The 72089-nt window shown below is 42.9% G+C and overlaps 1 protein-coding gene across 1 annotated transcript; it reads right to left on the bottom strand.

The window, feature by feature from the left end:
* Positions 1-21505: 21505 nt before the first annotated feature.
* Positions 21506-65064, bottom strand: RYBP (RING1 and YY1 binding protein). Its single transcript, XM_080914810.1, has 5 exons — positions 64994-65064; positions 64234-64359; positions 22397-22573; positions 22194-22292; positions 21506-21918 (listed from the first exon to the last, which is right to left on the bottom strand). Exons 1-5 carry the CDS (start codon positions 65023-65025, stop codon positions 21666-21668), a joined length of 687 nt encoding a protein of 228 aa, XP_080770936.1. The 5' UTR covers positions 65026-65064; the 3' UTR covers positions 21506-21665.
* Between the last annotated feature and the right edge of the window lie 7025 nt (positions 65065-72089).

Raw genomic sequence — 72089 nt, 5'->3', positions numbered from 1 at the left:
TGTGTCAAGCTGATATACAACTAACTATCCAGCACACCCAGGATCTCCTGTGTCTTTGAGTCCCCAGGATAAGAACTGTAGAAGGATCAGCAATGGGAGCCAGAGAAGCATTTCAGGATGGAATGCTATACTGACTACAAGGTTCATGTGGTCCCTGCTGCAGGGTCCTGGAGCAGCACCAAATGGTTCTTACGATGCAGAGGAGAAGATGCTAACTGTAGGCCTAGCGACTGGGGCAGTGGTTTCCTGGCCTGCTGCATCCTCCACCCCTGAGACCTCCAGATGCTCTAAGTGTAGCAGAAGGCACAGGAGGTCAGCCCCCTCTGCCCCTCCCATGAGGTCTTGCCCTCAGAAGACTTCAGCTTCTCCTGCTAGAACCTGGGGCATATCATCAACTAGGAGGTGTTCAACCTGCTGTAGCCACAGCCTGGCTTCAAGACTCTTATGTCCTGGACCTCTCACCCAATGCTGTGTCACCAGGGATGCCATAAAACTTTCCCTGAGCTCTACAAGGCTTCCAGAGACTCTTCCAGTGACATCTGGATACCAAGCTGAAGGTTGTATTGCAGATTAGGAGGAAACAGGCCCAGGGGTGTTTCTAAGTGTCTAGACATTCCCAGGTCCCAGGGGAGCCCCTCCAGCCTAATTTCCTCAAGTATACACAACTCCCCAATGAGCTATAGGTGGACATTTGCAGAGACTGCACACCCATGAATGTTCCCACATCACGTCTCAGGGCAACATTTCCATGGGTTTTCATCCAATAGGAAATAGCTGCTACAGTCCCTTCCACAGATGTGGGCTCTGTAGGGGAATTTGCTTTTTCTCCACAACTGGTATTATTACATTCATTCCTGACTTTCTTCCCTTCTTTCTCTTTTTTCCCCTTTCTGTCTGTCTGTCTGTCTGTCTGTCTTTCATTGGTGTGTGTGTGTGTGTGTGTGTGTGTGTGTGTGTGTGTGTGTGTGTTTGGGGTTGTTTGCTTGTTTGTTTGTTTTTTGAGATGCTATCATAGCCCAGGCTGGCCTGTGACCAAAAAGTGCCCTGTATCTTGGGAGATTCTAGTATTCAGGTTTGTGTTGTGTGCTCTAGTGTTACTGGTGACCAACAGGTGTGGACACCTGTTTTGTGACTTGAACATTAAAAATCATCCTTTCCTCTTTGTAAAAAAATCTGTTTTCTTCATTTGGTTAAATTTATTCTTCCTCCTGACAAAGTAATTCAAACATTAAAAAACAAAACAAAACAAAACAAAACAAAAGCTAAATACCTAGCCAGCTTCCTCATCTTGAGTGAGTGGTACCTGCTCCCCCTCCTCCACTTACTTCCTCACACCCTTTCCAGATTTCCTTAGCTCTTCCCAAATAAACTGTAGTCACATCTTTACCTCAGGTACTTCCACCTCCAAGAACTCCCAGTCTAACACATCAAGGCCAGCTCTTTGTTATCCGCTCCTTCCTTAAAGTGGTCAGGTTCTCCTTGAAAGTTCGCCACTGTATGAGCAAAAGTAGTTCCCATGGGCCTCACCTTACACCTCTAGAAGACACAAGTCTTTCAGTCAGCAGTCACCAGCTTTGTCTCGGGGGTCAAAAGGCTATAGATATGAAAACCCTGGATACCTCTATGCAAAGTTTATGATGGCCCAGTCCCATACAAATGCCTTTGTAGGTACAGCTGACATCCTCAGGGGCCTTCTCCAGACAGAGATTGGCACCCTCAAGGAGGCGAAGTTCTTTTGCATGAAGACATAACAGTCTTTGTACAGCCAAGATTCCGAGCCAGGACTGCAGGGGTTAAGTCTGCTGACCCATTACCCACTCTCTAGCCACACAGCAGCCTTTGCCAGTCTGGTCTCTCAGAGGCGATCTCTCAGAGTCTAGGTCCTCTCAGCACTCCAGATACCTGCAACACCGCTGCAACAAGATAACCCTCTGGATGACATCCTTGATACCAGAAATTTACAGTTACGTTTCTAGAAGTTTCCAGATGTGTCTAGAAAACAGTGATGGGGTCTGGATACTTTTGTCATGGAATCCGTTTTTCCTGGCTTGTCAGAGTCCAGAGTTCTAACTCTCATATCACCTTCTTTTAGAGATGAATGAGGAGTCAGTCTAGTTCTAACTGATCCCAAGAAGTTAAGTGATTGCCCTGGGTCACAAAGCTGGGAGGCAGCCAAGCCAGATCAAACTCTTGGCAACCCCTGTCCCTTTCACAAGCCTCATATGACAGACAAGGTACAAAAGGTTCTGTAATTTTAAGTACCACAAGGTCAAGAATGTAAGTACTATGAACTGGATTGCGTTTCTCCATAAAAGCCATGCCCAGGTCTTAACTCCCAGTGTTAGGATTCTTCCAAACCCCACCCCACTGTTACCTGGCAACAGCCAGGCATGCTCTGCCCCCAGTTACCTGGCTGCCCCTCTCCCTTCTCTTGCTTTCTTGCTCTTGCTCCTCTTTCTCTTACCCCTTTGTCCCTTCTCTCCCCATTCCCTTCCCCCTCTCGTTCCACGTGCTCATGGCCTGCCTCTACTCTACTCCCCCCCCCTCTCTCTCTGCCCCTACTATCCTCTTAACTCCCCTCCCCATGCCCTGAACAAACTATTCTATACTATACCATCCTGTGGCTGGTCCCTCAGGGGGGAGGGATACCCAATGTGGGTCCGCCAGAGAGATCCCCCTTCCCCCCATACCTCACCACACCTCCATAGAACATATCCCCGCCCCTACTCTCTTTATCTTTTTCCTAACACCCAGTACCCCAGAACCTTATTAGGGCAAGCATCTTCAAAGAGGGAACCAACTCAACATAAGGTCTGTAGGGTGAGCCCCCATTCAGTATGACTAGATGTCCTTATAAAAAGGGCTCAGAGCATGAAAAAGATGTGCACACAGAAGAAATCCCCACTCCTTTGTCCCAGCCAGGGACCCACTGAGATCATCAGACCCTCTCAACCTCAAGAGACCAGTTGCTCAGCTGAAACCTTACTTTAGAGGTGCCCAGCCTCTAAATCAAGAGGCAATAAATGGTCGAGGCAGCAATAGGATATAGTAGATCCTTCTAGAATCCTGATGAGAGAAACACAAGGTAGCCAGATGTGGTGGCGCGCCTTTAATATAATCCCAGCACTCTGGAAGCAGAGGCAGGTGCAGCTCTGAGTTTGAAGCCAGCCTGGTCAACATAGTTCAGGACAGCCAGAACTACACAAAGGAGAACCTCATTCGAAACAAAAAATCACAGGTGGCCAGTGAGATTCTAATCCTTCTTGGTTATCCTACCCCCACCCCACCCCACCCCACCCCCACATCCTGGTGCATTCTGGGAAGGCTTCTTGGAAAAAGGCCATCCTGGGGGTATAAAGTACCAGCAGAAAGATGATGAGGGGGATGTGTTCCACAGAAAGGTATAGTAGGGGCTAGACCTACCCAGAGGACCCAGCAACTTTAGGTGACTGGAACAGCTCACAGGGGCCAAGGCCTAGCCTGAAGCTGGGGCTGGAAAGAAACAGAGAAGACTCAAGGTCTTTGGATGTCGCCCTGGGGGCAGTGGGAGCTCCGAGTCCACTCTTGGTCACCTCAGCAGGAGATCTTTAAGAACTTTTCACACACAGTGGCCCCGGCCTCCTCTGCAGGAGCAGGAAGTGAGGAAATGGTGGGTTTGTGCTCAGCAGGAGAGCAACTGTCTTTACCCTGCCCCATGGGGCCTGTGAAAGAGAAGGGCTTCTGCTGTGGCTCCCACCCTGCAGCCCTTAGAAAGTGCCTTTGCTGCCAAGTGCCAAAAGTGTTTTCAAATAAAGACAGGCCTACAAGGCTGCAAGCTGGGACCGGGAAGCTGCCCACTGGTTCCTACCACGAGCCTGTGTCCCCTGGGCCCTCTGGAAGGCTCAGGTGTGGCCTCCTGGTTTATCTATCAAGGTGTTTTCCCTCATGGCTCCTGAGGCCAGAGACTAGGAGTTACTGTTGGCAGAGGAGATGGGGGACAGGAATACACAGCCGGAGGTCTGTCCACTGCTACCTCTGCCCTCTCCTCAAAAGAAAGCCAGTCTTCCAAAATCTGGTTTTGTAGCCTCACTCCATGTAGCCCAAGCTTTGAACTCATCTTGCCTTTGCCCTGAGTGCTGGAACTACAGACATCTTTGCTACTTTCCTACTGGATTCAGAGTCTGTGGAAGAGTCACTGTCCACCCTTATGCACACTAAGCCACCCCTGATAGTCACTCATCTATACAAACTAGCCCCACACCAACAAAGGCCAATAACTCTCACATCAGGAGACGTGTGGGGGAGGGGCTGAGGGGGAAGCATCCTCTCTGTTCCATTTTTTCTCCCTTCTCCCTCCAGCCCCCCTGCCCCATGGCTTTTCTGGCTCTTCTTCCAGGCTTAAACCCCAAGACTCTGCAAGGGGAGGCTGTGGTGAGAAGAGCCCAAGCAGGGAACCTGGAAGCCTGGGTGAACATCAGGACAGGAAGAAGCTTGGCTTGTTAGAGGAACCCCCCCCCCCAGTCTACAGTGCCCCACGTGGGGGCTGACAGAACAGACCAGAAGCAGGTGTGACTGACAGACCACTGCTCAGAAGACAAGAGGAACACAATACACAGTGGAGGTTTGGGAGACCAGAAAAGGAAAGTGGAGGGAGTGAGTGTGAGTGTGTGTGTGTGTGTGTGTGTGTGTGTGAGTGCAGACAGCTAATTCAGGAAAGAATGGTCCAGGAAGCAGTTGGTTGCTGGGTGAGGTATGCCCTTGGGGCTAGCACCGTCCTTAGGGTTCCTTCAGGAGTCTGAAACAGCCTATCTCAGATACTGCAAAATCTAGATGAGGCTGGGCCTCTAGAGGAAAAAGACAGATTCCAGAAGTGAGCCAGGTCTGAAGGTAAGCAGGGATCCCCTAGGAGATGACTTCTCCATAGTGTCTCTGAGGAGAGTAGGCCCCAGGCCCTGCTATCACACACCTGGTTTAGAACAGAGCCCCAGGGTGACTTGAAAGATAGGTGTTGTCCTCTGAGGCAGCTCTCATGAGGAAGTGCTCTCTTGAAGAGGCTGGAGTGAGGGCAGATGGACCGGTGGGGAGAGAAAGGGAGGAAGAGGTGCTACCTGTGGTGAAGAGCAAGAGAAGGCTGCTGGGAGGGGAGGGGGAGGAAAGGACTGAACAAAGTAGGTGAGAGGACAGGGAGGGGAGGAAGACGTAGGGGCTGATAAGGGAAGGAATCTGCTAAGGACATTCTCCTGTTCAGAGTAGGGTCTGCAGTCTGAGGCAGAGGCTCCCAGTGGGTTGCAGCTGACAGCCCGTGGGTGGCCCTGCAGCCTGAACCCCCGTCACTCACTCGCTTCTGACAGGGCTGCACCCTTCTTTCTGGAATGACATTTCCAAGGAATACAGACCTGCCACTGAACTGTACTGGGCCAGATGTGGACCTCAGAGAAGCAACTGCTGTGTGGAGAGCTCTGGCAAACCGAAGGGAGGCTCCGCTTTCACATCCCACCACAGAGGGGAAGGAAGAAGGAGAGGAGTCCTGTCTACCAGCTGAGGGGGGCAGTAGTGGGGGTGAGTGGGTGGGGGTGGTATCCCGCACCTCCAAATATTTAGAATTTCATCTCTAGGAAAAAAAGCAATATTGAGTGTGAAGTCGAAGTAGAGCCCCAGACAGCTATGAAGCGAGAGAGGGGACTAGACAGAAAGAAAGCCACCATGAGGCAGCCTATGCACAGTCTGGGTACAGGGCAAGAGGCACTTGGGCCTGTTGTGCTACACACCACTCTAAGACCAGGAGCCAGTCAGTCCTGGCTCGGCCATCACTGCTTCAACTCCCAGAACTGTGAGAGAGGAGGTGCTGACTCCGGGAAGATGAAGGGTGACAGTGTCTGAGGCTACATGGAGCTCTGGGAAATCAAGCAGGAAAGGTAAAGGAAAGGAAGGCCTTTTGGCCTGAGCCACCAGTGAACCCAGGTCAGCTGTCATGGATTCTAGGAGCCCCTGCCATGGGCTCTGCACCTCAATTCCTCCACCCCCCCCCCACTCCCCCACCTCCGCTGGGCATGGAGCAGGTGGCTGTCAGCTTATTCAGGTTGAAGAGGAAGCTTGGAGCCACAGGATGACTTAAAGTGCCCTGGGTTCCTCATACACAGGATGGAGACATGGTGAGGTTCTCTGCCCTGGTCCAGTAGAAGAAAGGCAGCCTCCCAACTCCCATCCCCCACCTCCATCTCAGCGAGATGGACAGCTGTTCCCTGGGGTTTAACAGTTCTGTCTCGCACTTGCCCCTCTGACTGGATGTCAGCCAGGGTTTGGGGAATTGGAACTGGAGAGAACTAGCCTTAGGCACAGGAAGGGAGCGAGCAGGGATCCACCCAGCCTTCCCAGTCATCGTCTGGAGGAATTGCAGAGAGCCTCCAGGAAAACTCAGATGCACAGTGACTAGCAAGGCCAGCCTCCACAGGTGAAGTCCTGACTAAAGACTGGAGGAGGCTGGGTGGCTTCTAGGAACAGGTCTTTCTGCCAGGAGGAAACCAGCCAAGAAGTAAGAACTGTGTGTGAGTCGGTGTGTGTCGCATACACACATAGCATGGGGCTCTGAGGTGAGCATATATGTAGTGTGTGATGGTTGGGAGGGGCAGAGGTGGGAGTTTGTCCAGGAGGGTGGGTAGGAAGGCAGGCAAGATCTAAGAAAGAAGGGAGTGGAGGCATAGGAAGTGGGGAAGGATAGGCTCCTGGTTACAAGACCATCCGGGATCCTCAAAGAACTTCCGTGTGGTGTGATAGAAAATGTCCCAAGTTTCCCCTGCTCCTTTCTATGGGCATCTGCTTGTGTGGCCTTCTGCCTAACAGCAGTCTCCACAGGACTCCAGCATGCACATCCTGGCTTCCCTGGCCCTGACTATCCCGATGACCCAGACACTGGGCGCTGCACTGGGACCACTTGTTCTTGATATGTTAAGTTTCCAGTAAGCCATGGTTTTTTCCGTTTTATGTTTCTGCCAGAGGGTTTGCTCCTGCCTCGTGTGAATACTGTAAGGAGGTGTCCCAGGGTGATGAGGTGAGATGACAGATGGGTGGCTATATTATGGTAGCTGACCCCGTTGCTGTGAGTAGGACTAACCCCGCCACTAGTAAGGGGAAGTTTGTTGAAAATGAACAAAGCATCAATGAACCCCTAGCTCCGCCTAACATCTATGCTTTTTGCACAGATGTTGGAGGTGAACAATATGTTCCCGTCAGCATGACACCCTCCGACACAGATCACAGGGTTGCTCTGGGGGGGGGGGTTTCATAAGTTGCTTTTCAAGAACTAGGAGGCAACCTAAGCTGGCTGCAGCTTGGGGCCTTCCTTTGGGCCTGTACCAGTGGCCCAACCATGTGAATGCCCCTGTTTCTGAACACACAGCCTGTGAAGAGCCATTGAGGCTCCTGAGCCCAGGTGTCCATAACTTCACTTTCCCGTCAAGACCTTTTCCGAACCTCAGACCTCCTCCTTTGTGTGTTCTGCAAATCCAGGGAGACAGTTTGAACCCCATGTTCCTGTTTCCACATACCAGACAGCCTGAAGAGTAGATTGCTTTGGACTGGCAAGGTGGCTCAGAGGGTAAAGGTGTCTATACACAGGCAATCAACGATTTCAAAATGAAACTCGAAAAAGTTCCATTTTACACCAGACTCCAAAATGAATAAAATGGGCGTCAAGAGGGCTCAGCAGGTTAGGGCGCCTGCTGCCAAGGCTGACCACCCAGGTTATTCTGTGACCTCCACGTGCATGATGTGGCATTCATGTGCACACACACACACACACACACACATACACTAAAAACATAAAAAAAATTAAACGTGAATTATTTCTTATCCTGGTAATTAGCATACTTCATAGCAAGCAAAATCAGGCCTGTTCCAGTGGCTGGACCAGGGAAGCGAGCCTGTCCAGCCACAGGGAGAGCCAGTCAGGAGGCTGGCTCGGTGTCCACATGACTGCCCCGATAGCTAGAGTCGATGACACTGTGTCACTTGGTTTGGTTGCCTGAAAACTCACACTGACTAAATAGCCAGGCAATGGACTGACTGAGTGACGGATGAGTGGCAGGCTGAATTCGTTCTCCTGAGAGAGCTCGGTGAAGAACTTGATTGATGGCTAGCTGGCTGGAGGGTGGCTGTCGTTTTTTCACACTCGTGCCCGCCTGTGACCTCCAGAGTCTTGTCTGCCTGCCTCGATGCCATGCCTGGTCCTCGGAGAGTTACTGATGGGCCAGTATCCTGCCGGGCCACAGACAGTGACTGCCTGTGATGATGTGACTATTTCGAAGACAGAAAATGACCGTGCCCATCGGACAGGCCTGACTACTTGCCTCGATTACTGGACAACGCCTGTGTGGCTGTCCCGCTGAGTCTAGCTGGCTGGTACCTTATGGTGTGAGCGGTTGTGCCTGACTGGATGGCTGTAACAGGGAAACTGAGTCCAGCTGCGAAACAGGATCCTAGGGACCAACTGGCCTGAATATATAAGGCTGGCTGATTTGTAACTCAGATTGAGCTGTCTGGGTGGCTGGCAGCTAGATGGCAGCTGACTGATTGAGACTGACTAGGAGACCTGCTGACTGTGGTATTGACTCAGCGTTAGTGGCTGTGACAGGATCCGACCCTGAGACAGTGTCTGGCCTATTGATATTGGCTGGGCATCCGACTGACCCTGGACAAGAGCAGCCCTGACTGAGAGTCCCTGACAATTTGGCCAAGTCTGGCTGTCACGCGGCAGCCAAGGGATCGCCTGGCTGGATATGCTAATGAGCAGACTGGTTGATGTTGGCCAGGCAACTGGCTAGCTGGTTGTGACTCACAGTGCAAGCGGCCATGCCTTGCTGTGTGGGCCTGGCTACGTGTCAGACTCCAACTGTGAGACAATGGCCGGCTGACTGACTTCCCTGGCTGGCTGCTTCTATGTTGGCTTAGAAACACAGCCCCTACCCTTCCCAGAACCATTAGAGAACTGAGTGGGAGCTGGCCCGGTCTGAGGGGACAGAGTGGCTTCTGTGGAAGGAAGAGGGAGGCAGGAGCTGCCAAAGAGAGAACAGGAACAGGCCCAGCCCTGGAAAGTTCTCTACATCAGCCTTGTGGGGGCTAGGTCACTGACACACATTCTCTTAGCTATGTTTTTGGCTTGGGTCTTACAAGGCCTCTGTTTGGAGGTAACGTGGGGAGGGTATGCGGGAGAGCCTATAAAAACATCTAGCCAATAACTCACCGACAAGACTCCAATTATAGGGGTTTGGGGTGTTGGGGTGGGAGTAGACACAGGCCCGCCGACTGCCATTTATGGGGCTTGGATTAGGGCCAAACACTGCCCTAGAAAATCCAGGCCTTGTACAGCAGGGCTGGGGAAACTTTAGGGAGATGCAATGTGTCTGACAGCCACACCTCTGTTACCTACGCCATTTTACAGCTGAGGAAACAGGCTTCTCGGAGCCCTTGAGGGCCCAGGGCACTGTCTCAAACACAGTCATCTGGGGCTGGGCTGACCCTCTAGATCCCTGACAAGGGCTCCAGCCCTCTCCTCAGCCCTACAAATGTAGACAGTGGGCCTCCAGGAGAGTCACACACCTCAAGGAAGTTGTTCCACCTCTCAACCCTCAGTCTCATCTTTGAAAGGCTTGATTTTAAGAGGCTCCTGGCAGAATTCGGAGTGCACTGGGGCCTCTTCCTTACTTGAATGTGCGCCTCAGTTTCCTCTCCCACAAAAGAAACCTCAGCCACGGCAGTCTTTGTCCTGGCAGAAGTACCTAATAACAGCTTAGGAGAAAATGTTTCTCTTGGCTCCTGGTTCAGAAGATAGCGCCCCGTCATGGTAGGGAGCACATGGCCATAGGATGGTGAAGTGGCTCCTTACTCTGCCTCCAGTCAGGAAGAGGAGAAAGATACATGTTAGCATGTCCTCCTTTTTCTTTTTTAACTCAGTCTATAGTAGGGGCCACCCACATTCGGGGTAGGTCTTCCTCAGAAATGCCCAATGGTGTATCATCCAGGTGATTCCAAACCCCGTCTAGTGGATAGAAATTAACTGAACACTAGAGAAAGCTTCAGCTCCAAGCCTGGCCGGGGAAGATTTCTCCCTCAGGGGGTCTGTCAGGGTTAATTAGGATCTCCTATGTAAATATCTCTAAGGAGCCACGACTTCTGTCCTCAAAGAGGGGACATTTACAAACCAGAGTGGAGCACATACCAGTAATTCCAGCACTCAGAAGGCAGGAAGAGGAGGATCAGCCCAAGGTCATTCCTGACAACATAGTGAGTTCACAAGTTCAAAGCCAGCCTGGGATCCAAGAGCCTGTAAAACAAGATACCAAACCAATCAAACAGGCACCGGGGTGAGTGGGCATTTAGACGGGGAGAAGACAGTGTGAGGTCACAGGGACACGATATCCATCTGTGCCACAGAAGACTGGCCTGGGACATCTTGGGATTCAATCCCTCTGTCAGCCTCTGGCATGAGGGGCAGTTGATGACAGCTGTGTTTTTTTAACAGCCGTCCTGGTTCCCAAATACAGTTGGAGGCGGAGACTCTTCAATCTCAGACAGGTCGAATGAGACTGGCCTGAGGCCACCTGAGCCCCAGAGGGCAGGTGGCTGTTCTTACTGTCCACCAGGGACTCCGCTCTAGGGTGGCTGAGGTCAAGCAGATCAAATGTGAATTCAATTATGGTTTAGAGAGCATGTGAGGTCTCAGGCGAAGCGATGGCAGGGGCAGTGCCAGGACTTCGCTGTGATGCCTGTTCTGAGAAACTGGTACATCTGCCTCCACGTCGGCAGAGCAGGATGAGGCTAGCCTGTGTCAAAAGGAGAAAAGTAGAGATGGGGCCAGATATGATGTCTCATGCTTGTAACAACAGCAGTAGGAAGGCTGAGGCAGGAGCAGCATCACACTGGTTTGAGGCTAGCAGAGGCTACAACAGAGTGAGTCTGAGCAGAATGTGGGTTACACTGTGAGCTGGAAGCCTGAGCTACACAGGACTGTGTGGGCTGCCTACTGTTAGGCTAGCTAAGAATACAGCATGATTTCCAAGTCATCTTGGGCTATATGGAATGAGACCCAGTAGGGTCTGTACTACGTGGCTGTCCTCTCATACCAGACCACATGTGGCAAACACAGCTCTGTACAGCACGTGGGAACTGAGGCAACCATGGATCTGTTCACTATTAAAACTGGTCTAGTTTTCCCCTCCATTTAGCAGAGAAAGCTCACGTTACACCGGAAGGTTAATTACCCCCAACTTCCAAAGGTCCTCTGTTGCAAGCGGATTCATTTTCTGCAGGAGGCTCCTGTGAATTCCACATTTAAGGGTGTAGGTTTAGTGAAATTGTTCCCTGGGTCTGACAGATGCCAGATGTGGCCACCTCCCAAAGAGGCCATGCAACTGAGACTACCCAGACACCACCTCAAACCAACTCAAGCGTCTAGAGTGTGAGCCGGGTGCTCCTCACCGGGTATGCGTGTGCATGCGTGTCTGTGTGTCTGTGCATGCATACCGAAGAGGGGACAGGACAGAGGACAGCCTCTACTGTTTTTCCTAAGAGTTGTCACCGTCTTTTTTTTTTTTTTTTTTTTTTTTTTTTTTTTTTTTTTTGCAGTAAGGTCTCACTATCCTGTTGCAGCAGCTGGCCAGCAACACTCCTCCCGTAGGGAAGCTCCTGTCTCGGCCTCCCCAGCACTGGGATTACAAATGTGTGCCACCACACGCAGCATTTTTCATTAATCTTTCTGCATTTCATTTCCAGCGTGTTCACTGCAAATGTATGGATGTTAACATTGATTCGTGTGTATCGTTTTTCTTATGTGCACTCTCTCTGAACTTGTTCCCACGTTCATTTTTGTAACAGGGCTGGGGATTTTTTTTTTTTTAAGAATGCTTTGGACTTTGGATGTAAAAGATGATGTCATGCTTAAGGACAATTTTACTTCTTTCTAATCTGGATGCCATTTATTGCAGCTTCTTACCTAATTCCTGGCAAGAATCCCAGTAGAGATGAAGTTGTAAAAACAGACATCCTTGTACCGATCCTGAGTCTTTCATTCACCCTGTGGTGATATTGCCTGTACATTTTTACAGATACTCAGTCAGGTTGTAAGAGTTCCTTACCAGGTCTAGCTTGTTGGCATTATCATCAAGAAAGTAAATACTTGCTTGTTTTTAAAAAAAAAACAAAAAACAAACAAACAAACAAACAAACAAACAAAAACCAGACATTAATGGTTTCAGGTAAAGATAGATTTTCTGTTTGTTTGTTTCATGCCTAGTGCCCATGGAGGTCTGAAAAGGGCATCAGATCCCCTGGAACTGTAGTTACTTTTTAAAGTTTATTTTTAAAGTAAAGCAGCAGCAAAATAAAACCACAGGCCAGGAGAGAAGAGAAAAACAAGAGAAAATATCTGAAGCTGGAAAATGGACAGCCTTGAGAATGCCAAATACCAAGCCAGATTGCAAAAATCAAAGGACCAACCAAAATCTCCATAAGGCCAGTGACTTGTGGACCTGTGACTCTCTAATTCTGGAAGGGGAGGAGAAAGCCAGAAAGAATTAATTAAAACCATTGAACAGAAAATGTTCAGATCTGATTCTTGAGCTTCTGACTCCCCCACAGACCCCCTGGCAATAGGATGGGACTTGGAAACTCACTGTTTGGACCTAGAAACCCATATGCCAACATAAGGTGCACCTACCTGTGTGCTGGGTTTGCTGGATGAGAGCCAGGGTCTCTAGCACGTTCTGATGCTTAGTAAGAATACTCAGTAGACCTTGCTGGTCCAAGGAAATATATCCTAGCTAAGCCTTTTTCTAAGCCTGCCTTGTTCTCCTATTGTTAAGTTCTAAGATAAAATACTAACAAAAGCAACTTGAGAAAGGAAAGAGTCATTTTGGTTCATGGTTTAGGAAGTCCATCCTGGTGGGGAAGTGGGGATGGCAGGAGCTTGAGGCAGCTGGTCACATGCATCAGCAGCTAGGGAGCAGAAGCAGAGGGATGCCTTTGTGTTTAACCAAGACTGCAGACACAAGATGACAGCACCACCCACGTACAGGGCAGATCTTCCCACCTCAGTTAAACTAATCCAGAAGCTCCCTTACAGACATGCCCAGTGATTTCCATAGTGATTCTGAATCCTTTTTCTTCATTTCCCGTGCATTGGTGTTTTGATGGCATGCATGTCTGTGTGAGGGTATTCGGATCCTCAGGAACTGGAGTTACAAACAGTTGTGAGCTGCCATGTACGAGCTGGGGATTGAACAGCTGCGGTTAAGAGCATCAGTGCTCTTAAAACATCTCTCCAGCCTCGGTGATTCTAAATCTTAGCAAGCTGACAATCACGATTCATTAACCATCATACCTATGGGAAATCTATAAGACAGGCCCAGTCATCAGAGGACCTAACTGTGTCACCAGGGAAAGTCTCAAGGTCCATACCAGACTTGCCTGCCACTCCTCCACGGACTTGCTTTGCTTTGTAGACAGGGTTTCACATAGCCCAGACTGGCCTAGAAGTTAGTCTACAGTTGAGGCTGGTTTTGAACTCATGATTCTACCTCCTAAGTGCTGGGATTACAGGCACACACCAGCACTCCCGGTTCTAAGGGACAACCTTCTATGTGACTGGAATGACTCTACCCACATAATGAGGACCCTGCTCATTGCTTCTCCCTCATTGTCCCACAGTGGTCTTTAGTAACTTCCAGAAGCCCCAGGCCTGTTCCTCATGGCTACACAGTCAGTCACAAGGCCCTTGTTTGTATGTGAGTTTGCTATGACATTCCCATTTATAAGTATGAAGTTAATATAGATTTTCCTTTGTTAAACTGGCTACCGAGTTTGTTTTATGAACTCACTCAATGATCAAGGGAAGAAAGTAAGATTTTTCTCTTCCCAACATATGGGTTAGCAAAAATTTTTTTTGTATTTCCAGATAGGGTTCCTCTGTGTAGTCTTGGCTATCTTGGAACTTGCTCTGTAGACCAGGCTGGCCATAAGCTCACAGAAATCTGCTTTGCCTCCCAAGTGCTGGGACTAAAGGCCTGTGACACCATCTCCTAGCCAGGGTTAGCAAATATTTCTCCCTCCACTGAGGACTATGGCAGGTACAAAAGCAGCAACCATTCTCAAAGCTTCTGGGGAGATAGACTGAAAGCAGGGTCCCTCTGAGACCTTGGGTTTTGATCCTGGAATACGTGTTGAATTTATGTCATCCCTTCTCCATTTTCCTGCTTTCACTGGGGATAAGGCAAGTCCCACCTGGCTTGGGCAGCATTAGTGATGATGGGGCTCCCCAAGCCTAAGGTCTGTTTCCTGCAGCAGTCTTTAGAAGTTAGGTCAGGAGACAGGGGCAGAGGATTTTCAGGCACTGAGGTGGATGGTCATGGCCTGCTGCCTGCTTCTCATGTGCTGTCAAAAGAAAGGCTCATAGAGTGGGGCTAGGACTCCCTTAACCTGCAGTGTGACCAAAATGAGAGCATCTATAGGGCCTTGTTGACAGCTAAGGCAAGCAGTCAACTAGCACATTCTGAACATCTGCCAGGAGGCAGGAATTCTTCAGGTCATAAAGCCTTGAAAATATCTGACCACCCCACAAAGCAAGGATCAGTGAGGCACAATGCTTTTCTCCAAACAACAGAAGCGGGTTGTTTCTAGTACTCGGCTTCGACAAGTTTGCCCTTGCTCTATTCACTAAAACCTTCCCCAGCATATCAGTTGGTAGTTCCTACTTTTTCCCCCTTTCTCTCTCTCTTCTTTCTTTTGTCCCTCCTCCCTCCCTCTCCCCCTCTGGTTCTCTTCCTCAGTAGGACTTCCAGTTTTTGCTATTCAAGCAGCTACTGTTCTAATAAAATCTTCCTGGTGGGCTGGGAGATGGCTGGGTTGGTATAGTGCTTGCCTAGCATGTATGAAGCCCTAGGCTCAGTCCTCAGCAACTCCTGTGGGTTAAACTCCAGGATTCCATGTTGGCAGAATTTCTTAGCTTGCTAATTACCCCCCTCAAAATTAAATGTGTGTGTTGGGGGGTGGGAGGTAACAAGAGTAGAGCTCTGTTCACTCCCAAGAATGAAATATTGTCTGCAAGTGGAACTGAAAATCATGTTAAGCAATATAAATAAACTGGACCCACAAAGACAATTATTGTGTTTTCTCTCATGTGAAGTGAAATATGTTAAATTTGTAGAATGCAGGTTGTGTGTATATAAACAACTCTTTGTCTCTCTCTCTGTGTGTGTGTGTGTGTGTATAAAATATGAGAGTATAAGAGGGACTGTGGATCTTAATGCAGGAGTTCTCAAAACAGAAATACAACCTGCTCATATCAGAGGCCAGGGGACATGGAGGTTGAGGCAGACAGAAAATGAGGGCCAAAGTATAGAAGGGAGTACTATAAAATGCTGTCCTCTATACTGGACATAGCTGTGAGCTGTGGCAACCACAAAAACACAGCTGCAGTGACCACCTGCACAGGACAAGGGATAAGAGTGGCTAACAGGGCAGATGGGGTAAGCAGAAATGGGAGGGGATAAAAGTGGAGGGGTACCACAACAGACTTTATACAAGAAAAAAAAGTATCCCCCCCCCAAAAAACAAGTCATTACAAAACCCATTGTTTTGTTCAATATGTATACTAATTAAAAAAAATACCTTAAAATGAAATAAAATCAGCAACATTGACAAACAAACAAAATATTAACAGGACAATGAACATCATTGAAAACTTGAAACTTTTAATGGAAAGTCACACTGGGTACAACACTGTAGCCATAGACATACAGAGCAGCTGTCAAAGCCATCTCTGGATTTCATTTATTTATACATGGCCTTTAACCAAAGGCTCCTGCCTCTGGGCCAGGAAAAATAGTACCAACTAAAAAGACACAACAAGCCAATCATAAAACAAACTCTTCTATCAGTGGGGTTATCAGTGAACACGAGAATGCAAATTCAGGAAAAAGAAATCTCCTTGTTACTAGAAATGGTTTAACAGCCACTTCTCAAGGCATCTGCTACTGGCCTGGCAAAGGACCAAGGCCAGAGTGCACATCCCATCTGTCTTAGCAAGGACATGCTTGTGAGACAGTGACCTGGCTTGTGATTTATGTCTGAGGCTGACAGAACCAGGGTGACATAGCCCGTGTAGGTCCTGGTCAGGACTACTTAACACTCGGGACTACAAGATCCTTGGGTCAGGAGTCTGCAGCTGCTCCATTCAATCCTGGCAGTACTAGGAATCTTCCAATCTGGCTTCGTTCAACAGGGAGCTGGGTTCTTCGTAAGAGTTAGGTCCTGGGTAGTTTCTTCCTTCTTGAACCTGCCAAGTCTCTTGGCTGGCCTCCTTGGATCCCTAGCTTCAATGACTCAAAGGTTGGTTCAAAAGTTTTGAGTGAGTTCTGTCCAGGTCGGGAATTACAAATGGGTTCCACGATATGAGCATGGGTTATCAATGTCTGTGTTGAATGAGTCTGGTTATGAATTCAGCTTTAAAACAAAAAACCAACCAACCAAGCAAAACCCCAAACATTGACTATCAGTGACGTCTGGTATGAGCACAAAGTGAGAAGCTGAAACAGCCTGTGTGCTTTGCCCTGCAGGTCCGGGTCAAAGACACCGGCTTAGCTGGGTTTGATAGTACATGCCTGAAGCTACTCTAGAGGCCAAAAGTTCAGAATTTCCCTGGGAAATCTCAAAAGTTAGTAGAGCTTGCCAGTATGTGCAAGGCTCTGTTTATGTCCAACCCCAAAGACAGGACTATGAAAGCAGCTACACAGTAGGCCTTCAAGTCTATTGTCCTCTGCCAACCTGGTCCATCTCTAGCAACCTGTGTATGTAGGATCAAAACTAACATCAGAGGGCCCCCATGCCTTGGAGCGCCACCCGAAACCCCCCAACCCCACACAATTCAATGGTAGTCAGCCTGCATACCTTTCACTTTACCTAGGTCCCACAGTGGCTTGGATTCCCAGGTATGGCCTATTGTCTTTTCCCCACTTCCACTGGGGAGTCAGATTAGGCAATGACTTCCCTCAGTGACTAGCAAACAGGACTTGGCTTAAGTTACCAGCTTGCCTCCAGAAAGGCTCTGCATCAGTCCCGCTTTTATTTATAAGGGGCAAGAGGCTTCTAGGCAAGAGTTGACTGTGGCACTGCCTGACTCTTAACACTATTCTGGCCTTGTACATTTCCCTCAGCAAGTGACTTTTACCACACTGTGCTCAACTGGCAAGCAGGTCTCAGGTTAGTATAGTTGGTGTCTCTGAAGTTAGCTGAGCAGGAGCTAACTTTAGCCTCTCAGGCCATGAGCTCAATAATATCCTCTTCCTGATACCCAATGTTCAAACCTGTTACATGAGAGATTCCATTCACTCAAATGTTCCTTCCCCACCAACGGCCTACAAGTACCACAAAAAAGCATGGGAGGAGAGAACAGGAAATTTTTCTACACCTAAATTTTGGGACAAACATCAGCAACACCACCATTTACTCCAAGCCCTGAAACCTTCCCAATTATTTCAGTAAAACCTAACAGTGATGAAAATGCAGACCGGAACCACTGGGTAAGCATTTTCTTCAAGGCAAGACTCCAAAAGTACTCTTCCTTTCAGTGCCAGCTCAAGCAAGAACCAGACAAGGAGTCCCTCAGGATGAATGCTCAAGGTGGGCCACAGCAGCAGCAGGTTAAAGCCAGCCTGGACGCTGGGACTTGTGGGCTAGACATGCTGTTTCACTGTCTGGGCACAGCAGGCTTAGTGAGCTGTGGAGAGCAAGGGTTGTCTGCAGGCTTTTAAATGCTTGAAGACATCTTCAGTTCCTTCTTCAGATCATCATAGCCTATCTTAAGGGAGCACAGACACAATTGCTTTTATCCACATTTTGGTAATTCTTTAGCTCAATTGTACCATGTGACCTGCATACTAAGACGCTCAAAATAACTTTAGCTGTGGTAACTGGAATACTAAAGGAAATATATTTTCTATCCCCTCCCCCGCAAACATGCCACAAGTGAGTGAGAGTGGGGAAACTAGGCTTTTCAAAGGGAGAAAACCTATGGAACAAGAATAATCATTTCCAATGTAAATTTTACTATTTTATTTGTGAAAAAACTACAAGCAGAATTCATAAATAGACATTTCTATTTAAAGCAGGAAAATGATAAAGTGGCTTCTAATAACATAGTCGTGCACATGCCAGTAACAGGAATATATTAACATCTTTTATTTGCTAGACAAAGAGCAGTGTCCAATATAAATCTCCCCCAAACATTTAAGACCTGTGAATTTCTGACCAGTTCACAAAACCACCGACACTTTAGCATGAAGAGAAAACAAACCTAACAGACTGTCAGCTCTAAGACGGACGGAGCAGAAACTTCCAAAGCATTATACAAGCCATCTTTCTGGGCAAATGGAAAATAGAGCTCGTATAAGACATCAACAAAAGTTCACAAGGGAAGATTATGTTCTGACATACTTAACAAGCATTCGCTATCTGTCTCCAACAAACAAAGCTAAGGAAATAATGTAACCATCTTTACACAGTAAATTAAGGTTACAAGTCATACACAAGAACAGAACTGCTTGCGCGTTAGAAACTGTTCAGCTCCATTGTCACACTCTAAATGTTGGCTCTTAAACCATTTTCGGTAACATACAAGCAAAGGTTATTATATATTCAGCAATTAATAAATTCTCAATAATTTAAGATACGGCAGCTTAAAAATGTAGACTGAGAATGGTCTTAGTAAGGCGGCGAGACATCTTAGTGGAGCTAACTAAACTCACAGAAATGTCTGCCCATGTTTTTGAAGTGTCCAGATCCAAACTGAAAGGTTTTGATTAAAATATTCTCATGGGTGTCAAGATGTCTTTTCCCCCTCCCAACTGCATGACTCGGGCAGAGCATGTCAGCTCAGCTCTGTATGTGTGCACACGAGTGTGAAAGATCATGTACTAAACATACGGGAAACTTGCAAGCCTTAACACTGTGCTTTTTTGTTTTAATCTGCTTTCTGTGCCACTGAATACCAAGTATTTCTGGTCCTCTTAATGTCTCTTTGTAAGCTACACTAGTGTTTTTACCTACTGAGTACTATAGTAGGGCAGACTGTAAATGCAGGAAGCTAATGGGAATCCCATTTCCAGAATGCACACCCGAGGATCTCATCGAGTAGCACCTATCAGCTCTGCCCTGACACAGCCCATGGCAGCTGAGACAGGGCGGCCAGGAACATCTGATTGCTTAAGACTCCACCACCGCATTTTCTACCTCAAGGCAAGTTTACTCCACTCGTTCTGAAGTAGTCCTTCCTTCCCTTCACCTCTCCTCACTCTTTAATTTATTATGGAGGCAAAACTGAAAAACCAAGACACCAGCGATGAATGAATTAGTAGCCTATGAGGAGCTGGTAAATCAGCCTTTTCCACTAACCTAGGGGGTCCAATCACTTTACATGAAACTCATTTTTGAAAATGTACAGTGTTTCTGAACAAAGTGCATACCAACACTTATTGGTTCAAAGAGCAGTGCAATCCACATGAATTTGGTGGCATTTAATTTTTTAAAAAGTTAATTAAAAAACTTAGCAATTCCTTACACCTCTGGAAAATAAATATGGCTGACTAATTAACCCTCCCTGAGACCCTTAATAAAAGGAATATTAAAACTTTAGAAGGAATGTCTTTGCAATACCCCACTAATATTAAAATGTGGATTTAAAATTCATAGTCAAATCACTATGTATTATATATTTTGATGCTTAGAGAAAAGCACCTGATTTCCTTTGGTTCATTAATAAATACTTTAAAAAGGTATTTAAAAAGGTAAGTACAACTTGCATCCCAGACACAAGCACTGTTTTTAAAAAGAGGGGAGCATTGTCCATGCGTTGAGAACAGGAGCCCATTGACAAATAGCACTGCCTTTGCGGACAGACTCCAGCGCATCGAATGACTGGTTTTAATGTAAATGTGAATGGAACCGTTCCTGTTGGCTACTCAATTCAAGCTGTAAATATGTTCTTAACTTGTTGCCTCCAGATAGAAATTCTTTTATTAAGCAAACCCGGTTCTTTTAACATCAAGATGTGGTGTTTCCTTACATGCTCTCCTATGAGTCCTTGAGTGTGATAAACTAAAGGGAAGTTAACACCACATTCTCATGCTTAAGGTGACTTAAGCACTACAAACTCAGTGGATACGAAGGTGCGGTCAGATAGGAGAGATACCCTGAATCTTAAGAGCAAAGCAGAGTCAGCCAGACTTGGGATAAGATGGGGTGATAAACTGTTTCAGTGGTCTCTGATTATCTCACCCCCAAAATGGTAAAAAATGAAAAGAAACTTTCAGAGTTCAGTCAACACAGAACATCTACTATTCATTTACTCTCCTGGGAAGTGTTCCCGGCAGCTCGCCCATTCAACCCTGCAATCCTTTCCCACACAAGGAACTGAGAAATGACTCCAGAGACTGGAGAGCTCTGGATGCATGGTTGACAACCTTTGTTTATTAACTGAACCATAATCGGTTTTAAGAAGACTGACAACTTCATCGGTAGAGTGAGGATTTGGAGGATGGGGGTAGAGGGAGGAGCAAACAGGCCATGATCACAAAATCCACCACTGCAACATCAAAGAGGAAGTAGACATGGGACCGCTTCCCTAGGTGGTGTGGATTGAAAATGCACTACTGCAACCCTAGAACTAAGAGACAGCTGCTAGATATACCTCAGGCATGAGCAGAGGTCTGGAAAAAGGCCGGAACTCGAGATACAGAACACCATATTTTCATGAGTGCTTAATAAAAACAGCAATGTTAACATGTAACCATAATTTACACGAATACTTGGCATTCTGGAGCTAGTCTTGTTACTTCTGAATGGTCAAAGCCCTCCAACTGAACCACTTGTCAATTAGCCCATCGCAAATGCAGGCTATCTGGAGCAGTCTTTAAATTTGAGATCACATTGTTTAAAAAATATATTTTTTTAATATTATCCAGTACTCTTAAAGACAGATGAGAGAGTCAAGTTCCCACGCAGGTTGGAACATACTTCATGTAAGACTGATTTTAATTATATTTCAGCACTTTCATAGAAGAGACTGTCCCAGATCTGTGTCAACTGTTCAATGTTGTATTCACTTCACAGTGTATCAAGCACCAGCGTTGCCATGGATTGGTTTCAAATAACCCTTTATATATAATTTTATATTTATATATATAGTTATATCAAAACTGATAGTACAGAGTATAGCTGGAAGAAAGAACTAAATTTAAGAGGATATGCTGACAGGATGGAGTCTGTGAACACAATAAATAAAAGTTCCCTCCCCCCCTCCCAACCCTTTTCAACAAAACAGAAACAAAACCAGTTGTAATGTACATGGGAAATTGTGCACAGCAGATTTTTTTTATATATAAAAAGTAGATTCAGGAGCACATCCAATTATAAATGATTGTTAGGAAAATCATATAAAACAATGGAATACATAAAAGTGTCAAGAGTAACTGTCAGGGTACGAAATTCCTTGGTAGCCAGATGCCCACAGCAAGCAGGACCTCTCCTGGTAGCATCACTACAAGGTCATCCACAGAAGACTCTCCAGGGTGCAAGCAGCATGGGCAGGTGGAGGGTTTGAATCTCATACCCTGATTCATAGTTTCACAATTCCATGTGCAATTTCAGAAAGATTCATCATTTACTGCTGACATGTCGCCCTTTGGCGTAGAGGAGCGGGAGGAGCCTTTGTCTGTACTCTCTGAGCCCGAGCTGCTCTGGTTCTGCTGTTCTGACCCTGCACTGGAGGTCACTGTAGAGGAGGATGTAGAGGAGGAACGAGTCTTTTCCTTAAAGTCTGTGATAATGACCGTGACGTTGCCCACAGTTACTGCCAACTGCTGTGCAGTGCTCCTGTCCACATTCTTCAGCCGGGGCCTGAAATATGTCAAGGGAAGCATTTAAGAAGTGACAACATCAACACAAACCTTCCTAGTCCTGTGCCCACAGATTTAAAGCTGCCCATGTTAGCATAAGAGCGATCATCATAAGCTAGCAGAACTTTTGACCATGGATGACGAATCATTTCAGGATGATCTTAAAAGCCCAGCAGCCTCACCTCTAGCTACTCTTATTTCCCCCTGTCTAAAATCTGTTAAGTATGCAGTAATCCTAGTCTTCTGACTTATTATTTCCTTAAAGTTTCATTGTACCTTGAGGTGTGGTTCGTTTCGCTGGTCTTTGTTGTAGCATTAGCAGACTGTATGCTGTTAGCTTCACTAGGAGGATCTTTCAGAATATCAGACTTTGGTCTAAGGGGCAAAGCAAAGACCCAGAAAAATACAAGTAAATCATCATTTAAAATGCCTGATTCAAGAGCAAAAATAATGCATTGTTTGCAGTATCCAGAACTTACTTTGTTTTCTTGTTGGTGTTTTTCTTGGTGACACTGGGACTAATGTCCTTGTCTTTCTCTGGTTTTTCTTTGTCGGGCTTTTCAACCTTCTCCTTCTTCTCCTTCTTAGGGGGAGGTGGAGTGGCGTACTGCTGTGCCACCTGCTGTGCCACCAGCTGAGAATTGATTCGAGGTTTCCTACAACACAAGATAGAGCATTAACCATTTTAAGTACTTTAATGATTTTATTATGGCAACTGTCCAATATTCCAGTTTCAATGTTGTGTATCTTCAAAAGGAGATAACATATGTACTTATGGTACACATGCACACATCCCTATGTAACCATCTAATATAACAAGTTTATAGGAATGCTAAAAATGCCCCTTTTTTTGAGTTGTCACAATTGCACTACAGCTTTCAAATACGTCTGCTGCAGAGGGCTAATCTCATTTTATTAAATGGTAATACACTGGTAATCCCTTGAAAAGAGAATGAAATTAAAAGTGTGACATTCACTCCTCAATGTAATTATTCCAACTGGGCCTGCTCCCTCCCCTGCAGCTGTGATTGGCATAAACAACGATGAAGTCACTGGAGGTGGGGGAACCACAACCCTCAGACAAGTGATACATTGACTGTGCTGTAACAGTTATGTCTGCGCCAATCCCCAGCTGACACGGGCTCTCTCATAGCTATTTGTGCATAGCTTCTAAGTGGTGCCAAACACTTTCACAATGCAGGACCATTCGGTCTCAAACATGGAGAAAGGAATGCTAGCCAAAGTTTCTATCTAGGAGCAGCAGCTTCTCCTCTGCAGCCATGTAACAGATAAGTAATGTAGACCCAAATATCACAAGGCAAGTAGCCTCATGCTAGAACTTCAGTCAAGTTTTGTAATGTCCTTTAGCACAATACACTTTACACCACAATGCCAAATAAAAAGCAAATAAATTACTGCAGTTGAAGGCAATGGGAGAGTGTGAGAGTGTGTGTGAGTGTGCGTGTGTGCACCCAAGCTCTCCACTTGAGCTTTAAGCCCAGATCAAGGCTGCAAATGGCAATGGTAATAAGCCTGGGTGAGGATAGGGTTGTGCGCAGTTGAAGAATCAGAACAGATGTTAGTATCATGGAGATGAGAAATGGTATCTGTTTTGGTAGAAGCCATGTGCGTTAATGTGGTCTTACAGAAGATAAATAGAGATAGAAAAGGGAGCTCCCGAACCTTCAAACAACCCAAGAAGGCACCTAACAGCACAACTTCCAGCTCCCTACTGTATGTAGCTCCCTGGCTTCTCCAGGATACGACTCCAAACAAGGCCAGATTGCTGAACTACTCACATCCTTTGGCCAACAGGTAAGATGTCTAAATACTTGAGCCAATGCTGGGCAATGAATGAACACATCAGCAAATATGCTCTAATTCTTCAGCATAGTCAGTAAGCTTCATTACAGACAGAACAGAGAATAAATGATGGTCCAGTCACCCTAGCATAGGCACAACAGTGTGGGCAGGTAGTGGTGTGCTGTGTTATAAAAGCACTTATGTGCAGCTAATTTTCCTGTAGATGAAAAGGCAGCAGATGGGAATGGTGGTACATCTAACAGCAGTGTACTGGACAGATCAAATGTGCTTTTAGAAACAACACAATTATTAGAAAAATTTACATAAATATTTTATTTACATTTATAAATAACATAATTTTATTTATATAAAGAAAAAAGTTTTGTAAAAGTACCTGGTTATACTAACTAAATTAAATAACTGATCTCTAGTCTCTGTAAAATAATTTAAATTCTAAGTTGTGAACAGTGAAGACATTAATATATTTCAGGGTGATTCTTGCATTTATTTGAAGCAATGTGATAAGCTAGCTGTCCACCCTTCCAGCAGCACCTACCACACGTGAATGGCCCTGGGTCTTAGCCAGTACAACTTTTCTGTTGATTTAATCCTGATCTTTGACCCTCTTTATCTAAAAAGCTAAGGAAACAAACAAACAAACAAACAAAAAAAAAAACAAAAACCAACCAACCAAACAAACAAACAAACAAAAACCCCCAGCTACCTTCACACAAGGATAATTTAAAACCTTCACCATATTTGACTGTGGCCATACCTTGTAGGGCATCATTAATTTCTCTGCTTTGCACCCTTTTTTCTATAGTTCCCTTTGCAATTAAATAGTACCTTTTCCCGCAAATGCTTTTCTTCATTCAATCCTTCTAATTCTTTGGCTTCCTGAATGGGCAACTGGGTAGCCTCAAGAAGTTGTATTCCCATTCTAGGCTATTATTTCCCACCAGTATATACCAGACTCAAGAAAGCCACTGGGCTCTGTTAAATCTGTCTCCCACTACAAAATTAACTCTTTTGACTGGCAGTGGTGGTGCAGACCTTTAAGTGAGGTCAGTCTGGTCTACAGATTGAGTTCCAGAACAGCCAAGGCTATACATAGAGAAACTGTCTCAAAAAGCCAAGAAACAACCCAATCATAAAGTCCTTTTCTACCAGATATTTCTCCTGTTGTCTGACAGGTAATATGGGCCGTGTAGTGTAGAAGAGTGAAATGGGTGTGGGTGTCCCAGCATTAGGGAAGCAGATGCAGTAAAAGGATCTCAGTGAATAAATATGAGGCCAGAAAGTTCCAAGCACAGCCAGGACTATATTAAGACAACCCTGTCCAAAAACCCAGAGTACAGATTGAGTTGAGACAGTTCGTTCCTCAGGCTGTTATAGAGCCTTAATAAATTAATTACTCAGAGCAGAGTCACGTCTGAGTTAATCTGGCTGGCTACAGCCATAGTAAGATTAAGAGGGGAAAGGCTCATATACATATGCAGCAAAATAAAAAATTGCTACTGAAAACGCATGCAGACAAAGCCCCACCATCTCAGCTACAGATGTGTGCTCAAATACTCAGAAACAGAAAACTATGTGCCCACCCTGCCCTGGGAAATACAGACATACCCAGCTTCATTAGGCCATCTACCAACATCAGTGCCAAAAAGCCTCTTGTGAACTCGAGGATCTGGTGTTTGCAGACATGCAGTGGCTTCAAGCGGCCACATATACATTATTTATTGCAAACTTATCAGGTACAGCTGGTCAGCCACAACAGGCTCCCACACAAATTTCTTGGCTAATTAGAGAGTAGATGAATGGTCAACTCAAAGCTGTCGTTCTGAACAATGCAGAAATGTGTTTTAGGCCCTAAAACACACTATTTGAATACCAGAAAGTAGAACTACAACTTTTCTACAACCAAAGAGTCAAAATTTTAAAAAAGCTACAAGTAGTTCAAACTCTAGGAAACAATAGCCAATTGATTCATTGACCCAGGGATTCTTGGAACCAAGATTTTCTGAGGAGGGTATAGAAGGGAAGAAGCCCTGTAACTCTTTTCACTTTCTATCCTGTCCTTTCTGAGTTTACCATGGAGCATTTCCAAAGGCTGCATGGCTTGTGGCATCATTATTGACAGTCTCTGTGTTATTCTGGTACTATAAAACATTTTTTTCAACTTTAAATGCTAATCCGAAACTGGGCAATAGCGGTGCATGCCTTTAATCTCAGCACTCAGGAAGCAGATGGATCTTTAAGTTCAGGGATAGCCTGATCTATAGAATGAGTACCAAGGAAGGGCTACACAGAGAAACCTTGTCTCAAACAACAAACAAAACCACACCAACAATTAAAATTCTGATATGAAAGTTTCCTATTGCTATATCCAAGACAAGCAAAAGTTCCTTGGGGGCTCTAATTTTGAAGAGTGCAGGGCTGCTTTGGCCAAGTATTTTATACATAAGCATGATGTGCCACAGGCAAGTCCCACTGTCAAAAGGGCAACCTGCTGGAGAAATGGCTCAGTGGTTAAGAGCACTGACTGCTCTTCCAGAGGCCCTGAGTTCAAAACTCAGCAGCCACATGGTGTCTCACAACCACTTGTAATGGGATCTGATGCTCTCTTCTGGTGTGTCTGATAGCTATAGTATACTCATATATATTACTTTTTTAAAAATTGGCAACCTGAAGAATCATTCAGATGAACTCAAATTTCCAAAAAAGAAACATGCAATAAAAACAAGGCTCTAAAACACTAGCACAACTTTCCAATGGTGATTAAAATTTCTGTCATATGTAAGAATAAATAGTCTACTTGTCTCTTCCCTGTGGTACCTGTAGTGCCAGGAAAAACTGTGGTCATTTTTTAGCAAATGTCCCCTATGTAAGCATACTCTCTAGGTCTCCCAGAGCATGTCTTCAAAATCCATGGACGAAATACATTCTTTAAAAGTGTGTTTTTGTGGTTTGTCCCATGGCATGTATGGTGCATGTATGGTAGTTCTTGTCAGGACAAGTTGAGGGAACTGGTTCTATCCTCCCATCATGTGAGTCTTGGGAATTGACATCAAGTTGTTAGGTTTGTTGGTAAAGTGTCCTTACCCACTGAGCTACCCTGCTAGTCACCTAGACCTTTCTCTGAAGATCAATGGCATTTCATTCTAGTCCGAGTGATGTCAGGGTTATGCCACTGAATATGTCAGCCCAAGCACCCTACTAACAGCCTAAACTGCAACTCCAGGACTTACAAAAGGACAGGCTCCCACCTGCCCACCCTAACAGAGAGGAGGAAGGCCTGTAGCAGCATCAAAGCCCTGGCTCAGCATACTCAGTGATCCTGGGTTAACCCATTTGTCATCTGGCCTGACTTATGTGCCCTTGATGATGAAAACACTGACATGGGGTAAGTGGTCACTGAAGTTTCTTTAGCTTAGACGCTGACATTCAATATTTAATGAAGACATCTAAGTAAAGTGCCTGCTCTTTAGGTGCAGGCAGGTTTGCAGCTTTACATGTTCAGCAACCTATTTAGCCTGTTTTTACAGTCAGCTATAACATGCTACAAATATTATACAGTGAGTTGGATGTGACCTGAATCTTTTTCTTCCAGAAGGCATGCAAAACTACCTTATAAACTACAAGGCCAACTCCTCTCTAGGCAAATACAGTTTCAGATGCAAATAAACTTGATAAATCAAGTCTCCCTCCAAGAAACAAGACATTAAAGCAATCCAAATCTGCTGTGCAAATTGCTACATAGCTGTCAAAGACCTTATTTTAAAATCTATGTAACTATTTTGAAATTATAGTTCATTTCACTAAAATAAATACTTATAAAACACAAAGGATCTGTCATTCTCTAAACAAATATAAAAGCTATTAGGCAATTTAAGGTCTAGTACTCATCTAACTATCTTCTACAGGTGATGGTTAAATTAAGAAGTGCTAAATTCAAATGTTTCCTTCAAACCTAACCCTTAAAATTATCCCTAAACTTAAGTACAAGCAAACAACAGGTATAAGAAGGTTATCTATGATTTAATGTTCATGCTATAATGGTTTCTAAATCACTGGTGATTAACACATTCTGCTTAAAACTTCTGCTGCACTCAGATGCTTACAGAAGGGAATATTAAATTCCTGGACTTGACACTCTTATAGCTTTGCTAAAACTCTGTCACATTGCCCATCCATACAAGCCCAAACTACACTAGACTTTGTATTTTTTTAGGCAGTATTCCACCATCTGTTTGCCTACCTCCTTCTATCCCTTTGCTTCTGAGATGTCTTCTGTGAGCTTTACTCCCAATCTCACCCATTTCCTTATCTCTGGATAAGAAAGGTTTGGGGAAGTTTTAATCCACCCTGGTGTGTATCTGCTGCTTAATTTATAATTACCTTTTCTCTACTAGATTGTGAATAACTGTAAGACAGTACCTACCTTTTCAATTTTGCATTATACCCTTAAACCTGCTTTGAAATAATAGTTTCCTGACAGGAGACTAGTACTTAATATAAGAATATGTATTTCTTCTAAAGTGAGCAGTAGATGCTACATTAGCACAGAGCTTATCTCTGCATATTAATGCTATACTTAACTGTTTGGGTCTCAGAACATACCTCTAGAGACCTGTGCACATACAACTTATCTTCCATATTGCTATTCCCTAGCAGAAAGTGGGACACTGTAGGTTCTCAATGAAAAGTGCTTTAGATGAGGATAGTCTTTGCAGTGCTGAGCTTTCAACACACCAGTTTGAGAATGAATAGAAGCAAGTGAAGGGGGAAAAAAAGCAAAGAACTACAAACACCATTTTAAAAGGGAAGCAAAAGGTTTACAGGATCCCACCCTTTTAAATAACTGCCAGCAAACTTTTTTGCAAAGACTGGTAAAATAACTCACCAATTTTCAAAGACTATCAGTTTCTAACTTACAGAAAAGTTGCAATGACGCTGTGGTTCTCATATAATCCCTCATTTAATGTTATCATCTTGTGTAGATACAGGGTAGTAGTCACTGGTGATTAACACTATAATGTCTAAATGATACTGTTCAAATATATTCTCAAACTTCTCCATTCCTCATTCAAACTTTTTTCTGTTTGGAGATCCACATGAAGCCTATGCATCGCATTTTACTGTTTCCACTTCTTACTATCTTGCCTGCTTGTGGCAGCTTCGAATCTTTCATGACCATGAAAATTTTAAGGAGTTGCTTTCTAAAAATACTCCAGGGTAGAGCTAAAGAGAGGTCTCAGCAGTTAAGACCATTTGCTACATCTTCAAGTAGAGAAATTCTGGACTTTTTGTTTCTTCTCAAACTTTCAGTCACTAACTGAGTATCCACATATGAATTCCCCTCAAATTGTTACACAGACCCAGTAAACTTGGTATCTTCCTGCCTTGTCTCTAGATCTGGCTCCTTCCACTTTATGCACTGGAATTTCCCGCACTACTTATTATTCTATTATTTCTATTAGTGTGAATCTGTTTATTTTATCACAGGGGATATACTATCTTTTGTTTTTAAAATCTCATGACATCATTACAAGTTTCTTCCTTGTAACTCTTCTAGCTTTTGAAACTTGTATCTTGAGTTTGTTCCAAAGTCTAAAGTTAATAAATATGGAATGGTAATTAGACCACCTAACATTTTAAGCAGTACACTAAAGAAGTAAGACCATCCTAGTTAATCTGAAGGTACAAAGTGATAAATGAAACTTCCACTCAGGTAGGATGAGCATGACCAGAAAGAGACTGATGCTTGTCTAACAAGGAGCCTGAATATGACACCACAGACGCTGATCTCTAGCACTGACCAAATGCCTCTAATACCCAAGAATACTTGATCATTAAACAGTATGTGGCCAAAGGTAGAAATGTCAAAGAAAAACAAACAAAAACCTAAGGATACATATTTTAGTTATATGAACTCTCTCTAAATATAAAATGCTTTCTAGAATCCTGTGTATAGGGGGAAGTTGGGGGGGCGCTTCTCAGAAACTGAAGCCATATGCCTAGAAAAGCAAACAGCCTGCTGTAGAAGAAAGAGAGCTCATAGTTTTGTTTTAAGAGAAAGGCATCTATGTTGCCCAGGGTGACCATGAACTCTTACACTAGCAAGGTTCCTCCTGCTACTACCCGGGCATACATGTGCCTGATCATGCCAATTAGCTCTTTACATTTCAAAAGTACAAGGTACAGTCTAAGTCATATCACACGTACACAGCAAATTGACTTTCTCTAATCTTCTGTTATTTTGGCCACCCCCCAGAGCCTTGGGCCTTGTGCTTGCTAGGCAAGTGCTCTCTCTACCACTGAGCTAAATAAGTCTCCAACCCCACATCTCCCCAGTTACAGGAGATAGATAACAGATCTGGTGTACAGATCAGATCCATCTGTCCAGTTTGATGTAAATGAATGACACAGCATATACTTTTTTTCAAGTGCATTATCTACTTGCACTGAGCTTGAAGGATGAAGTCTCTAAGCTTCATCCCCGTTGTGCCTGTGGTTTGCCCAGTCTCTTTTGATAAGAGATTGTACTGGATGGTTTTGTGTCAACTTGACACAAGCTGGGGTTATCACAGAGAAAGGAGCCTCAGTTGAGGAAATGCCTCCATGAGATCCAGCTGTAAGGCATTTTCTCAACTAGTGATCAAGGGAGGAGAGCCCAGCCCATTATGGGTTGTGCCATCCCTGGGCTGGTAGACCTGGGTTCTATAAGAGAGCAGGCTGAGCAAGCCAGTAAGTAACATCCCTCCATGGCCTCTCCATCAGCTCCTGCTTCCTGACCTGCTTGAATTCCAGTCCTGACTTCCTTTGGTGATAAACAGCATTTTGGAAGAAACCCTGGCTAAGACAGCCCTTTCTATGTATCAGCTAAAATGAAGAGAGCTGAAATGAGCACCAAGTACAAATCTTTGTGGACATATGGTTTCATTTCTCCTAGCTAGATGTACAGCAAGTCTACATCCAGTTTTTTGAGAAGCTGCCAATCTTTTTCAACACGATTATGCCATTTCACACACACTCCAGCACAGCCTGAACACTGATAGTTCTCCATGCACAACACTGGGTACTACCCATCTTTTTATGTGAGCCATATTCATATGGGTATACAGTAGGGTTTGTTTTCCAAGTAGGGTTTGTTGTAGTTTTGGGTACACAGTCTCATGTAGCCCAGACCAACCTTGAACCCCTAATCTGGTCTTCATAAGCAACTACAAACTGGTTTTAGCATGCAATCCTCTGATAACTACTGTGTTTCTGAGTATTCCACAGGAACAGCATGGAACTTGTAAGGTCAATAGATGGGGACACATTCCTGTGCATATGTGTGTGTGTGGAGACAGGCCATGTGCAATGTTGCTCTCCACCTTACTTTCTGACACAGGCAGGCTCTCTCTCACAGGTTGGCCAGCATGCCCCCATGGAATTTCCTGTCTCTGCTTCCTACAATTGAGATTACAGACATTCATCCCAAATCAGGCATTTTTTTAAGTTAAAAGTAAACCAGAAGCCAGAAGTCTACTGAATTGCAGGCCTAGAGAATTTAAAAATACAGGTATTCGAGGACAGAAAATGACACTGCCCTAAAGTATGTCATGCCAGCAGCTGTCATGATTGTTGTCCCTCTTTCTTGTAAACAGTGTATTAAGCTATCTTTAAAATACTAGGATTTGAATATAATTCTTTCAGCAGATCACAGTTGTGAATTCCATTGTTCAGCCATCTCCTCAGGCCCTTTCCCCCTTTTTAAATTACTTTGTTAGCTCTTCCAGTAATTAAATTTTAATAAACAAGTCAGCCATCTTACTTCAATGTGTATCCATGCTCCAAATTTAAAAACTACCAAAAAAATTAAAGATGATGTATGCCTGCCCAGACTTGTTCCTCTATAAATACGAAGTCTTATCTTGTAGAAACCACAACATAATAAAACCCTCACCTTCAAATAGCTAGGGAATATATTTTGATTGGCAGGAATATGAAAATTTTATCATTAAAATTTTACTTATGAGCAAGCATTGTCCACCCAACAAATTCAAGTCTCTAGCTTTTAAAGCACTGAGGGATTTTACTCAGAAGGATCATGAAAACAGAGTAGTGAGTTACAAGAGATAAGTGAGCTCTGAGGACTCCAAGGTGATATCAAAAATGCAAAGTGAGCTTTCTGATAAAAGATACCGATCCCCCAACCCTCCCCACAAGTGCTTTTCTTTCTATAGTGAGGGTCTCACTATGTAGCCCTAGCTGGTATAGAATTCATGATGTTTGGGTGAGATGGAAAACTTTAAAGCCCATGTGTTTAGAAGAATGTTATAATTTCATCAAACTGAGTAAATTATGTATGGGGAGTATGCATGTGTGAATGCAGATCCCTGCAGAGGCCAGAAGAGACATTAGATCCCCGGGAGTGGTAGTTATAGATAGTTGTGATCCACCAGATGTGGATGCAGGGATCCAAACTCAGTATGCCCTCCTCTGAACAACCTTGTTTGAAACCAAAGACTCCCACTTATTTGACCCCAGAACCTTCTTGCTTTACTTTTTTTTCTCACTCAATATCAAAATTCTATCATATTGCTTTTTATTTCTGCATGTCTGTCAAACTAACAAAGTCTAAAAATGAGACTTTGGGGGAGAAGGCAGTAAGGACAGTGCTGCCCTAAAGAATACTTTGTTTTTCTCTTTTCCTAGTCATTAGTTACCATCAAAAGATGCCAAGATTACTAGTAGAGTCTGGTGGTATGTATCTGCCCTCTGTATTCTGGAACCTGAGGCAAGAGGGCATACTCAAGAATACCTAGTGAGACTCTTGTCTCAAAAACTTCCAAATGGATGTTAGACCAGTGACTTCAAAACTGAAGGCTGGTTCAAATATCTTAAGTGTTCGTTGGCAGTCCCTCGCACAAACCAACCCAACAACAAAGTCCTTGCCTAAAGCGAGGGGGTGAGTATTAGATCCTATGAATCTAACAGATTGTAGGCACACAACTTCCTATAGCAGCTACCCCAGATGGGAGGACGCTGTCCCCAGAGGGTTTTCTACTATAGAAATTCTGATCCCCTTAGCTGATGTTTCCTAATGATTATGAGAAGGTAATGTGGGAGGTAGAAAGACAAGGAAATAGAAAAGAAAGGGGGATTGGGAGGAATAAAGACAGGCCAGTGAGTTTCCAGGCAACCAGATCCAGATTCTGATGAAGTTTATAAGAGGAGAGTATGGAAGGAGCTGGTATCTTCCAGCCTAATCCCTTGTAGAGTGGAGAAAGACAAGGAGTTGCCCCAATTTTTACCCTATGAAGAGGAATCAAAACCTCTGGCACATTCACAGTCTACACCAAGATCTCCATTCAGCCCCAGCAACCACCTTCCTTCCTAACATGGGCAGGAAGGTGGCAGGGAAACAAGGTTTCCATAAAGACCAGGGGCTAGGAAGATAAGAGAAAATACCACATAATCAGTGGAGAAGAGCAACAAGTGGGGGTGGGGTGGCAAGATTGTGTGGGAGACACAAAGGAGAAGGGTTAATCTCAGGATGCAAAGATTCAGATCCATTAACTGCAATACTTTGTGTTTTATACTTAAGTAGTACCGATGAAGACTGGAAACCAAAAAGAATGTAAAAATAAGGAATGGAGAGATGGATCAGCAATTAAGAGCACTGGCTGCTCTGTCAGAGGTCCTGGGTTCAATTCCCAGCAACCACACAGTGGCTCACAACCATCTGTATGTAATGGGACCTGATGCCCTCTTCTGGTTTGTATGAAGACAGAAAACAGTGTGCTCATATACATAATAGGAATAAAATAAATCTTAAAAAAATAAATAAATAAAGCAAAGGTTGGAAAATATGTGATATCTGAGATTCCTGGTACCCTGGTACCTAAGGATTATTTTTAAAATTTGAAAGTTTAATCAGCAATTAAAGCTGTTGTTGGCCAGAATGAAGGATATTTTGGTGGACAGGTGACTTTAAAAAAAGGAAACAAAAACCATATTTTTACAAATTAGATAAATCCAGGGTCTTGGATCTACTAGAAGACATTTTAGGGCTAAAGTCACCTCTATGATCTTTATATGACCTGCACACTGAGCAATGAAATCTGCATCATCCTCAATGGCTGCTTGATGGACTACTAGGATATGCTGTTGTTTATTTGGTCTTTAAACGTAGGGTGATAATAAAGTTCCAAAAGTCTTATTTAATTTGTAGTAACTAATATTTTACACCACGGCATCATTAAGAAACAAAGCCAGAGGTAAGAAATTGTCTGCCTGCTAGATTGGCTGGGCACAGTGATCTGCTTTTCTATCGGTGGTTTAAAGTCACTGTCATTTGGTACTAAGAAGTCTGCCCAACCCCAACACACACAGATGAGATATTTCTTAGGCTAAGAGTCTGTCATGCTTTCTTTGATGCCCCCATGCCCCAAATATCCGACTCTTCTATTTCTATTAATTTTTTCTTATTATTATTTCTTCTAGTTCTCTGACTGAGATGATTATGATTTTAACACAGGGCACAAGTTCACCAGTCAAACACTGGAAAGAAGCTTACCTCAAAAGGACAGACTCAGTACAATTTACTTCTATCCTAAAATGATTGTTCCTGAAAATAAATCTGACAATCTTTTCCAGGCCAGATGTGATGGTGTACAACTGAAAGTGCCTGTGAGGCAGCAGCAGAGAATCCAAGTCCCAGGCATGCTTGGACAACTTAAGAGAACTTGTCCAAAACTTAGGAGAGTTCTAAATTATCCAAGGATATACATTGGGATCCTGTCTCCAAAACAAAAAAAGCAAGCAAACAAAAAGCCCAAAATACTACATTGTAGTCTTCCAATGTGTTAGCTACAATCCAAAATATTAATAGCAAGTTACAGAAATAATAATTTCACAAGTTTTAAGCACAAAGGTATACTGTTTTGATTTGTGTTACTAATTTTATTATTCCTAACCTAAAAATCAAACTTCATTCTAACTATGTACACATGTAACTAAATGGGAAGTTTGGTACCAAGTGAGTTTTGGGGGTGGTGGGTGGTGTTGGACATATCTTGACAATAAGAGGGAATTAAATTTTGAACTTGACTTTGTGTGCCCCTAACTGATTTAAAACAGTAACATTGTTACTACTGAACCTAAGACTCCAGAAATGTGCCAGAAGTTATGAAGTTTATCAACTATCAAAAGGACTGTTATTAAACAAACACCTCAGTCATCTTGGAAAAAAATGTTTCCAAATGCTATGCATATTTGCTTCTGCTGTGCTGGACCCACTCATGTAGGAAAAGGTGGTAAACACCTGAGTTACTTACTGGAGAAAGACAAAAGAAATTACAGTGATTTCCCATCCATGAAACACCTCTATTCACTGAGCTATGTGTTAAGCAAACAGGGAAGAATGCTGTATTACATATCGAATCTATGCTATTCTTTATCAAAAATATGCTATTCTTAACTTGGATAAGTGAGGTCTCTCCTGGAAACCTAAACTACAGTACAACTATTAACAAGAACTAAACAGAAGGTGTGATTTGTGGATTTTATGTTGTTCAGGCTGGGTCTAGCAGTCAACCATTTTCATAAAACAAGAACAGAATGACTAAGACTGTGTGTGGGAGTGTGGCAGCCATACCACAAAAAGCCTTATAGACAGGCCTTCCTGTTGAGATCTGTACCTGCTAACAGCCATCAAGTGCCCAAGGTCTTCAGCAAAACTTTGTCTAGCCCAAACTGAGACTCCAGAATCAACTCCATCAGGGGTAAGCCGCTCCCAGATCCCAGCCCCTACCCAAGCACTTATCTTGCAATCACTGATTTGGGCATAATACATTAATACAAGAATACAGACACAACTAATACACAAAAACCCACCTATCATTTCCCAAATGTACAATAACTTTGTGAAGAATGCCACGGAGAACAAATAACATTGTGATCAAAATCTACTCTAGAGATTTTGGTATAATGGTATATCTGGGTGAACCCAAACGTGAATCCTAAAGTTCATATCCCCACCTTTTAAGAAATGTGTTAGGCAATTTATTGCTATATGAGCATCACACAAAAACTAAAAGCTGAATGACAGGTAGGTAAGCCTTAAGAAAAGTCAATGTAATCAGAAACTTTATTTTCACATATCTGGAGTTGTTGTAACTTCTGGTAAAACTTTCCTATCCAGTACTTTAAAGCATGGTGAAAAGGGACAGAATAAAAACTAAAGCTTCCAAACAGTTGAAGAAAGAATACTAGTTGAGTTTATTTCACAATTCTTTTCTGCAAAGGGTAAAACAGCACATATGTGTGTGTGCATATACACACAGAGGCAGGAAGAATTCAACATTTAAAAATCATAACCAGGGTGGGAAAAAAAGAGGCTCAGTAAGGTGTTGGAACTAATCCTGATCTAAGTTTGATCCCTGGAGCCTACGTTGTATAAGGAAAAAACGGATTCTGCAAGTTTTTTTCTAATCTCAAACATAAGTGATGGCACACACCCATACACAAAGTGAATAAAATATAATAAAAGTCATTACTAGAAAGACAATGTGATAGGGGTTGGCACAAGGTGGGAGATTTCAGCACATCAACTGAGATCCTTGGGGTACAAGAGGTGGAAGAAGTGCATATTTTAGGAGCCACTTTTAGTAAATTTGGGAAAACCACTGAATAAAAGACAGAGTAGAAGCCGTTTTCCAAGGGCCTGGATAACAGAAACCAGATATGGTGGTAGATGTTCAAGTATGACCAACTGCCATATTCCCACAGAAGGTGAAGAGCAGAGAACTGCAGGAAACACTTCCATTTTTATGGTTTGGACAGCTACCATTAATACATAAAACTAAATCCTTAAAATTCTCAATCACAGATCACTTCATACTGCATGGCAAGATCAGAAAACACATCAGCTACAGAGACCCCAGCTTAGACTGATTGCTGGAACTTACCCACTAAACATGCTTAGGCTTCCTGCAAGGCACTCAGCAAATAACAGTGCATTTAATTCCCACAACAGTTAGAAACACAGAAAATGAGCAAAAGACCATCTTCTCTAGAGTTTACTAGAATGCTTAAAAAAAAAACAAAAAACAAAAAACAAAAAACTATGAGATTAAACCATGTTTTGGTTTTCCCTAATTCTATGACCAAAAAAAGTTTCTAAGGCCTGGCCTTTTGGGAAAAGGAGTGCATGCACAATCTTGGTCTGGACTCCAGGTTGGCCTAGAATTCACAATCTACTTGCAGTAGAGTGTGTGCAGAGTGTGCTATCATGACCAGATCACTTTGAGTTTATCGAAGTCCTTCGTTTTAGTGTTTTTAATCTTTAGATATATAGTGGCCTTGTTCTAATTACTTAAAATTAACTTCCTTTAATGTTCACTTCACTTTTTTTTAGTAGTAGTCAGTTAAGTAAAAAACATAATACAAAAGTCTAAAGACAATCCTGAGACTCATATGCTATTAATTAAGCAAGCACCCAGACAATAAACAAGTGGTCTGCCAAACAATCTAATATTTTAAAGGTTTAGATGATCTCTGCCTCTTAAAAAGAAGTAACAGAGGAAAAGTTTAGCTATCCGACAAATCAGTAAAATGGCTCCAGTATTAGTAACCATTTAGTAGCAACTACTCTAAGCAAGCACTTTCATAAAAGATGGTTATTTCCTCTCTACCAGGTCTCCCATTAGACAGTAGGATTTTCACCTAAGCCTAAATGCCACAATGTCATATTTATCTAATGCCATTTTTCCTCAAGAATGAAAGATACTGTTGAGGGGAGGTTAACACAGATCTAACTACTGCCCCTTTTCGCCACGGCTCCTTCCCACCTCTACCTCCAACTCCACACAGCCCCTGACAGTTCCTGACCAAAGGCTCTGTATCTTAGCTCTCAGATTTATTCTACATACACTTGTAGAATTTCTGTACTGTTACAGTGTCCTTTCCATGATTCATCCATTCATTCAAGGTTCAGTGTTACTCAAGCACCAGGCAGATGCTGGAAATACAATGGAGGTTAGCATTTCAATAGACACCAATGCAAAAGAATAGCTGTCTAAGGAAGAAACATGGTCCTATAGAAGAGAAGAAAAATATTCTCAATCATGCTTTCCCTTCCAGATCTGTAGGATGCAGCACTCAACAGTGCATTTCGAGAGAGACAGGGAGTCTTTAAAAGATCATCTGCCCACAGAATCAGATACTGATTGAAGGTGCAAGAGTTTGAAGACCCCTGGAAAGTTATTTTGTAACTAGCTCTCACACACAGAAAATCCTAACAGGGAGTCAGAAACTTCTGTAGCAGAGTCTGGTAGAAAACCAAGTCTCAGATATAGCCTACTGTTTCTCAAACCCTTCCTGAAACACCACACATTCTCACATTCTTCACTGCTAAGAAACCACACTTAACTTTCTTCTTCAGAACCTTTCAAACAGTAAAACTGGGCCCGACCTATTGAGTTAGGAAAAGCTACCAAAACAGTAAGCAGCCAAGAATATGACTACTCAGTGGATAGGGGCACCACAAAATAAATAAATAAATAAATAAAAATAAAAAAAATCTAGCAAGATGGAAGGCCGAACAATGCTTTCTGATACAGAAACTCTTGCCATTTCCCTCAAAATACAGAATGAACATTAAAAGATTACTGGATCTGTATTTGCTTGCTATGTCATAGGTAAAACAAAACATTCCTGAGAATGTATTAGAAAAAGACAGTAAAGTCATAAGAGGCAAAAGGCATTCATTCAAAAGTGCTCAAGGAATAAATAGGGCCAGTGGTTAAGAGCACTAGATGCTTTTCCAGATTCTCAGCACCTATAAGGTTGCTCACAATGTTCTAAACTCCAGCTTTGGGGGATCTGAAGACCTCTTGGCTTCTTCAGGCACCAGGCACGCACACAGTTTATAGATATACATGCAAACAAAGCATCCAAGTATATCGGTGTTTTTAGAGTGCTCTTGAAACTATTGTCATAGCAGTTTTAAGTGCTATAGATGAAAGGTTGGGGAGATGGCTCAGTCAGTAATACATTCACCTCACAAGCAGAGTTCAAATTTCCCACAAACCACAAAAAAGCTAGGTGCAGTGGTATGTACCTGGCAAATGATGACAAGATGGAAAACAGAAAACTCACTGGTCTGCTAGTACACTAGCACATCTGCAAAGTATGAAGCCAATACAGGCTGTATTTCAAACAATGGTACCTAAGGAAAGCCACTCCAGGTTGTCCTCTGATCTCTACCAACCTGACCACACAAGGGAATGTACATACATATACACACAGGGAATACTCCACCCATAAACATCCTCCAACCTACCCCCCCATCCACCCATAAACATTCACATTTCCTACCTGACATGAGTCAATTTATCAGTTCTCTGAAGACCCATTTGGAATGGGTTTTGTCTCCATGGGGACAGACAACCCACGATTAAGAGTTAAAAAAGGTTTCTGGGGAATAAGCAGTATCCTTTCAGCTAGCTACCTGAATAGTGAGCCTATTGCTTAGGTATCAACTTTAAGGCTTAGGACTTTTACACAAAGCTAGGAAATAGTGAAAAGCTTTCATCACTTTCCTCTTAGAAGTTAAAGAAACAGATGTGCTATTTTCCACAATCTGTATGATATATAGATGCACAACATTTATTGCAAAACACTGGTTGATGTAGTGATCTTTAAGAAAGATCCTTAGATATATATGGGGGTATTACATCAGGACTCCCTCATACAAAGTTCATAGATATTTAAATTCTTTTTTTATAGGACACAGAATTCTATATATAATCCATATACCTTCCCCTCCTTCAAAATCATCTCCAAATTGGACAACTCTAATACTGCATGGTTTAGGGAATGAGAAAAACTGTGTGTTACCTACAGGTGTGATTTTGCTGGATTTTCTCAATCTACACTTAATTAAATCCAAATATGCAAACAAATCCCAGGGCTGAAAAAGATCAGCTTACACAACAAAGTTTTCTTTAAATCTCAACACATAAAGTAGGTTTGGAGCTGAAAAGCACTTGTGTAATCAGGTAAGATTGGGTCTTTATCTTGAAAGCAAGAGACGGGTGGGTGGGTGTTAAGTACCTTGCCCTGGATATCCAGGATGATGGAGTCCCAGATTTTCCAAGTGCCCTTCTCCATGCACTCTTACTCTTTATCCATTAATACCTACTTCCAAGCCTTAGACAAGACGGAAGTTTCCTTGAGCAATACTTAGCAATTAGCACTGACTAGGAGGAAGAAAGGGTTTTACTACTAGACTAGGGAGGTAGATCAGTGGTACCCCCTCCACAGCCCCTCCAAAAGAAAAAAAAAAAAGGGAAAGTTTTCCAAAAGCTTCCTAACTGTATGTTCCTAAAAACTGGAACACATGTAACAGTTTACCTGCCTGTAATCATACTAAGATTTATTTTGGGTTTGATGATTCAGAGGTTAAGAGCACACTGTTCTTCCATACGTCCTGAGTTCAATTCCCAGCAACCACATGGTGGCTCACAACTATCTGTAATGAGAACTAGTGCCTAATTCTGGCCTGCAGGCATACATGCAGGCAGAATGCTGTATACATAATAATCTTTAAAAAAAGTAAATGAGGGGACTGGAGAGATGGCTCAGCAGTTAAGAACACTGGATGCTCAGTTCCTGGGTAATCTGACACCCTCACACCAATGCACATAAAATATTTTTTAAATTTTATTTATTTTATATATTTAGTATACTGTCACTATCTTCAGGGCATCAGATCCCATTATAGATGGTAGTGAACCACCATATGGTTACTGGGAATTGAACTCAGGACCTCTGAAAGAGCAGTCAGTGTGCTCTTAACTACTGAGCCCCCAAGTCCCCATTCTTGATACCAACACACTGGATATTGGATAACAACATTTGGATTTTGAAGGACATAAACACTCAGCATGGCAACAGTAATGACTTTTGCTCTTCAAAACATACCAAAAATTTGAAAAGCCACAAGTAACAGACATATATCCAAAATACAGAAGGAACATTTTACAGCTCAATAAAAATATCCAAATTCTTAACTGAGCTAAAGACCTGAATAGAAACTTAGCCAAGGGCTACAAGGGGGCAGCAAGTTCAAGATGCTAATCATTAGTCATTCAAGAAATAAAAATTCAAACCACAAGGAGGTTTCACAGTACACACACTCATAGGACTACAGTATAAAAGACAATACACCAAGTCTTGCTGAAGAAAAGGGAACTAGAACCCTGATATGTTGGTAGCAGTACTATAAAAATAGAACTACTTCAGAAAAGAGTTTGTAAGCAATTAAGAAGCTTCTTTAAAGTCTGCTCCCTACCAATAGGTATCTACTACTAAAGAAATCTAAAAACATACCCATGGCCCTGTTAGTCATAAAAGCAATGAAATTAGACTTACTCTCAAATACACCTACTTATGACCTCAGAAGTAGTTTATCCAGGTAACAAATTACAAAGCAGTAAAAGAAATGAAATGTACTATTTGTATGACATAAAAGAAATAGCCCTCAGCAATATGCTGAGCAAAATTGTATGCTTGATTCCAATGGGTATTTCTGTTTAGAGTAAGAAGTTAACAGGTGTCCTAAGTAAGGGAAGAGAAGAGGATGGGCTGCCGTTAGGCACAAGAGAACTTTTGGGGTTGAAGTTTCAGACTGAAACAGGCTCAAGGTGAAGAAGACTGCACAGCTAAGTAAAATCACTAAAAATGGAGCTGGTTAACACAATTTACAAGTACTGTTAATTATTCTATTAAAATATGTTAATGGAAATTGTAGCAACTGAATCCTTGAAGATTTTAACACAAAAAAAACCTTAATTTTCAAATATTGTAGCATCTCATTCTCTACTTGTATACAACAGGCTACATTTTCAGCACACAAATTACAGATAGGTTAAAGGAGTCACAGAATACTTGTTTCTTGTGTAAACCATGTTTAGAACATTTTCACATATCATGTATACAAGACTTACTACACAGTCTTGTAGTAAGGTCCAAAGAATGATATTTAAAAACTCATGCACTGGTGATCAAGATGGCTGGCTCATCAGATAACCTGTTTGAAAAGGCTGATGGCCTGAGTTTGATTTCCAGAACCCACACAGTGGTATAGACAATTGACTCCAGAGTTATCTGTGGCCTCCACAGAAGGGAGAGCCGTAGCATGCACGTGTCCCCTTTGTGATAATAAAGAGGAACAAACAAGCCTTTTGGTTTTCTGCTCAAAGAGGCTGCAGTGCAACTTTCCTCAGTTGTCAGGAATCTGGGTTCATCCAACACCAACTGCCTCCAGTATGCTGCCCACCCAATGAAAACAAAGTCATGTACCCAAGATGCACCAGAGGCAAGATTGTCACATTTGTCTTGGCCAAATATCTGTCTCCAAAAAAGGTTGGTGATACTATCAACAAGGCAACCAATGACTGGAAAAGGTGTGAAGATTACAGTGAAAGTGACCAGTCAGAACAGACAGGCTCTGATCGAAGTGGTAGTACATTCTGCCTCTGTCCTGGTCAGAGCCACCAAGAGGCAAAAGAAGCAGAGCATAAACACAGTAGAAATGTCATTTTTCTACTGTGGTAGAAAAGGTAACAATGTGGATGGTCATCACTCTAATGATATCAACACTGGTGTAGTGGGAGCAAACACACACACACACACACACACACACACACACACACACACAAATACACTGTCTCTAGTAAGTTGCTGCTAAAAGAATTCTTGTGAATAAACTTTGTAGCAAGACAACCTATACTACAACAGAGGCACCACTGTGACTATACACAAAACCAGGAAACAGAATCATGCCAGTTGTGCAAGATTAACACTAAAAATCCGTATGAGACATTTTTGCAGTGGTTCTCATAAATGCTATGTGGAATTACAATTTTCAAGATAGAGTTTTCCCCATTATGAAGACAGATCAGCGCACAGCACCTTTATCTCTATGGAATAAACTGGTAGCATAGTTTGAGGCTGGGTTAAGTTTTGAGTGCTACAATTTAATCTTAAAACTGAACAATTTTTTCCTGAATACAAGTATACCAAAGAAATGTCAAACCAACCATTAATTAGATTCCTACCCATGGGGGCGGGGTGGTAAAATGGATTCAGAACCTACAATTCTCACAAACAGCCTAAAGCACTCACTGTAGGTAATTTACATTTGACATAGAACAAAAACAATCTCACCAATCAGAAACTTATTGTCCATATAAAACTTTCAAGACAGAAACACTCTTCCTTTTGAATTCTAGGTTTACAAAGTTCTGGTGATTAACTGAACTTCTTAAAACCGTGACTGACATCAACCAAAGGGCTATAACAAGATAATCTGAACAACCACTTTTAATTAAGTTTGTTGGTAGCGCAATTTCCACTTAGTCCATTATTTCCATTCAATGGTTTATCTAAAGTTCAGACCCCTTAAGCCTGGTGACCAGGCAACTAGAAAAAGGAAAATCAGTGATGGAGAAACCCTCCTTCCTCAAAGAAAGGAGTAGCCAGCTATAAAAGAGCAAACAACTGACAGTACAATATAGGGTGTTTTTTCCCTCAAGTGCAGGGTGTTGAACTTGAAAAACAAAGGACTAGGGAGCTCAGGGAGAGACTATGGAAGAAGACTTTAAAAAGCAAAAACAAAGAAGTTAGGACAGTATATTCTACAAAACTAGAAATTCTTTCTAGGTTCAAGTTCCCAGTAATTTAGTTAATAAATGAGACAATCTCAAGCAGGTTACTAAATAACCAAAAGAAGTAATCTATCTCTTAGCCAACAAGAAAGAAATACTTCCTTTCCTTTAGCTCTCCCACCTTAGGGCAAAACTCCTGACAGCCTCAAATGTCAGTAGGAAAAAGAAAATTCTGTTGTCAACCAGCATTTTAAGTATGACGGGGGGGGGGGGAGACACAAAAACAAAAACACAACAAAAAACCCGCCTATCTAATCCAGTGTGATGGCGCACACTTCTACACCCAGTATTTGATGAGACTGAAACAGGAGAAAGGTCACAAGTTCCAAGACCAGCCTGGGCTATCTTAAGTGGCTTCTGTTCTCTCCTGAAAACGGAAACAAACTATTGCTATCCAGCATATCAGCATGCCTCTGAAATACTAATAACTTACTAAGGTTTTATGGCCCTAAAATAAAAAATAATAAAAGAAGTTTACTTTACCAAAGAAATTGATGGCATATATGCACATTAAAAAGCTCACCATTCGGACAGAAGGTAAAACTACAATGAATATGCTAAAGTCACCATAATTTTTCATAAATCTAATAACCTGAAAATAAAATACTGAAGAAACAAATATAGACATTATTGGGGTTGGGGTCTGAGAAGATGGGGATACTTTTTCTTAGTAAGATTTGAACAGTCAAAACTCAAGGCTGGAGAGATGACTCAGTGGTTAAGAGCTTTGATTGTGCTTTCAGAGGTCCTGAGTTCAATTCCCAGCAACCACGTGGTGGCTCACAACCATCTGTAATGGGATCCAATGCCCTCTTCTGATGTGTCTGCCAGCTACAGTGTACTTACATACATTAAATAAATAAATCTTTAAAAAAAGAAAAAAGAAAAAACTCAAACCCAACACCTAAAAGGTTTTATTATGTAGGGATAGTATTTAAAAATTCATGTAAATTCCAACAGTTCATTTTTCTATTAAAATATGAAAACCAACAGCAAGAACCACACAAATAGCAGAGAACTACGTCCATCAACTTATATTCTGACCCTCATGTACACAGTGACAAGCATGTAATGTAAGCATACACATATACACACAAATAAATAAAAACTAAATAAACTCCTCTTGCTTTGCACTTCTATGTGACCTTCTGAGAGCCTTGTATAAACCAGCTACATTAAACATGAAGTCTGCAAGGTAAGGAATGGGTGCCCCATTTTATTCGGCAATCTGTTTTCTGATAAATGAAAATATATAACCAATCAGATAAGCTTCAAAGAGATGAAGACATATAGAGCAATTCTATTGTGTCAAAATGCTCAGGTGGTCCACAATTATCTACAAAGAAAGTCATCAAATAACATGACCATGTAAGACTTCCAAAGAAATCTTTACATGGGCTTCAGATATAACTTAAACACACACACACACACACACACACACACACACACACACACCTCCACCCCACTGGAGAAAAAAATTGAAGGCAGAGAAGAGGAATGTCAAGAAAACTGTTCACAACTTGAAAACCCTCATATCAAATACCTGTCAAACCAATGCTGTTCAATAACAGCAAGCAAAACCAAATCATTGGTCTGCTAAAATAATGTAACCACCCACTAGAAATCTGAGAGTTGCTATTGTTTATATACTGCTAACTGGAAATATCTCTCAGGAGTCATCTGGGGAACTGTGAGAAGTAGAAACCAAGAGACTGTCCTTAGTTGTTAAGAAATGCATGCCTTCTTCCATGGTTCTAAAGACAGGGAAAACAGAAAATGAGAAGGGAAATAAGGCACATGACTTCATTTCTGCCTGTCCAAAGGGTAAAGCATTCTGAAGCACAGAGGAAAAAAAAGAGCATGGAAGCAGAGTCCCTGCACTTCAGAGTCCAGAGCAGTTCTTCTGGTCATGGTCCTAATGACTGGTTGGGGTGGGGGGGGTCCACTTCACAGGGAGACAGAGTGGTCTGATACAGCCGCAGTTCTATTCATCACCTTAAGTCAGTCCTTCATCTCACTGGATTTTAGCTCCTTGTATATAACAGCTGGATAAACAATTTCTATGGCTTGTTTTTAAAAGATTTTTCCAGAAGCAGCAACAGTCAAAGGTAACTGTCATATGGTTGCACTGCACCTTATAAAGAAAGCATTACCTGGAGGCTCACTTAAGTCACAGAGGGCTATAATAGTCCACTGTGGGAGCATTGTAGCAGGAGATAACAGTTACATCATGGGGCAGTTGGGACAGGGGGTTGTGGGAGTATATGTTTTTGAAAGTTCAAAGCCCACTGTGACACACCTCTCCCAACAAGGCTATACCTCCTAATCATTCCTGAACAGTCCACCATTTGGGAACAAACATTCCAGTATGTGAGACTATTGAAGGGCATTCTCATTCATACCACAACTAAACAGTTTTGCCATTCCTTGGCTTAGATGATGTATGAGGACTTGACTGACACTGATCTTTAAGTTTCAATTTAACAAAAAGTAAAATGCTAAATAAACACTGAGAACAAGAAAACTATCAAGGGCCATCATAATCAACTGCTGAAATGTAGTAGAAAAATGAAAGAAAGAATGAATGAATCCAGAGCTGAGGTTAGTGGTGGTGTATGATTTATTCTCAGAGGCAGGAGGATCCTCGAGTTCAAGGTCAAAATGGTCTACACAATCAGGACTAGGACAGCTAGAACTACATCATGAGACCTGGTCTTAAAAACAAAAAGGTGAGGGGGTTGGGAGGAAGAGCAGGAGTAAATTACAAAGCCAACCTCCATAACAACGGAGTGACTGAACATACTTAACAAGGACAGGAGGAAACTAGAAGCTCCAGACTGTTATGAATAGAAGACAGCACAGAAACTTTGGAGGCGACAAACTAGGGTAGTTTCTTCAAACTACATTCTTCAAACATTCTCTGACCTAGCAATTTAATTTTATTTCTGGCTATGTCCCCAAGAGACAAGAAAGCTTATCTCCACGCAAAACTATGTCAAAAGTTACAAAGAGTAACTTACAAATGCATATTGCCTAATGAGTGGGTAGTCTTATTATACTGTATCATTTAGTTGGGCACAGAAATGAAGCGCTAAAGAGACATGGACTTTATCTTAATAATGATAGTGCCAGAAAAATGTTTACCAGAAACTGTAATAAGCCTGAAGACAAAGCCAGCAGGTAAGAACACTCACTGTGCTGGGCAGTAGTGGTGCATGCCTTTCATCCAAGGAAGCAGAGGAAGGCATGTCCGAGTTAGAGGGCAGCCTGGTCTGCAGAGCAAGTTCCAGGACAGCCAGAACTGTACAGAGAAATTTCATCTTGAAAAGCAAAAACCAAACTAACCAAACAAGAAGAGAACACTTACTGCTCTTGTTCAAGAGCTCTGGTCCCAGCACCCTCCTACCCACTGGCAGTTCATAACTGCCTGTTATCTCCAGCTCCAGGGGATGTGTCAGCCTCAGAAGACTGCACACATGTAGTACACATAAACTCAAAAGTATGCACATATAAACAAAACTTTAAAAAATGAAATTAGTCACCATCAGACTACCATTCAGGCAAAATGAAGATATTATCAGATAGAGCTGACAAAGGAATGGAGAAAACTGGGCACAATAAATGTGGGGAAATGACTTATTTTGTTAAATACTGGAAATATTTTCTAGAATAGTTGACTAGTCACAGCAAAGTTTAAAAGCTTGTTTTTAGTTTAATTGTTTTGGTCAACAATTTAAGCAATAAAAGTCACAGCTAGAAAAAGGGAAAGCATGCACATGCATGCACAGTGACAACTGGGTATGGGCAACTATGCTTCTAATCCCAACACTAGGAAGGCAAAGGCAAAAGGTGTTCAAGGCCAACCTAAATAGGTCCATGGATTAGAACATGCCTGCTTTCTTCCATTCTGTGCATATATATTCAAAGTCCTAGTATGTCCTTTCACAGGATTTAGAGGACTGATTCTAAAATTTATAATGGAATTTCAAAGGGTGAAACAGTCAAACTGAGACTAAACCAAATTAACTGAAAATGAACCAAGACAGAAGAGTCACATTGCTTAATTTCAAGCTACACGAATTAAAATTACAGAGTCAATATATAAAGACAGACCAATCACTGAAACCACAAAAATCATTCAAAAGGAATTAATGATATAAACAGGTATTTTTGCTATTTATCACCTTTAAAATCTCAAGCTTAAGTAAATTAGGCATGACTCACTCTGTGATCCCAGCATTCAGTAGGCCACTGAGCTGTACATCAGCCTGAGCTATCATGTGAGACACTAACAAATAAGAAATTAATAAATAAACAAATCACAATAAAAATCACAAAATTAAAGTCTACGTGTTTAACACAATTTGAAGATGCATACTAAAATCAAACTACAAATAAATCATTCTCACTAGCTTGCTAAACACTTTAGATGTATTTTCATTCTTGATTAATTTGGTTGGCAACATTTTTGAGCTGTCAAGTTAGTGTCCTTCATGTGTTTGTGGATCATTATTGAACTTACCATATTCAGATGGTTTTCAAAGCACAAGAAAATGAAAAGTAAACAAATACATCTAAGCATCAACAATTGTTCCTGGCTTAAAAGTGCATACCTATAATCCCAGGACTAGGGAAAGTTGGGGCAGGGAGAGAGAGTTTGAGACCAGTCCGTTTATCAATTAGTAACTGGCGTATATTTCTAAAATGCAGCAAACCTTCTTACCAAAATGCTACAATGCATTGGGAGAAATGTCATTTCCACTTATGAAACTCACATTAGGCCAAATAATTCTGAAAGCATTAATAAACAATTTAGAGACTTCGTTTATCAAATGGTGTCTGTCAAACAGCTGAAAGGCCTAGAATTTCCCCATTTGCCCAAAAATAATTAGTACCTGGTTCAAGAGCTCTATCTAGTTCATCTATTGAAAAACCCCTTAGTAAAAGAACTACAGCCATTGGGAGTGCTACTCAACTGCAAAAAAAAAAAAAAAAGGTGCAGATTTTAAGTTTTTGTTGAGTTTAATCTACCTTTACTATCACCCTAAGCCATTTTCATAATACTGACTGCCCACCCTGTCCCTATTTGTACAGTTTGTATCCTGCACTTTGAATAGAGAATTCCAGAAGCCGACCTGTGAGAAGCTGGCCTTAGAGCAACTGCTTCATCAGTAGCCTATTTTGCATCAACTGTATGTTAGCTGAGAATAGAAAAGCAGACATGCACTTGAAACTAAAATCACAGGAACCATCCTAAAATTAATATAGTCTATGTGAAAGTAAAGTCAGAAACAGAAGTGAGGAATAAGACATTAACAGCCCAGCCTGGTGATCACACCTTCAAAGACTACTGAGGGAGCTTCAGGATAGCTAGAGCTAAACAGAGAAACTCTGTCTCAAAAAACCAAATACCCAAGTATGGCAATACTTCCAAGCACCTACCTGTTTTGTGTTGCAGGATGAGGGTGTGCTGAGCTCATGTGTGTTTGCTAGATAGAGATTAAACTCAGATAGATTGTACACAAGTAATATATAGCCAAGCGCTGGGCTGCATTCTTAACCTTTGGTTTTGTTAAACCAGCTTTCAATGTGAGCTGGCTTTGAATTTGCTACTTAGGTAGCCCAGACTGGCCTCCAACTCTTCATATCTTCCTCTCTCAACTTTCTGAGTGCTGGGACCACTGGAGTGTGCCACCATACCAAACTCAGTTTTTCAAACTGGAAATAACAGTTTACATAGAAATTCACCCAACATGTGACATAATTATCCCTAAGGGTGAAAAGCATTTAAACAAGAAATGAGCATAATAGATTATGCTCTGAAATATACAGTGAAGAATACAAAACCTGTTCTGGAAAAGTAACGATTTTCTGCCCTGAGGGTTTCAAGCCTAAATACAAAGAAACAAATATGAATGGAAAAAAAATCCAGTATAAAATAATTTCATGTTCTGCTGGAGACTTAATACAACAATGCTTTAATGATCAGAGAAGAATCAAGAATGGTTTCCCTGGAGGGTTATCATTAGCTGGACCTTGTACAAGAAGCTGGAGTTTACCAGATACAGATAAAGGGTGGAGTTTTTGGCCGGGGTGTCCCTCAGTGATGGAGTCTGCTCTGAACCACAAAGTATTATGTAGGTAGGCAGGCAACAAAGTGGCATAAAGAATATGTTCAATGAACACTGATTAGTGTGGCCAGGAAATACATACCAAGGGCAAGAGAGCCTTGCAGAGAGAATTATCAACCAATTGTTGAGTATACAAATTACATGCTCTCTGTATTTCTGCTTTCCAACAGACTAGACTTGACACAGGTACAGATTCTGGTAAAATATATTGAAATTAAAAGAATGCAGTTAAGAATAGCACTAAGGCAGCAAAGTATTAGAATAAAATGAGAGTTTAGGATGTTGACTGTCATGGTGGACGCGCATCTACTGTTTCCAAACTGTGGTTTTAAATAAATAGGCTATTTCTGTGTAGCAAGAAAGATCAAATGCAATTCTACTAAAACAAAAAACAAAACCAACCTTGGTATTAGGAATGTTTAACTCTTAAGCCTCACTTCCTTATCTGTTTGTGAGAGCCAAATATCTCTCTGTATACCATCGCCTTGTAAGGATTAAATGAGAAAATGCATGAAATCAACTCTTGCTATATGTTAAATCCCCATTAACTATTGGGCCTTATCAGCACTAGGTGAACTACAAGGTCATTAATTAGTGAAGTTTTAAAAACAAAAACAAGGTCACACCAAGCTACTCAGGCCTAGATAGTTTGTCATGCTAGTCACAGAAACCTCCCAAAGAAGATGGGAATCTGTCAGAACTTGGCTTCAGGGTGCTTCCTTATCTTAATTAACACAATAAAACAAAGGTATTTATATACTTCACCCCTTGGCAAGGGTGTTCTGTAGTCATTCCATATTTTAAAACATTCTTCTTTTGGGGTCCTTTGTCTTGTTATTTGAGACAAGGTCTCTATGTAGCCCTGGGCAGTCTAATACTATGTAAACCTGGCTTAGTCTTGGACTTACAAAGATACCCCAGCCTTGGGCTCCCAACTGTGGGACTAAAGGGATGCACCACCTAACTTCAAGAACTTCATTTCAGATATTTGAATACCATAGTCTCCACTGAGTTGGAGGGGCGGGGGGGGGGGGGTGTCAGGGTGTGTAAATGAGTTTAGTTAAAAAAAAGAAAAACTGTTCAGTTACATAGACTGAACACTCCAACATTTTTATCAGATAAAACTTCAAGCAGAGATACTAAATTATATATGTACTTACTCATACAACACTGGGATAGCACATTACAGATTTCTAGGCAAATAAATTGGCATCGTAATTAAGTGAAAGTTTAAGTCCTTGTCTCAGTAAACAATAAATCAGAAAATACAGTAACACAAGATTCCATGTGTACAGTCTCAGGATCCCTTCAAAAGAGAAACTCTAAAACAAACCCCAAATCAATCAGGAAGGGTATGTATGTTCAAAGTTTTCAAAGAGAGGAGGAGCAAAATAATGGCAACATTTCATAAACTGAAATCAGGGAGATCAGTAGCAGTGCATTCCTTGTATATAATGTGATGGGTGCCATGCTTAAAGAAGGTTCACAGTCCTCTGTATCTAGAAGAAAGGCAGACAGAAAGAAAAGAAGCCATCTGCCAACCCATGAGCTGATTGCTTACTGACATATACTGTATCCTAGAATAACTAAGGAGAGCTGGATATACCTGACTTTCTCAGTAACTGAATGAACAGAGCCCCACAATGAAGGCAGAACTTACAGGATCCTGAGTTTATATCTGCCTGATTCTGGCCAGGTGGCAAGAAGTACTTCCCACTGGGCCACTTACAGAGTTCACAACTTGCTTCTTGCTGGTGATTTTAATAACATCATGAAAAGTTCTTTCTAGGAACTATGTAATTTTTTAAGTCAAGCAACGAACAACCGTTCTGATTTCATGGCAGAAAAAACTATACATTCTGTCTGGATTTAAAGGTTTTATTTCTCAAGGAGTTAGAATGAGAAGGATAAGAAACACACATACAAAAAAGAAACACAGGAATAAGTAAAATAAATCTCTTAATCTATACAGCGTTAACTACACATTACAGGCTCTACAACTAGGCTTTCTTCCAGAATTCTGAACATTATAATATTGCTCTCTTTGAATTGAAATAGCCCTAGAAAAAAATAGATTAAAAGATTCAGGGTAAAGAAGTTTACAAACACTTTGTAAACACTAATTGATCCATTTAATTTCATTATCACCTTTTCTATTCTATTGAACATGAAATCCAGTAACAGGTGCTTCCCAAAAACTGCTTTGACTATTGACATTAGGGGGAAAGATATAAAACTGATGTGGGAAGTATAGAGCACTATTCAAAAACCTGATCCAGAATACCATCAGTAATAGGCTATGTCCAGTGGCTTGCAACTGTAGTTGTACTTTCAGTCAAATCACAATTTATAGTTTTTTTTAAGTGCATATTCCACCTGCATGTACTGACTATGCACCACATACATGCCTGGAACTGAAGTTAGAGATGGTTTACCAGTATGTTGAACCTGGGTCCTCTGCAAACGCAGTCTTTGCTCTTAACCACCAACCCATCTCTCCTGCCCCTTACATATTCTTTCCTAAGCTTATTTTCTAGACTCATTTACAGACTCACAGAAAACTGCAAGTATACTGTGGTCCCTGTAATCACCTTTCAGCTTCTATGTAATACAAACCTTAATTATAATGTGTCAGAACCAGTGAAACGCCATTTGCATAGGTATACTTAAGGAGTTCAATGTCATTTTTATGCTTTACAATTTTCAAATTAATTTTGAATTTTTAAATTTTGACTTGTCATAATCGAGGCATAATGATGTTATACATGTATATAATGTGTAAATGACCAAATTACTCTAACAATTCAAACTTTTAAAATAACAATTCTTTGTGCTGAGAAATAAATCCTTCCCTTTGTATGTTTTGAGTAACTAATTACTGTGCCACAGCATACACACCCCAAGCTTTACTTAGGAATGTTAACATGCCTCTCAATCCCTGTTACCATATCACTTAACACAGGCTTACACACACACAATACAACACGGGACATCAACAGATCCTCCACAGTACGAAATCTTTTAAAATCTGTTTTCAGTCAGGCAGTGATGGCACATGTCTTCCTTGAATGCTACCTCTTGAGGCAGAGGCAGGCGGATCTCTCTGTATTGTGTCTAATGTTTTACTTAAAAACTGGGTCCCTCAATTGTTAAGAGTTCACACTGCTCTTGTAGAGGACCAGAGTTTGGCTCATGGCACCCACAAAATGAGCAGCATATACACTCCAGGTCCAGAAGATCCAATGCCCTTTCTCTCATGGTTTCTGTGGTACCTGCACTCACATAAACATGCACATAATTATTTTTCTTTTTAATTTAAAATATTTTAAAGACTTAGTTGTGACCCAAAATAGAGTAAAAAGGTAAAAAGCTGGTAGTGGTGGCACACCTTTAGTCCCAGCACTCAGGAGGCAGAGGCAGATGAAGATCTGAGTTCAATCAAGACAAGCCTTGTCTCCAGGAAACAAAGAAACCCTGCCTTGGAAAACAAAAACTGAGTTAATTTGAATTTCATTTTTTAAGAAAGGCTTTGGATTAAGAAAGACCTTACAATTTTTGAGAAGTCCCTAAACATCTTTCTGCCATTCTGTACTATGCATTTGTGATGCAGCATTCTCAGAATTTTAATTTAAAAACACTGAAAATGCTTTGTTTTACATATCCAACATTAAGCTAAAATATATAAAACTAAGTACTTCTACCCAGTTAGTATGCAAATTAGCTTGTCTCTAATAAATGGTAAAATCAATATACAAGAATTTTAAGATAAACTTATATTATCCTGAAGTATTTGATTTCCATGCCTAGTTTACATGCCTCTCTATGCTCTGAGGTCCAAAGTAGGAAAAGCTGAAGAAACCCCAATGTGAACAGCAATTCCAAGATAAGTTCCACAGACCAGCAGCATAGTCCTACTCTTGAAGTTAAGATCCAGTAATGTGTTTTAACAAATCTTACAGGTGTTCCCACGGTCTAAGGTCTGAAAACCATGAACCTACACAAATCCGGTTCTTCAGTGGAAGATTTGAGTATGGTATTGATAAAAATATCATTAGTTCTTCTAAAATACAGTCTACAACAAAGCAGATTTTCAACTTTACTCTTACAAATAAGGGATTTGTAAACATGAAAGGAATTTGCAAAACACCTTTTTTAAATGCATGCAAAGTGAGCTATATCAGAGTGTTGAAACCTTCCCATTCCTATACACCACACTACCACATATCCCATTTTGTCACTCTTAACAAAACCACATATTACATAGCACCAGGGGAATGTACAAGTATTTGTAGTCCAATAACTAAATCCCTCGAATATGAAAAGCTGTTTCCATTTTTTGTTCAGTCTCTAAATAGGTTCTAGGACCGACCCCCCACCCACCCCTGGGAGACAAGGTTTCTCTGTGAGGCTGACTATCCTGGGACTCAAGAGATCAGCCTGTCTCTGTCTCCCAAGTGCTAGGATTAAAGACATGTACCACCAATGCCTGGTTAGTCTTTACTATCATTTTCTTTACTCATACAGTAAAAACTAATGGGCTGTGGAAGTGGCTCAGCTGTGATGAACATTAGACGGTTTTCCTAAGAACCTAAGTTTGATTCACCTAATAATGTTTGGCCAATCATATTACCGCATGTGTTGACAGCAATGACTCAGGAATTGGTCAAAAAATCTGAATCCTGCGATCTAAATGGCACCCTTCTACTTACAGGCTACGTGGACCAATAAAAGGTTCTGGATTGCTTGAGTCAAAGAGTCTTGACTTCTTGCCATATTCTATTCTTTTAGTATCTGAGGTAGCAAACAATTATAGTAAAAGAAATGAGAGCTAGCAAACCTCACACCCTACATGCAACATCTGAGCTGTTCTTAGAAAGCAGTCACCAAGTTTGTTTTCTCTCTATGACTAACCACATTAAGATTCATCATGTTGAGGAAACTATCATTCCCTTAATCTCGTGTCCTTCCAAAGGCCACTAAAATGTTAACTATGCTTCAAGATCCTTAATTGTAAAAAAGAAAAAAAAATTAAGTTTAACTCTGATTTTTTTTTTACATATCCCCATATACCTTCCACTGTCTTCTTTTTCTCATCCAACCACAAGATAAAACAGATATTGTAAACTGGCTAAGAGGAAGAGAAAGCAGCAAACTCCTGCTTAAAAATTTCACCTGTTGGGCTGAAGAGATGGCTGAGCGGTTAAGAGCACTGGCAGCTCTTCCACAGTTCAAATCCCACAACCACATGGTGGCTCACAACCATCTATAATGGGTGTACTCACATACATAAAAATAAATCTTTTTTTAAAAATTTCACCTGTTTGCCTTATGATTGATCCCAACTCTAAATTTCTGAGTAACCCTATAGCAGAGCCACAACTGCTATAATTTACTGGGTTCAACTTTGCCACCATGGTGTTATCACTGCATGGAATGAAATTATAGCTAAGCAAATGAAGTGAATGTGTCAAGAACAACAGAATACAATGAATTACAACACAATAGGGAACAAAGAGGAGACTACCTGCCCTATGTAGGAGGTATAACATCAAGCTATAGACAAAACAGCAGAACCAGAGGGCTTCCAACAAGCAATCTGCCTCTTCACAATTGGTTTATCTCAGACAATCAACCCCCCCACCCCATTTCCAAGTCATCCCGAAGACTTTAGGCCACTAAAACCACCAACCAGGCTACTAAGATCATACTTTTGACAGCTGATATTCAAGTGTACCACACAAAGCACCACAATTCAAAAAGCACTCAAGAACTATTTTAAATGCACTACTTTCTGCCTCCAGGACTTTTGAATCTTACATTTAAGCCTCAGTATTTGTTTAGAAAACAAAACCAGGGGGCTGGAGACACGGCTCAGTGGTTAAGAGCGCTGACTGCTCTTCCAGAGGTCCTGAGTTCAAATCCCAGCAACCACATGGTGGCTCACAACCATCTATAATGAGATCTGATGCCCTCTTCTAGTGTGTCTGAGGATAGCTACAGTGTACTTATATATAATAAATAAGTAAGTAAATAAATAAATAGGTCTTTTTAAAAAATAAAAAGAATATTACTCTTAGGGGCACACTTCAGCAAGACAATGTTCACCTAACCCAGTAACATTCAACACAAGCCCTCATATGTGAAAGAACATTTACAAGAACTCAAAACTGGGGCTGGTCAGGGGTGTTGCTCTAGCACAAATTAAGTAATGGCTTTTGGACCTTAACAGTCAAAAGAATTATATATTTCTCCAAATCCTTATTTACTCTATACAGCAAACATCTGTGAACCCTTATAATAAACTAACACAGGAAAACAAAACTATTTAAAAAACAAAACACCCTGTCCTCCAACAAGATGAAAAGGCACACTGGCAATCAAATAAAAACACAGTTAATGTAATATATGCCTGACAGAACTGGTGCAAAAAGGCTTCATGGAAGGTCACCTGGAAAGACAAACACATCAGCCAGAACACACAAAAAAGAAAAAAACCCTTAAAACGAAAACAGGGGGGGGGGGCAGAAATGGCACACATCTTTAATCCCAGCACTCTGGAGTCAGAGGCAGGTAAATTCCCATGTTTAAGGCCAGACTGGTCCAGGACAACCAGAACTACAAAAAAAAAAAAAAAAAAAAAAAAAAAAAAAATCGTCTTGAAAACAAACAAACAAACAAAAAACAGGGGAGGGAAAAGGGCTGGAGAGATGGCTCAGCAGGACCCAAATGGCAGCTTACAAGTGTCTGTAACTCTAGTTCCAGGGAATCCTTCACACAGACTCACATACATGCAAACTGCCAATGCATATAAAATAAAAAATGTTTTCAAAAAAAAGAGAGAAAGAAGGAAAGAAAAAAATAGACGAAGAATAAATACATGGATGATGTAAGAAGACATCAGAGTCCACACTCAGAAAACGCCAGTTTGGAACAAACATTCTGTATAGAGGGCAGATGGAGTAGTTGCATGCTACTTGCAGAAATTCTGAAGACAGACCTAGGAAAAGGTCAGACCAAAAAACCTTGAGATAGTCAAGATTTTTATTTCCTCCTAAAAGCAATGCAAACCAGGAGACAATTTGAACAAGGACTTGTGGATGATCTGTGTGACACCTTTATGTGTGTGTGTGTGTGTGTGTGTGTGTATACATATACATATATGTGTGTGTGTGTGTGTGTGTGTGTAAGTACACTGTATCTGACAATGGATCCCATTACAGGTGTGAGTTACCATGTGGTTGGTTGCTGGGAACTGAACTTAGGACCTCTGGAAGAAAGAACATTCAGTGAGTGTTCTTAACCACTGAGCCATCTCTCCAGCCCCTGTGTGACACCTTTAGGAAACCTCTCAGAACTCAGCCTTTAAGCTGTTCAACTGGAGAAACAAGTATATTTCTCATACATACACAAGCATGGAGACAATGAAGTGGTAATAATAATAATAATAATAATAAGAAGAAGAAGAAGAAGAAGAAGCAGAAGAAGAAGAAGAAGAAGAAGAAGAAGAAGAAGAAGAAGAGGAGGAGAAGGAGGAGGAGGAGGAGGAGGAAGAAGAAGAAGACAATAACTATGACTACAAATAATAGTCTCTGAGAATTCAAAGCATTTGGAGCAAAGTAGAGTGTAGATGATGGGCTGGGATGTTGCTCAATTGCAGAGCACCTGCCTAGCAGGCTTGAGACCCTATCCTAAGCACCTGAAGATTTAAAAAGAGGTGAAAGAAACAAAATGTATGCTGGCACAGTCCAGTTGTGGTCCATTAGTCCAGGGAAGGAGGTTGATAAGTTCAAGCCCAGCATGAACCAATCTTATATTAAAAAACCAATGATGAGTTCTCTTCAAGGAAGAGACTGTTTCCACTTTCAATCATCCACTCTTATGATTTCATACCATGCTCATCGTCACAGTTACCTCACTTGGCCTTTCCCATCACTGGGTACATGATGCTCTAATCTTTTTCAATCCAAGTTCTTAAAAGAGAAGCTCTCCATTTATTTATTAATCAATGTCTTGAAATAGAAGTGACTGATGAGCCAGGCTAGGTATAATAGCACATGCCAAAGACTGAAGGTTTTGGGAAGCTAAGGCAAGAGAACTAACTGTTCAAGGCTAGCCTGGGCTACATACTGCGTACCAAGTCAACCCTAACTAGTTAAGAATCCAGCTCAAAAACAAACAAAAAAAACTGCTAAACAAACAAAGAGAGATGACTCAACCTCTAAATGTTTCACACCTTAAATCCCATTCACATAAAGTTAGACTCTTTCCCCTTGACCCTTGATGCCTGCAGCCCTAAGGTCATGAGAAAACTGGAGAACTAGCCCTGCCCATCGCCTAGGCAGCACTGACTCTGGTGGTAGGGGTGCTAGTGAGCCCACCCCTGAGAACATGAGACCGGGAGAGCTGCCCCCTGCCCTTTGCTGGTAGCAACTTTGGGTTAATGGGCTGACCAACTCAGTTACCTCCCAGGCTTTGAGTATCTCAGAGATCCTGGTCTGCATAACAGATCCTTTGGGGGGGGGGGGGTAGTCTGAGGCAGCTGCTAGCCCTGGTGAAATAGTGAAAAAGCAACATGCCAATGAGTAAAGATAATAGACTTCTCTCACAAAACAAAGCAACAAGCCAGAGAAAGTCATCAGAATGTCATCAGCTCAAGTCCAGAACCTTATTACTCTGAGAACTTAGGAAAGGAACTGGTTCTGGCAGTTGTTTTGGTAAGCTACTGCAACTGGAAGGCTTCTATGCCCTGGAAGTTCTTCAGCACATACTGAAGAGCATAATTAATGTACAGTGATGCAGTGGTGTATTTCCTATCCTGGTGATTAAAAAATATCGGAGGGGGGATCCCAAGGTATTAACTGGCCCGTGTTTAGTAAATAACATACAACGGGAAAAGTTGATAAGTAAAACCCCAAAGCCAGCAATGTAAACATCTGAACTTAAAAAGGCTAAACAACGGGCTGGAGAAATGACTCAGCGGTGAAGAGCACTGACTGCTCTTCCAATGGTCCTGAGTTCAAATCCCAGCAACCACATGGTGGCTCACAACCATCTGTAATGAGATCGGATGCCCTCTTCTGGTGTGTCTAAAAACAGCTAGTGCACTTACATATATAATAAATCTATAAAAAAAAAAAAAAAAAGCTAAAACACAGAAACTGGCAGAACTCACTCTTCTGACTCCAAAAGCAAGCAGCAAACTGTTTCTAACAGGAAAACTGCACACAGTAGCACTGTCTGTCTGAGTAGGGCAGCCTCTACCAGTCCAACCCTCATTCCTCTATGCTATCACCACACTCTTCAGGGCATGTGTCACTAGTTGAAATGATCTCAGTTTTCTGTTTATATATTTTTTCTTCCCTCTATATAGGAATTCAAGCTCAATGAGGAAAGTTCGCCTGTATTTGCATCACTATTCATTCACACAGAACCCAGACAGTTATGTGCACAATAAAAACTTGTCCAAATGGCCACAACTACCCAAGTAACATTTTATTTAAGGACACCAATACAGACAAGTACCAATGAAACAGTAAGTTCAATGCAATAACAACTAAGTAATTACTCAACTTGCATTAAGAGTGACCTTGTAAACCCCCAGCTCCAAAAGGCACATAAGCTTGAGAGGCTGGGTAAGATTTGATGATCTCAAACACAGGAAATTTTCTTAATGTACTTTACAGAGTGTTTTTATTAAAGAAAAACACTACAATAAAGCCAATGTGACTCAAGGTGCAAAACCACAATTGTGGATTGTCAGGAAATATGGGTTTAAAAAAAGCCTGTAAATCTTGCTGTCTAAAATGAACCACCAGAAAGATGCCCTTTAAAGGGTTCCAGTAAGGATCATAACTATAGTGTGGCTTTCCCAATAAGCTTCTGTAGTAATTAGTGATTTTTTTCAGAGACTGAGTTGTCAAGGTATCTTTAGAAGGGAAGTCCAAAGTTACAAAGTGAAAAACTCTAAAGATCACAAACACAATTTTATACTAAGTCAACTTCTCTGAATTCCATTTTAATACCCTGAATATCTTTTTATAAAGAGTTATTTCTCTACAACTTTAGTAGTCAGCCTAAAAACTTTCCTTCTTTCCAGTCCTCAAAGTTCTAAAAACAATATAAACTTTCACAGTGGCAGTATTTAAATAATCAGGGATTAAATAAGACTTTCAATTCAACATAAAATATGCAGATCAGGATGACTGGGACATACAAATAAAAGGAATATCCAGGACAGGATTGATAGAAGGAGAACCCAACATAACATGTAGTGAGTGTGCACACATAAGAATGTTTTTAATAAAAGGAAAATCTGAAAACAAAAACCAATTTCTAAACCTATAGTAACTGATCCAAAGCATTTCTAATTTCTCAAGTAAGTGCGATTTAAGTAACAGCTGGAGGGAAAGATGTACCACTACTAGCAAAGGAACAGTCACTAACAAGAATATACATACAGCAGTGTTCCAGTAAGTTTTATTTTAAAAGAAAACATTTCACTCAGAAAAAACAAGGTCACAAAATCCGTTTACCATCATGCTTAGGAAGTTATTCTGTCCAACAACTTAAAACAGTAGCACAAAGTTATATTAGTTCATGCGTTTATAATGCTTTACTTTTCCTTCCCTCTTCATTAAGGAATACAAAAGGGATGTTTCTCTCCCACCAACCTGCTTGCACATAGAAAAACTCCTCTCTCCATCTTGCAAAGCTGAGTGTAACACTGTGGTAGGGAGGCAACAGCAGTCTATTACTACTTTAGGGTTTATGTATCAATGACAAAGGAAATCATCTTGTATTATGGCAATGTGCTAAATGGAATGTGTTGACAGCTGTACTCTTTCAAATGACTAAGAAAAATCAGGTAATTGCACTCATGATGACCCAATGGTATGATATGTAAAGTATGTCCCCAGTCCCCAATAAAGCTCTTAAAAAAATAATAATTAAAAAAAAAAAAAAAAAAAGATAGGCTGAAGAGATGGCTCAGTTGTTAAGAACACTTGAAGATCTATAGGAGGACCAGAGTTGGAGTCTCAGGATCTAAATCAGGCAGCAGCTAACAGTCACCAGTAGCTCCAGCTGTTCCAGGGAATCTGATACCTTTGCTCACCTGCACATACATATACACCTAACACATAAATAAAAATAATTTTTTAAATCAGCTAAAGATTAGAGAATGGGTAAATATAGGTAGGAAAGAAATTACAACAGACTAGAAGGCCAGAGTTAATGGTACATGATCTATAATAACAGAACTAGCAAGACTAGCAAGAGATCAAGCAAGGAGTTCAAAGTTAGGCTAAGCTATATAGCTAGTGACAGACAATTCAGAACCCTATCTCCAAATATATATATATATAGTAATTATCTCTAAAATACACACCCTAGCCCAGCAGGATCATTCATAAATAATGAAGGAACAAATGTATAAAGATCTCTTCTGCCCTCAGACAATCCCACTAGATAATTGGCTACTCCTATTCCCTTGGGACTTTTCTGACTGTCCTTTTCACTCTGTTCCGTACTACTCCAAAGTCCCTATTCTAAAATAATTCACAGTTCTAACTGCAGATTTAAAACTACTGTACATCCTAATAGAAGTAAAAAGCTAGCAGCAGATTTTGTAGAAATTATTTTTCTTTTCCAAAAGAAATGGGGAGAAGGGTTCCTTCTAATTGACTTACTAACTAGCCAGTCTTTGGCATTCTTTAGAGCTTGGATTAGTTACCTGAGTACATGTTCTATCATCCTTTTAACATCTCCCCCAAACACCCTTTCAGTAGCAACTTTCATACCCTAGGAATTCTATATGGTGGGCAGTATTTTCCCACTTAAATTGAAGAACATCAATGCTAGCTATCCACAAAGGGCAAATAGCTGTGTCCTACTGGACTATTACTAATTTAATGCTGCTTTCCTAGATTGACTGATTGATGCCAACAGCAATAAAGGCATGAGTAATCAACAATTCTACAATAACTACTGGTCAGCCAACCAGTTAAGGTTGTTTAAACACTAGCTTAGAGCAAACACACTACTTCAAAATTGCCAATTTTCATCTATTACCCACCATCCAACCCTAACCATCAGGCTAGCTTGAAGTTTCCATAGACCAAAATAAATAAATAAATAAATAACTTCTCCACTGCCACAAGAGAAGTTCCTCTGAACTTTTGGAGTTACAAAACTATTTAAGTCCCCCCACCCAACACCCCCCCATTTCCACCTTGATTGTCATGTGGTCCCTTAACAACAATTTGGAGGAGGGGCGCTGTCTCTGACTCTGTTGTCTGCCATGAGATCCAGTCCCCTACCTGGACTGCCTGGTTAGGGTTCAGTGAAGGTGTTTAGTCCTAACTAGATGTGTTGTTGGGGGGAGGGTTGTAACAGAGGGGGGTGGTCTTCCCTTTCTTAGAAAAAGGGGAGGGGGTAACAAGGAGGGATTTGTAATGTGATGTAATGTAAACAAAAAGGTGGAAAGAAAAAAAAGCATTTTTAAAAATTCAAAATAAATGTAAATTTAATTTTAAAAGGCTCAAGAGAAAATACCATAATAGCCAATAGCCCAGAAAAATTAAGTAAAAGAATGCACTGGCTAGGAACGTATCAACACTGGTCATATTTACTTCTTCATATGAAACCAAGTTACACAGAACACAGAATGTCACTTGCATCCCACTTAATGAAGAGTTCTGAACAGATCTAAAACACTAAAGTATTAACAACAACCAAATCCAAACAAGACTGGTTCAGAAAGAATATCATGCACCCCACCTGCATACTGTTTTCAAGGACTCAACTGTATGAAAGCCCTAAACGATGGTACTTCTTTTTTCTGAATGGACAGACTCAAATATCCTAGCTTGCCAATTTATCCATTTAAAATTTCAGTGTGGTCATTTGTGGGTGGCTCTGAAAATGTTAAACAAAATCTTAAATCAACACCTTTCACATGCTTCCAAAAAGTTGGTGAATCAGACTTTTCAATGAAAGTAAAAGTTGAAAAGCACTTCAATATGACATAATTATTCCCAGCAATACATCAGACATAAACTTTTGAATCTGGCTGATTCTCTTCACCAGCAAGGTTCTCAAGTTCTTACTAGTTTCCTGGTCATTTCCTTGAACATCAACTACACTAACACTCAAGGCAAAAACCACAATAAAGAGCTCTGGCCTCAGCGGGATTCCACATGTAAAAAAACATTACTCATAAATAATATACAGTTGCTATTGATTTAAAGTAGCAAATACATTTCTAACTTTCATGCTGTGTGATGGAATCTCCGATTTTAGACAGCAGAACAAATCCCAAGAAATGGGTTTTCCACTTAACTAAATCTATCTAGAATGATACAAAAAAACTGACATGAATTTACTTATATTAAAAGAAATCCTACTAGCTGGGTGCAGTAGGCTGATCTACATCCCAGCACCCAGGAGGCTGAGGTAACAGGACTGCAGTTCCAGATTCGCTCTAAATATAGTGAGATGCTACCTTAGAGAAAAACTACTTACAGGGAAATAAAATTTCAGTTCTTGAGTTTTGATTTAAAGTCTCATTTCTAAAGTTAGTGAAATTCACAAAATTCCCCAGTAACTGGGGCAATTCATTCCAGTTAGACTTGCAGCTGAGCCTCCTTAATCCCAGATGTAAGTAAAGCGACTAGACCCAGACAGGGCACCTCGCTCAGAACATCCAGGTGGAACTAGTCACTAAGAGATGCTGCCAAACACCTGCTGTAATGAAACATTTAGCCATCAACCTGGTCTGATGAGTCCTAAGCTCTCACTTTCATGTGTGCTCTAAAGACAGTCCCTTTAAATTGGAGCAAGAACGCTATATATAAAATGCAACTCTTAGCAAGAGACAAATTCCAAATAGAAGTTTAAGACAGCTGCAAAGTTTTAATGTTACCTCTACAAATAATTAAAACTCATTTGCTAACAATACTAGCAGTTAACCACTCTCAAATAAATGTAAAAATCCTTCTCAATGTTTTAACACAAAGCCATTAAGACAAACTTCAAGTCTATTCACCTCAACATCTCACACCATTCTGCTTCAGCTAGTAACAAAAGACACATCAGCAGGTCCCTTGCCCCACAACACTTTTCCAACCCTCCAGTGTGTAAGCATCTTCCTTCAAGTGCAAAAAGAGATATTTGCAACCCAGACAAAAGGCACAACCCAGTCTTACTGCATACTACCATACCACCATTAAACTCAGGGGGAAAAAAAACTAATTTCGGACAAATTAAAACCACTCTGCATTCGGTAAATACCAAAACGTTTAATGTTCTACAATCCACCACTATTCCCTTCCTCTCCCTCCTGTGGGAACCAACAGCAACAAGCCAAAAGATGCAAATGTCAAATAAACCCAGTGTCTATCTGAAGCAAGACGAAAATCTGGGGAAAATCATTCCCATAAGTCCCTTATTTTAGCACGAGGCACTGGACGCAACTTGAAAGGCACACAACCCGAACCACATCGCCCATCCCCAAATGCTAAAAAGGGTCGTAATCAACAAGTTGGCAAGAGGGAGACCAATAATAATGAAAGTACGGCTCACTCCCCTCTCCTTCGCATAGTAAATTTTAAAAAGCCAAAGCAAGTCTTTCAACAAAAGCTAGCACTCGTCTTCCAGTACCTGGTGGAGGTGCCTTTCCGCACATCGCAGATGCTGCATTTAAAGGCTTCGGCGCTGTTCCTAAAGGTGCAGACGCTACAATCCCAAAAGCCTTCGTCTGCGGCAGGTTTCGCTTGTCTTTTTGGCCTTCCAAGGAGTGGAGAACCGAGGGAAGAGAAGAGAAAACAGACGCTGGTGAGCCGTCGTCAATTCACAGGAATCCGACGCTGTAAACTTCTCGTGGCGACCACCCATCCACCGCACTGGCGGGCACCGGGGCGAGAGGCCGACGGGCAGCGCGGAGCCGGGCGCCCCCTCCGGTCCCGGGCTCCGAGCGCCTTACGGCGGCGGCGGCTCACGCGGGGCCGCGCCGAGCGCAGGAAGCGGGCCGACTCGTGGGCGCGAGCGCGGGGCGGCGGGGGCGCGGCGCGGGCCGCGGGCCGGATCCCGAAGGCGGCGGGCAGCCGGGACGGCCGGGCGGCGGCGCGGAGGGGGCCGGCGCCGCGCGCTGCCCGCCCCTGCTCGCGCCCTCCCGCCCGCCCCACCTGGTTAAATCTCCCTTTGTCTGGGCGGAGCGGCGACGGCGGAGGGCGGCTGAGGAGGAGCCGCCATGGCTGCGGCGCGCACGGCCGCCGGCCCGAGCGGAGCGACACCGCCTCCCTCCGCCCCCGGGTCTCCATCTTAGCGCGCCTCCCCCGCGCGGCCGCTCCGGCCTAGTCGCCGGTGTCCCCGCCCGCCGCGGCCGCCCTCCCCTTCCGCCCCTTCGGCGCCCGGCAGGTACCTGGTCGGGCTCTTCTTGTCGCCCATGGTCATGGACGGGCTGGCCCCTGGCGCCCCACAGCTGCGCGCGCCGCCGCTCAGAGGAGAAGCGCGGTCCGCAGCGTCGCGGAGCGGCCCCCGCCCTCCCGCGCCGCCCGCCCGCCCTCCGCCGCTGGGCTCGAGCTCCAGCCGCCGCCGCCGCCGCCGCCGCTGCCGCCGCCGCCAGTCTCCGGACGAGACTAGTCCCCGCCAGCGCCGCCTCCGCCGAGTGACTGACGAGGGGCGGGGCCGGGCGCCGCGCGTCATGCGCCGGGCGACCAATAAGAGGGCGACGACCGGCGCCGCGGAGGCGTGGCGTGGCGCGCGGGAGGGCGTGGCGCCGCGGGGGGCGGGGCGACCGGCGTGCGTGCCCGGGAGTGTGTGTACGCGCGGGGGGCGCGCGTGCCTGCCGGTGGCCCCCGCGGCCCCGGCGCGACTGAGCGTGCGAGCCCGGCGGGGAGCACGTGGCCGTGTCCGCGGGCCCCAGTGGCACTGTGGCGGCCCCCACTCGTCGCGGAGCCCTGTGCGGCCGCTGCTGGGACTCTAGCCCCGCAGCGGCTCCGCTGAAGTAGTTCCGCGCAGTTTGCGCGCGCCGCGGGGGGCTGCGCCTCGAGGCCCGCGTCTCCCGCACTGCCGCTTCTGCCACGAGGGGCTTTGTGGCGGTCTTCCCCAAGCGGCCCTCCCTGGCAATTGCCAGACCTGCAGCCTCCAGGGCCGGGACGCGGGAGGGAACTCTAGAGAGGGTGTGGCGCAGCCTCGGGCCCCCGCAGCCGAAATAGGGCGTTTCCCGGGGGAAGTTGCTGTTCAGATCCAGGCGACCACATGCCTTCTCTCCAACCTCGTGTCGCGGCTCCTGCCTCTGGAAAATGAGACTCCTAGCGCTCCTCCCAGGGACGGTTCCATGGATGAAAAGCACTCTAACCTGTACCCCGCACTTAGGAAGTGCCAGGTCTTGACTCTTCCCTCTGGCATCTGAGATTTGGAGATTGGTACCCCTCACTTTCTGCCTTGCTTCAAGCGTGCTCTTGCCTCTGGGTTTTGTGACTCAGGGCTCTACCCTCGGGCACTGGCAAGGAACCACGTGGGGGAATGTCTAAAGATTAAAGAAAGCCCCAGGTTGGAGGGGGGGGGACTCCAAGGGAAGAGGCAGGACCAGTAGGTGATGCTAAAAGGTGGGGGCAGGGATTGGGTGTGGGGAACTGATAAGAGCTATCGGAGGCTCTGGTTGACATATAAACTCAAAGTAGGTTCTTATCAGGACAGACTCCGGGGAGAAGACCGAAGCTGGAGACCTGCTGAAGCTACTGGAGAGTGGAAAGCAGGAAGTCCTGGGATCTGAAGGGAGAGAATAAAAAGAGGGAGGCCTTGTAACTAAGATAAGCTTGATCAGCACTAGATGTCCTCCAGGCAGGCACACCCAGAAGGGCCAGCTACACTGTTCAGCAAGGGTCAGCAACCTCCCAGGCCTGGGCCTTACTCCTTAGGAGTGAAGGAAGAGGGAGGATGGAGTCCTAGGGGCAAAGGGGCCAGAGATAGCCAAGGAATGTGCATGTCAAGGCATGGCCCTGGGCCAGCAGCCTTGGCCCCTAGGGTCGGCCTGGCTTATTTCCAGCATTCTGCCTCTGGTGCATTTAAAAAGAAGAAGGGAAAAAAAACCTCTTAGGACTGGGAAGCAGGGAACCACTGAAGGACTACAGCTTAGTTCCTGCCTAGCAAGCAGGAGGTCCTGGGTTTGATTCCCAAGCACTGGATAAATACACAATAAGTAAAAAGAGAAGGAGACTGACTTTTTTATGTAGAAGTAAAGCACAAACCTCAGTGCAGATTGCCATGGCCTTGCATATACCAAGTAGGTGAGGGTGTTCTCTTCACCATCTCTGTGCAACCCAGCCTCCACCCAAGGCGATCACTCACGGACTATCCCTAGGGGTGTTTGGTATGCCTTTGTGGTGGAGATGGAACCATGGCCCTGTGGTAGGCAAGCACTGACACCAAGTTAATCTCAGCCCCCGGCTGCCACATCTAACTAGGCAGAGTATCTTCCATATTCTTCCATTCTGTTGCCTGTATCCAAGTTCCCCTTTCTTTGCTTAATCTTGTAGCGTCCCCTTTGCAACCACACCAGCATTTATCTTCAGGACACCTTTTCTAGGATGCTTTGTTTTTGTCTTGTGTTACATTTTCAAAGAGCTCATTTCTACAAACTTACTAAGAGACAGCAGATTCTTATCCAACTATGGTTTCAGGAATTCTGATTTTATCCGGTTGTGGGAAATGAGACTCCATCAGAAGTGCCTTTCTAGTTCCAGGGACACCCTACCCCTAGATTTTGGAGTTCATGCTTCACGGCTTGAGCTGGGTAGCCTGCAGATCTTCCTTCAAGCACTGCGAGAGAGAGGTGACAGCCCTCCCTAGTCCTCTGGCTCCTATCTTGAACTTTTGCTCAAGAAAGAAAGGACAGCAAGTGTGGTGCAGCCCCACTTTGATCCCAACACCCAGCAGCAGACGTGTGTGGATCTCTGAATTATAAGCTAGTCTGCCCTATATAGTAAGTTTGAAGCCAGCCAGGGCTGAATAGACCCTGACTCTGATGGATGGATGGACAACGGACAGACAAGAAAGGAAGACCACTGGTATATGCCAAAGGAAGGGTCTGGAAAGTTGTCAATAATTGTCAATGTCATCTTAAAATTTGCTACTGCTACCTTCAAGCTGGGCTAGCCTAAATGCTCAGAGACTGAAACTCTGAACCTGAAAATACCCAAAAGGCATGATTAACAAATGGCAGGGACAAGCAAGCTTGTCTCCAAGAACCTCAAGATTTGCCCCAGGTCCTCCCACGTCACCCTAATGGTTGAGTCTTCATTGGCAGTCTAGGCTGAGGTTTACAGTGAACTGAGGACAGTGAAGGCTAAATGTGAGAATGCTTCCTTGTGCCCAAAGAAACTCCCACCAACAGATGGTTCATAGAACTATTTTTTTAGGGATTTATTTATTTTATTTTATGTGGATGGGTACCTTGCCTGCATGCATGTACGTGCACTGCATGGTTGCCTGGTGCCTACAGAGACACTGATCTTCTGGAAATAGAATGAATCATGGCTGTGAACAACTATGTGGGTGCTGGGATCGAACCCAGGTCCTGGAAGAGAGAGCAGCCAGCACCCTCAGCCACTGAGTCATCTCTCCAAACCCAGGAAGAACTATTTTTTATTTGAGATTATTTTCTTGACATTTTTTTTCTTAAGTGATTCCCTCATTTCAGTATCCCTTCTTTGTTGTTTTGTCTTTCGTTGGGGGACTGTTTTTCAGATAGGATCTCATATAGCTAAGGTTTGGCTATAACTCATAGACCTCCTATCACCACCTCCCAACTGCAGGATCACAGATGTGTGTCCCACTCCTGCTTATCCTGACCTTAATGGACTAATGGCAATAGTGTATGGTAGTAGATTTCCTTAAAATGCATTCGGGTGGCCACCAGTTCTAATGCTAGGTTACTTTCCTAAGTCTACCCAGTAATCTCTTCCTTGAAGGAGTTGGGGTACTGAGATCTCAGTGGCTTTAATGAACTTTCCAGAACCAGTGTGATTGAAAGGAAGAGGGGGGGAGTATGAACAAGTAACTGGAAAGCCAACCAAGAAGGACAGAGACTTAGGAAGGTTAAGATTTCAATTATAATGGCTAACAATAATGCCCTTCTTTGTACAGGATGCTCCTTTAGGGGGTTATAGAAAATTGTTTCTTGAAGAGACCAACCAATCACCTGCAGTGTCTCAGGAACAGAGAAGAACCCAGTGGGATTCCCTTTAGGACCCAGGGCATATGCGGATAACCCTGAACACATCTAAAGCATCACGCTGGAGACAGGACCAGCTTCTAGAGAAGCCCTAGCCAGAGGCAGGTGGAGTGTCCCTGACCATCTGTGCTGAAGCTTACCCAGATTTTGCACTGTCACCTGTGCTTGCATTCATCTATGTCTCGAACTGCAGGAAAAGCCACGAGTCACTATCGAGCTGGTGCTGAGAAATGCAAGCACTCGCCATGCACACATTCACATACCCCTTTTTAAAAAAGCAAAACAACAACAACCCCAATGAACCAAAACAAACAAACAAAACCCTGCTGAGCTACGTGGCGCACAATTTATTAAAACTAAATGAGGCCTTGGTGGTGCACAACTGCCATTCCAGCACTCGGGAGGCAGAGACAGGCAGATCTCTGAGTTGAAGGCCAGCCTGGTCTACACAGTGAGTGCCAGGGCAGCCAGAGCTATGTAAAGAGAGTCTGTCTCAACACGAAACAAGGCATAAAAGTCTAAAAAGTAAGGAAGGAAATAGAAATAGGAGCATCTCTCAGCTGTAGATAAAAAGCTTTCAGAAGAAGACACAGAAAAGAGAAGGTTCAGGGCTGAGGTTGTAACTGAATTGTAGAGTGGTCCAAAGGCATGCAGGAAGCCCCAGTTCCATGCCCAACTCTGCATAAATCAGACACAGCAATACACATCTGTAACCCTAACCCTCAAGGGATGGAGGAGAGTAATTAGAAGCTGGAGGTCATTCTCAGGAACACAGTGAGTTCTAAGCCAGCCTGTGCTACATGCAACCCTGTCTCTAAACAAAATTGTCTTCTCTTTGAAAATCACTGTTAGGAAAACGAAGAGAAGGCTGGAAGTTGGTAGAGCGGTTCGGTTGCCTAGCAATTAGGATGCCCTGGATTCCATCCCCGTACTATGTAGATCTGACACCGTGACTCTGACCTACAAGTCCAGCACTGGAGAACGATCAGAAATTCAAAGTCCTTTCCAAGTACATAGTGGGTTCAAAGCCAGCCTGAGCTGTAAGAGATCCCATGTCCACCCCCCCAAAACAAACAAACAAACAAAAAACAGTGCATACCCACAAGAGAAAGAGACATGTTTGAAATAAGCTAAAGACTAGAGGCAAACACTCACAGAATACACAGATGATGGAAGATTTGTATCTTAATGAGAACATGAGCAGAAGATGAGCAGACAGAAAGACAGACAGATATTCACCAGGAGACAGAGAGATGGCAGAAGAAACATGTCCAACATCAGTATTTGGTAGGGAACCCACACATTAAAGCCACAGCAATATACCTCTGAGCCTCAGAGTGGCTTAAGTCAAAAAGCCTGACAATGCCAAGTGCAGGGGAGGATGTGGCACTACCCTCCTTCATTCCCAGTGGGAGTGCAATATGGTACATTTCCTCTGGAAAAAACAGATTGGCGGTTTCTTACCAAGTTAAACATACACTTGCCGTGCGAGCCAGCAATCCCACTCCTAAGGATTTACCAGGAGACGGGGAGGCATATGTTCATACAAAACACTATACTTAGATACTTAAAGCTGCCTTTTTATTGGCACTGAAATCTGGCAGCAGTCCAAATGCCCTGAGCTGGTGGGTCATTAACACATTGTGGTACATCTACAGAGTGGAATAATAGGCAGTAGTTAAAAGGACAAATTCGCACCCAGGCAGTGGGATACATAACAAGTGCTTTATTCTAAGTGAGAGAAGCCAGTCTCTGAAGATAAGTTACTGTGTGGTTCCACTTAAGAGTTTTCTGGAAAAGGTGGAACTAAACAATTTCTTAAATTCAGTGGTCAGATTAAGGCCAATTAATTCACTGTATGAGGTGTCTTGTCCTTGAGTATTGATGGTCACCGAAAAAGAAGTCCTAGAGGAACTTGAAGACACATGGGTGACCCATACTTACAGTTTACACAGGCAGAGTCCCATGGCCACAGTCACCAGTGTGAAGGACAAGCCCCATGTACCTCAGAGATGGACAGCAGGAAACGTTTGGCTGTCTGCTTTCTGGCTCCACAGGCTGCTTCAACAGCAGTTAGGGGATCCTTATTTCTGTCAGTGACAGGCACTGCCTTGCTATGGATGTTCCTAGGGCTTCTTAGGAGCCTTAGACTAAGGCCCAGAATCTTGCCTGTGGTGCTCCAGGCTCCTCATCTTCCTGCTCACACAGCTGGTTCAGTCCCCACACAGCTCCACTCTGGGCACCCAGGTGCTTTGCCATCCTCTGCCAAGCACAGGCCTCCTAAGGCCTTTCTGCCTGTTCACTCTTGGATCTCTCCACAGTTCCAAGCGATGTGTCCTGGTGCCTGCTAAATCTCTCTTCCAAAATCCTTAAATATCTTACATAGCATAAGTTCAAGTCACCAGCACCCTTCAAACTGCTACATTTTTCCCTTAGATGATTAAGCCTAAACCAAACCAATAACTGCACCCAAAACCCAATCCACCAGAACGAATGCATGCCTGCTGTGTGCTGCCTGCTTGCCTGCCTGCCTGCCTGCCTGCCTGCCTGCTGTCTGTCTGCCTGCCTGCTGTCTGCCTGCCTGCCTGCCTGCCTGCCTGCTGTCTGTCTGCCTGCCTGCCTGCCTGCCTGCTATGTGCTGCCTGCCTGCCTGCCTGCTGTCTGTCTGCCTGCCTGCCTGCCTGCCTGCTATGTGCTGCCTGCCTGCCTGCCTGCCTGCCTGCCTGCCTGCCTGCCTGGGATTGACTAGAACTTAATTTCTACAGGAACAACAGCTCTTCTCTCTTCAGTCTATATCTGAAGTATCTAGACTAGACTAGAAAATGTCCCCTGACCAGTAGATACTCAGTAAAAACTGAAGACAAGACAAAACCATATTTACATCTACTCCCATCTTAAAGCCTCAATTGACCCAGCGAGTTAAGGATAGCCATTCCTGAGCCATAGAGATGGTTCAGCAAGCAAAACCACTTGCCTGGCAAGTCTGTGGATCTGAAGTAGATCCCCAGGACCCACATAAAAGCCAGACACTGGCTCCCATCAGAAACTCCAGACCTCATATATGAAGACAGGAGACAGAGAAAAAAGAATCAGCTGGAAGTTCTCTCATATGCTGTGAAACAGTAGAAATAATGGGAGGTCCTGCCTCAAAAGCAATGTAGGCAGAAGAATGGGTCCCTAAAAATTAATCCTCTGACCTATACTTGTTTGTAATGAGTGTATTTGCATTCTCCTCCTCTGTGTATTCTCTGTCTCTCTCCCTTCCTCCCTCTCTCCCTTC

This window comes from Micromys minutus (assembly GCF_963924665.1).
Source record: "Micromys minutus genome assembly, chromosome: 3".
Classification (NCBI taxonomy): domain Eukaryota; kingdom Metazoa; phylum Chordata; class Mammalia; order Rodentia; family Muridae; genus Micromys; species Micromys minutus.
This window is presented reverse-complemented; position numbering and strand designations above follow the sequence as displayed.

Coding starts and splice junctions, on each gene's coding strand:
- RYBP (XM_080914810.1), bottom strand. CDS start 65,025: ATGACCATGGGCGACAAGAAGAGCCCGACCAG. Junction 64,360..64,993: donor GACAAGAAGAGCCCGACCAG/GTACCTGCCGGG, acceptor ACTCCTTGGAAG/GCCAAAAAGACAAGCGAAAC. Junction 22,574..64,233: donor CGGAAAGGCACCTCCACCAG/GTACTGGAAGAC, acceptor CTTGTGTTGTAG/GAAACCTCGAATCAATTCTC.